General features: G+C 45.0%; 1 protein-coding gene and 2 pseudogenes across 1 annotated transcript; 2 read left to right on the forward strand and 1 right to left on the reverse strand.

Moving 5' to 3' along the window:
• Positions 1–15,869: 15,869 nt before the first annotated feature.
• Positions 15,870–17,284, forward strand: LOC123154977 (BTB/POZ and MATH domain-containing protein 2-like; annotated as a pseudogene).
• Positions 17,285–20,781: 3,497 nt separating this feature from the next.
• On the reverse strand, positions 20,782–23,661 carry LOC123153702 (L-type lectin-domain containing receptor kinase IX.1-like; annotated as a pseudogene).
• Positions 23,662–29,155: 5,494 nt separating this feature from the next.
• LOC123149175 (putative FBD-associated F-box protein At5g56390) lies at positions 29,156–31,776 on the forward strand. The gene is made up of 3 exons (XM_044568734.1): positions 29,156–30,321; positions 30,629–30,808; positions 31,369–31,776. The coding sequence occupies exons 1-3, from the start codon at positions 29,341–29,343 to the stop codon at positions 31,654–31,656; spliced, it is 1,449 nt and encodes a 482-aa protein (XP_044424669.1). The 5' UTR covers positions 29,156–29,340; the 3' UTR covers positions 31,657–31,776.
• The last annotated feature ends 22,247 nt before the right edge of the window (positions 31,777–54,023 follow it).

The following is a 54,023-nucleotide window of genomic DNA, read 5'->3' on the forward strand; positions in this document are numbered from 1 at the left end:
GGGGGAAAAGAGAGAGAGGGGCCGGCCCCCTCTCCTTGTCCAATTCGGACCAAGGGAGGGGAGGGGCGCGCGGCCCACTATGGGCTGCCTCTTCTCTTTTCCACCAAGGCCCATTAAGGCCCATCTAGCTCCCCGAGGAGTTCCGGTAACCTCCCGGTACTCCGGTAAAATCCCGATTTCACCCGGAACATTTCCGATATCCAAACATAGGCTTCCAATATATCAATCTTTATGTCTCGACCATTTCGAGACTCCTCGTCATGTCCGTGATCACATCCGGGACTCCGAACAACCTTCGGTACATCAAAATGCATAAACTCATAATATAACTGTCATCGTAACCTTAAGCGTGCGGACCCTACGGGTTCGAGAACAATGTAGACATGACCGAGACATGTCTCCGGTCAATAACCAACAGCGGGATCTGGATGCCCATATTGGCTCCTACATATTCTACGAAGATCTTTATCGGTCAGACCGCATAACAACATACGTTGTTCCCTTTGTCATCGGTATGTTACTTGCCCGAGATTCGATCGTCGGTATTCCAAATACCTAGTTCAATCTCGTTACTGGCAAGTCTCTTTACTCGTTCTGTAATACATCATCCCGCAACTAACTCATTAGTTGCAATGCTTGCAAGGCTTAAGTGATGTGCATTACCGAGAGGGCCCAGAGATACCTCTCCGACAATCGGAGTGACAAATCCTAATCTCGAAATACGCCAACCCAACATTTACCTTTGGAGACACCTGTAGAGCTCCTTTATAATCACCCAGTTACGTTGTGACGTTTGGTAGCGCACAAAGTGTTCCTCCGGCAAACGGGAGTTGCATAATCTCATAGTTATAGGAACATGTATAAGTCATGAAGAAAGCAATAGCAACATACTAAACGATCGGGTGCTAAGCTAATGGAATGGGTCATGTCAATCAGATCATTCACTTAATGATGTGATCCCGTTAATCAAATAACAACCACTTGTTCATGGTTAGGAAACATAACCATCTTTGATTAACGAGCTAGTCAAGTAGAGGCATACTAGTGACACTTTGTTTGTCTATGTATTCACACATGTATTATGTTTCCGGTTAATACAATTCTAGCATGAATAATAAACATTTATCATGATTATAAGGAAATAAATAATAACTTTATTATTGCCTCTAGGGCATATTTCCTTCAGTCTCCCACTTGCACTAGAGTCAATAATCTAGATTACACAGTAATGATTCTAACACCCATGGAGCCTTGGTGCTGATCATGTTTTGCTCGTGGAAGAGGCTTAGTCAATGGGCCTGCAATATTCAGATCCGTATGTATCTTGCAAATCTCTATGTCTCCCACCTGGACTAGATCCCGGATGGAATTGAAGCGCCTCTTGTTGTGCTTGGTTCTCTTGTGAAATCTGGATTCCTTTGCCAAGGCAATTGCACCAGTATTGTCACAAAAGATTTTCATTGGACCCGATGCACTAGGTATGACACCTAGATCGGATATGAACTCCTTCATCCAGACTCCTTTGTTTGCTGCTTCCGAAGCAGCTATGTACTCCGCTTCACATGTAGATCCCGCCACAACGCTTTGTTTAGAACTGCACCAACTGACAGCTCCACCGTTTAATGTAAACACGTATCCGGTTTGCGATTTAGAATCGTCCGGATCAGTGTCAAAGCTTGCATCAACGTAACCATTTACGATGAGCTTTTTGTCACCTCCATATACGAGAAACATATCCTTAGTCCTTTTCAGGTACTTCAGGATGTTCTTGACCGCTGTCCAATGATCCACTCCTGGATTACTTTGGTACCTCCCTACTAGACTTATAGCAAGGCACACATCAGGTCTGGTACACAGCATTGCATACATGATAGATCCTATGGCTGAAGCATAGGGAACATCTTTCATTTTCTCTCTATCTTCTGCAGTGGTCGGGCATTGAATCTGACTCAACTTCACACCTTATAACACAGGCAAGAACCCTTTCTTTGCTTGATCCATTTTGAACTTCTTCAAAATCTTGTCAAGATATGTGCTTTCTGAAAGTCCAATTAAGCATCTTGATCTATCTCTATAGATCTTTATTCCTATTATGTAAGCAGCTTCACCGAGGTCTTTCATTGAAAAACTCTTATTCAAGTATCCCTTTATGCTATCCAGAAATTCTATATCATTTCCAATCAGTAATATGTCATCTACATATAATATCAGAAATGCTACAGAGCTCCCACTCACTTTCTTGTAAATACAGGCTTCTCCGAAAGTCTGTATAAAACCAAATGCTTTGATCACACTATCAAAGCGTTTATTCCAACTCTGAGAGGCTTGCACCAGTCCATAAATGGATCGCTGGAGCTTGCACACTTTGTTAGCTCCCTTTGGATCGACAAAACCTTCCGGTTGCATCATATACAACTCTTCTTCCAGAAATCCATTCAGGAAAGCAGTTTTGACATCCATCTGCCAAATTTCATAATCATAAAATGCGGCAATTGCTAACATGATTCGGACAGACTTAAGCATCGCTACGGGTGAGAAGGTCTCATCGTAGTCAATCCCTTGAACTTGCCGAAAACCTTTTGCGACAAGTCGAGCTTTGTAGACAGTAATATTACCGTCGGCGTCAGTCTTCTTCTTGAAGATCCATTTATTCTCAATTGCTTGCCGATCATCGGGCAAGTCAACCAAAGTCCAGACTTTGTTCTCATACATGGATCCCATCTCAGATTTCATGGCTTCAAGCCATTTTGCGGAATCTGGGCTCACCATCGCTTCTTCATAGTTCGTAGGTTCATCATGATCTAGTAGCATGACTTCCAGAACAGGATTACCGTACAACTCTGGTGCGGATCTTACTCTGGTTGATCTACGAGGTTCAGTAGTATCTTGTTCTGAGATTCCATGATCATTATCATTAGCTTCCTCACTAATCGGTGTAGGTGTCGCAGAAACAGGTTTCTGTGATGCACTACTTTCCAATAAGGGAGCAGGTACAGTTACCTCGTCAAGTTCTACTTTCCTCCCACTCACTTCTTTCGAGAGAAACTCCTTCTCTAGAAAGGATCCATTCTTAGCAACGAATGTCTTGCCTTCGGATCTGTGATAGAAGGTGTACCCAACAGTCTCCTTTGGGTATCCTATGAAGACACATCTCTCCGATTTGGGTTCGAGCTTATCATGTTGAAGCTTTTTCACATAAGCATTGCAGCCCCAAACTTTAAGAAACGACAACTTTGGTTTCTTGCCAAACCTTAGTTCATAAGGCGTCGTCTCAACGGATTTTGATGGTGCCCTATTTAACGTGAATGCGGCCGTCTCTAAAGCATAACCCCAAAACGATAGCGGTAAATCAGTAAGAGACATCATAGATCGCACCATATCTAGTAAAGTACGATTACGACGTTCGGACACACCATTGCGCTGTGGTGTACCGGGTGGCGTGAGTTGCGAAACTATTCCGCATTGTTTCAAATGTACACCAAACTCGTAACTCAAATATTCTCCTCCACGATCAGATCGTAGAAACTTTATTTTCTTGTTACGATGATTTTCAACTTCACTCTGAAATTCTTTGAAATTTTCAAATGTTTCAGACTTGTGTTTCATTAAGTAGATATACCCATATCTGCTTAAGTCATCCGTGAAGGTGAGAAAATAACGATATCCGCCACGAGCCTCAATATTCATCGGACCACATACATCTGTATGTATGATTTCCAACAAATCTGTTGCTCTCTCCATAGTACCGGAGAACGGTGTTTTAGTCATCTTGCCCAAGAGGCACGGTTCACAAGTACCAAGTGATTCATAATCAAGTGGTTCCAAAAGTCCATCAGTATGGAGTTTCTTCATGCGCTTTATACCGATATGACCTAAACGGCAGTGCCACAAATAAGTTGCACCATCATTATCAACTCTGCATCTTTTGGCTTCAACATTATGAATATGTGTGTTACTACTATCGAGATTCATCAAAAATAGACCACTCTTCAAAGGTGCATGACCATAAAAGATATTACTCATATAAATAGAACAACCATTATTCTCTGATTTAAATGAATAACCATCTCGCATCAAACAAGATCCAGATATAATGTTCATGCTCAACGCTGGCACCAAATAACAATTATTTAGGTCTAATACTAATCCCGAAGGTAGATGTAGAGGTAGCGTGCCGACCACGATCACATCGACTTTGGAACCATTTCCCACGCGCATCGTCACCTCGTCCTTTGCCAGTGTTCGCTTAATCCGTAGTCCCTGTTTCGAGTTGCAAATATTAGCAACGGAACCAGTATCAAATACCCAGGTGCTACTGCGAGCTCTAGTAAGGTACACATCAATAACATGTATATCACATATACCTTTGTTCACCTTGCCATCCTTCTTATCCGCCAAATACTTGGGGCAGTTCCGCTTCCAGTGACCAGTCTGCTTGCAGTAGACGCACTCAGTTCCAGGCTTAGGTCCAGACTTGGGTTTCTTCTCTTGAGTAGCAACTAGCTTGCCGTTCTTTTTGAAGTTCCCCTTCTTCTTCCCTTTGCCCTTTTTCTTGAAACTAGTGGTCTTGTTGACCATCAACACTTGATGCTCCTTTTTGATTTCTACCTCCGCAGCTTTCAGCATTGCGAAGAGCTCGGGAATAGTCTTATTCATCCCTTGCATATTATAGTTCATCACGAAGCTCTTGTAGCTTGGTGGCTGTGATTGGAGAATTCTGTCAATGACGCAATCATCTGGAAGATTAACTCCCAATTGAATCAAGTGATTATTATACCCAGACATTTTGAGTATATGCTCACTGACAGAACTGTTCTCCTCCATCTTGCAGCTATAGAACTTATTGGAGACTTCATATCTCTCAATTCGGGCATTTGCTTGAAATATTAACTTCAACTCCTGGAACATCTCATATGCTCCATGACGTTCAAAACATCATTGAAGTCCCGATTCTAAGCCGTAAAGCATGGCACACTAAACTATCGAGTAGTCATAAGCTTTGCTCTGCCAGACGTTCATAACATCTGGTGTCGCTCCAGCAGCACGCCTGGCACCCAGCGGTGCTTCCAGGACATAATTCTTCTGTGCAGCAACGAGGATAATCCTCAAGTTACGAACCCAGTCCGTGTAATTGCTACCATCATCTTTCAACTTTGCTTTCTCAAGGAACACATTAAAATTCAACGGAACAACAGCACGGGCCATCTATCTACAATCAAAAATACATAAGCAAGATACTATCAGGTACTAAGTTCATGATAAATTTAAGTTCAATTAGTCAAATTACTTAAAGAACTCCCACTTAGACAGACATCCCTCTAATCCTCCAAGTGATCACGTGATCCGAATCAACTAAACCATAACCGATCATCACGTGATATGGAGTAGTTTTCAATGGTGAACATCGTTATGTTGATCATATCTACTATATGATTCACGCTCGACCTTTCGGTCTCCGTGTTCCGAGGCCATATCTGCATATGCTAGGCTCGTCAAGTATAACCCGAGTATTCTGTGTGTGCAAAACTGGCTTGCACCCGTTGTAGATGGACGTAGAGCTTATCACACCCGATCATCACGTGGTGTCTGGGCACGACGAACTTTGGCAATGGTGCATACTCAGGGAGAACACTTCTTGATAATTTAGTGAGAGATCATCTTATAATGCTACCGTCAATCAAAGCAAGATAAGATGCATAAAAAGATAAACATCACATGCAATCAATATAAGTGATATGATATGGCCATCATCATCTTGTGCTTGCGATCTCCATCTCCGAAGCACCGTCATGATCACCATCGTCACCGACTCGACACCTTGATCTTCATCATAGCAACGTTCTCGTCTCGCCAATCTTATGCTTCCACGACTATCGCTACCGCTTAGTGATAAAGTAAAGCATTACAGCGCGATTGCATTGCATACAATAAAGCGACAACCATATGGCTCCTGCCAGTTGCCGATAACTCGGTTACAAAACATGATCATCTCATACAATAAAAATTTAGCATCATGTCTTGACCATATCACATCACAACATGCCCTGCAAAAACAAGTTAGACGTCCTCTACTTCGTTGTTGCAAGTTTTACGTGGCTGCTACGGGGTTAAGCAAGAACCAATCTCACCTACGCATCAAAACCACAATGATAGTTTGTCAAGTTGGTGCTGTTTTAAACTTCGCAAGGACCGGGCGTAGCCACACTCGGTTCAACTAAAGTTGGAGAAACTGTCACCCACAAGCCACCTCTGTGCAAAGCACGTCGGGAGAACCGGTCTCGCGTAAGCGTACGCGTAATGTAGGTCTGGGCCGCTTCATCCAACAATACCGCCGAACCAAAGTATGACATGCTGGTAAGCAGTATGACTTATATCGTCCACAACTCTCTTGTGTTCTACTCGTGCATATAACATCAACATATAAAACCTAGGCTCGGATGCCACTGTTGGGGAACGTAGTAATTTCAAAAATTTCCTACGCACACGCAAGATCATGGTGATGCATAACAACGAGAGGGGGGGTATGATCTACATACCTAGTAGATCGACAACGGAAGCGTTTGGTTGATGTAGTCGTACGTCTCCACGATCCGACCGATCAAGGACCGAAACTACGGCACCTCCGAGTTCTAGCACACGTACAGCTCGATGACGATCCCCAGACTCCGATCCAGCAAAGTGTCAGGGAAGAGTTCCGTCAGCACGACGGCGTGGTGACGATCTTGACGTACTACTGCTGCAGGGCTTCGCCTAAGCACCGCTACAATATTATCGAGGACTATGGTGGCTGGGGGCGCCGCACACGGCTAAGGAATAGATCACGTGGATCAACTTGTGTGTCTCTAGGGTGCCTCTGCCTCAGTATATAAAGGACCAAAGGGGGGTAGGCCGGCCGGCCACATAGGGCGCGCCAGGAGAGTCCTACTCCCTCTGGGAGTAGGATCCCCCCCCCCCTCCAATCCTAGTTGGAATAGGACTCGCGGAGGGGGGGAAAGAGAGAGAGGGGCCGGCCCCCTCTCCTTGTCCAATTCGGACCAAGGGAGGGGAGGGGCGCGCGGCCTACTATGGGCTGCCTCTTCTCTTTTCCACCAAGGCCCATTAAGGCCTATCTAGCTCCCCGGGGGGTTCCGGTAACCTCCCGGTACTCAGGTAAAATCCCGATTTCACCCAGAACATTTCCGATATCCAAACATAGGCTTCCAATATATCAATCTTTATGTCTCGACCATTTCGAGACTCCTCGTCATGTCCGTGATCACATCCGGGACTCCGAACAACCTTCGGTACATCAAAATGCATAAACTCATAATATAACTGTCATCGTAACCTTAAGCGTGCGGACCCTACGGGTTCGAGAACAATGTAGACATGACCGAGACATGTCTCCAGTCAATAACCAACTGCGGTACCTGGATGCCCATATTGGCTCCTACATATTCTACGAAGATCTTTATCGGTCAGACCGCATAACAACATACGTTGTTCCCTTTGTCATCGGTATGTTACTTGCCCGAGATTCGATCGTCGGTATTCCAAATACCTAGTTCAATCTCGTTACTGGCAAGTCTCTTTACTCGTTATGTAATACATCATCCCGCAACTAACTCATTAGTTGCAATGCTTGCAAGGCTTAAGTGATGTGCATTACCGAGAGGGCCCAGAGATACCTCTCCGACAATCGGAGTGACAAATCCTAATCTCGAAATACGCCAACCCGACATTTACCTTTGGAGACACCTGTAGAGCTCCTTTATAATCACCCAGTTACATTGTGACGTTTGGTAGCACACAAAGTGTTCCTCCGGCAAACGGGAGTTGCATAATCTCATAGTTGTAGGAACATGTATAAGTCATGAAGAAAGCAATAGCAACATACTAAATGATCGGGTGCTAAGCTAATGGAATGGGTCATGTCAATCAGATCATTCACTTAATGATGTGATCCCGTTAATCAAATAACAACCACTTGTTCATGGTTAGGAAACATAACCATCTTTGATTAACGAGCTAGTCAAGTAGAGGCATACTAGTGACATTTTGTTTGTCTATATATTCACACATGTATTATGTTTCCGGTTAATACAATTCTAGCATGAATAATAAACATTTATCATGATTATAAGGAAATAAATAATAACTTTATTATTGCCTCTAGGGCATATTTTCTTCACATACCACATCACCTTGGCAGGAATCTTCTTCCTGGGGCGCCGGCCCTCGACATCACCAGGGTCATCGCGGCTGATCTTATAGCGCAATGCACCACATACCGGGCAAGCGTTCAAATCCTCGTACTCACCGCGGTAGAAAATGCAATGATTAGGGCATGCATGTATCTTCTGCACCTCTAACCCTAGAGGGCAGACAACCTTCTTTGCTTCGTACGTACTCTCGGGCAATTTGTTGTCCTTTGGAAGCATATCCTTTATCATTACCAGCAACTTTCCAAATCCCTTGTCAGATACACCATTCTCTTCCTTCCATTGCAGCAATTCCAGTGTGGTGCCCAGCTTTTTCTTGTCACCTACGCAATTCGGGTACACCAATTTTTTGTGATCCTCTAACATGCGCTGCAACTTCTTCTTCTCCAAATCACTTGCGCAGTTTCTCTTTGCATTGGCAATGGCCCGACCTAGATCATCAACGGGCTCATCTGATGCCTCTTCTTCAGCTTCTTCCCGCATTGTCGGCTCAACTTCTTCCCGCATTACCGGCTCAGCTTCTTCCCCCATTGTTGTATCATCGTATTCAGGGAACCCATGGCCAGGATAGCTATCGTCGTCCTCTTCTTCTTCATTGTCTTCCATCATAACCCCTCTTTCTCCGTGCTTGGTCCAAACATTATAATGGGGCATGAAACCGGACTTAAACAGGTGGACGTGAATGGTTCTTGACGTAGAGTAATTGTGACCATTCTTACAGCAAGCACATGGACAAGGCATAAAACCATCCGCCCGCTTGTTTGCCTCAGCCGCAAGCAGAAAAGTATGCACGCCCTCAACGAACTGGGGAGAGCATCGGTCATCGTACATCCATTGCCGGCTCATCCTCATTACACAACACCGAATAGACCAAATTAATACAAGTTCATACATAAAGTTCATACAACACTTAAATGCAGCAAACAAATAACTCTCTAGCTAAAGCATTTAAATGCAACAACAAATACGATCAAGATCGCAACTAAGGTAACAATGGATCCAACAGCATAATGATACCAAGCCTCACTATCGATGGCATATTTTCTAATCTTTCTAATCTTCAAGCGCATTTTCTCCATCTCCATCTTGTGATCATCGACGACATCGGCAACATGCAACTCCAATTCCATCTTCTCCCCCTCAATTCTTTTCAATTTTTCTTTCAAGTACTCGTTTTCTCTTTCAAATAAATTTAACCTCTCGGCAATATGGTCGGTTGGAATTTCCGGTTCACATACCTCCTAGAAAAAATTTCTATGTCAACTTGATGGGCATAATTTGTCATAAACACGAAATGCAACTAGTTTTAAAAGAGAATATACATACCACATCCGAATCATAACAAGGACTAGGGCCGACGGGGATGGATATCAAAACCATGGCACTATATGTATAACAAACAACGTACGGGTAAGATAATTATACGAGTAACTATATATCCAAATCACACAAATATCAATTTTTATATAAAATTTCATGAACTAGAGGCTCACCACAAGGTGGTGCCGGCGACGGGACGGTGCGGGCGATCGACGGTGGCTACGATGGAGATTTAGAAGGCACTAAGTAAACCACACCTACATATGCAAACTAAGTGTTATTTTTGACCTCAAATTGCATATAAATCAAATACTAGCGCGCACACACACACACACACACACACACACACACACACACACACACACACACACATATATATATATATATATATATCCTCCCAAATTACTAAACTCACAAATTAATCACTATATAAAGCATTGCAAGAGCTAATCTAGCAATGAGAGATGAAAGGACTAAGTTGCTAACCTTTGTGATCATTTGAATGGATGGGGGCCTTCAAATCTTGACAAATTTTGGGCAAAATGTGTGATGAGCTCGAGGGGAAGAACAGAGAGGAGAGGGGAAAGGGGAAGAACAGAGCGAGCTCGGGTGGACGAAGGGTTTATGTAGGACGACCTTTAGTACCGGTTCGGTACTAAAGGGGCTGGAGGGGCACCTGTCTGACAACATCCTGCCACCACTCTCATTAGTACCGGTTCGTGGCACGAACCGGTGCTAAAGGTTCGCCACGAACCGGTACTAATGAAAGCGGCCCGGCTAGCCGTTGGAACCGGCACTAATGTATACATTAGTGCCGGCTCAAATACAAACCGACACTAATGTGCTTCATGTTTGACCCTTTTTCTATTAGTGGTAATAACAAGAACTAACGTGTACAGATGCAGCGGGCTGATATTTGAGGTTGTAAACTGCATGTGTAGGTCACACAAGCACATATACAAGAGAAACGGAAGGATATTCCTAAGCGTTATTTAGTGATGAAAAAGACTTCCAAGTTAGTGGTCTCTTATTTGTAAGAGATCTGGCGGCCTTTCTTGCAAGGTCCAATTTGTTGGTATTGTTGATCCATCAAATTTTTTATTTTTGCTTTCCCAATTTGTATATCAGAAGAACAAGCAATTGTAGTTCAGTGAGACTGTGAGAAACGATGCGAACTAAATAGCTTTAAATAATGAAAGTTAGACACCCCATGCTTTATGTCACCCTGTGAATCGTTCAGTCCAATCACTTTGTTATATCTTCACTTTTAGGCCGCCTTTGGTTTAGAGGAATTTCATAGGAATTCTAGAGGATAGGATTCTTATAGGATTTTTTCCTTTAGAGCCCTTTGGTTCATAGGAATGGATTTCTATTTCTATATAGGATTGGTTCCTATCCTCCACATTTCATAGGAAAATAAAAAAGAGCCTAGACTCAATGGAAAAATTTCTTTGGTGTCAACCAAATGGCATCTTGTTTCCTATTTCTACTCATATGATTTGAGATACATGTCATCTCATTTCCTACAAGATTCCTATTCCTATGATAATCCTATCCTATGAACCAAAAGAGGCCTTAAAAGATTGTGTGGAGAATGGTAGTGTGCATATGGCGTTAATTGGTATTCTTGAGGAGTTGCATCTTAATTTGATAAGTTATTAGTATTTTGAACTTTTGGCGGGATGATTGCTGCTTTCCAACATACCAGTGAACTATGCAATATGTGGCAGGGTGGATTATGTGTGTAATTTTTTATTGCCATGAAATGAAAAGTATATGAACTATTTTTTGTCTATATTGGAACGATTGCACTTAGCGTTTGATTTGAACTACATGTTAAGTAATAATTAATATTGTCATTGTTTGAGAGATCTTTGATGATGGGACAACATAATACAGGCATGGTCTTTAGGTACAATGTATACATGGCCGATCCAGATGTATTGTCCCAAAGAGTTGTCTATTTTCAATGCCAATGGCAACATGCAACTTAGGTTTGTAGTATGTTGCACAATAGCATTATGATAATTATAAGTAGGGTTTGAAGAAAGGTATTCCATTATCCTACTGAACTCAATTTTCTTTATTAATTTAGTCCCTGCTAATGTCAACTACATTGCACATTCGTCTTTTTATAATATTATGTTTTTAATCTTTTTGTCACCCTTTAAAAATTCAATTTGTTGATATTTATATGCCCTTGGAAAGGAGGAGGTTTAATTTTGTAACCTACATTTTCTTTTCCAGGTTCACGAATATATATTCTCCCACCGCAACGCACGGGCATGTGTGTTAGTATTACTTATTACTTATAATCACTACCGCCTAGGATCATCTCTAAAGGATATGATAATAGAACAAACTTCGGAAGATGAATGGAAAGAGGAATCTACTATGTACGTTTCCATCTTAATCGTTGTGGCAGATATTTTTGGTTCTGCGAGCGATTCTAGAACAAAGAGTTATATATAACTGTAACTTTACCAAAGCATAGAAAGACTCTTGTGCTGCCTCCGTGGGCAGCCCAGGAGTGAAAACCCTAGACGTTGTCGGGTACCGCTCCACCATTGCTGCTTCCCTCACCTCCGCTAATGTACGCCACCGAGCAAAGTTGTGGCGGGGATGTTTATTCCTTTTGCACAAGGGAGAACGGCGCGGGCTGGCTCGATCAGGCTGAGGTGTGCGTTCGGTGTGGAGTGGCTGGCCGAGGTGCTAAGCGGGCCAAGGTGGTGGCGCACTCCCACATTGTTGGCGTAGGGGCACGCGCCAGGTGCATCTGCAGGGCAGGGTGGTTGGCGCCTGCAGATGCGCATGGTGCAGATCTAGCCATAGTGGCCCTGGGTGACTGAGAGGCATGGCGTGGCCGGCGCATGTCGCTGATATGCATTGTGCGGGCGCAAAGGTCACAGCCTTCCGTTATGTGGTGAGTGTCGGCTGATCCTAGGCGGCGCATGCCCGTGGTACACAAGCGTCACTCCCAGTGTGGATCTGGAACCTGCAGAGAGCGCGAAGCACGCGGTCGGTGCTCCCAGAGCGGTTCTACTTGGTGGCAGCCTTGTGGACTGTGATGGCTTGGTGGTTTTGCATGATGGCCCAACAGGTGGGCAGTCGGTTGTTGCCGTCTCCAATGTGAGCCAAGAGATGACTTTCATGAGAAGTTTGGCGTGGAGGTACGCGCGGAGGCTCCGGGTCTGCCAGAGGCGTGGTTTCCGCAGGCGGCAGTGACCGATCTACGTACCTGCGGGCCTGCGACAGAGGTGTCCTATATGCGTGCTGCGTAAGGCCAAGTTGTGGCGCGGTGCTTTCTCGACATGGGGATGGTAGGATGGATGGTCTGGCTGAGTCATTGCTTTGGTCGGGTTTGGCTGCTGGCGAAATCTGTACTCCGGTTGCGGTCGGAATCTTCGACTCCGGAACCTACATGCACTGTTGGCATGGACATCAATGATGTAGTCCGACGCCCTCTCCCAATATGCTACAGGGTAAACCCAAGATCCGGTCTCCTAGATTGGATGATGATGGTGCTTCTGGCTTTGCTTTGGCATCGTGTTTCCTTTTGGGGGCATCGTCTTGGAGTTGGAATCGATTACACGGACTCAGGGCTTGTAGGGGTGGTCGATAGCAGTTTGCATTACATGTCCGTGAGAGCATTACAAGCACCCCCCACAATCAAGGTACGTCAAGCGAGTTTTGCTAGCCAACCTCGCAGGATTGGAGCGGCATATATTTTCTCTATTGGACATAGCGTTCCTCTTCAATGTCGTTGAGTTTCGCAGATATGCTTGTTACATGCCACATTGATATGATGATTCTTGGTGTGCACTGTGACGGCGGCGAAGACAATCGAGTGCCCGGCCGTGTGTTGTGGGGTGTTGTCTTCTGGAGTGTTGTATGTATTATGATGCTTTAGGTCTAGTCTAGCTAGGCGTTGCTCAGGTTTTTGCTTAGTTTTCCGTGAAAACAGAGCAATCATTTTTCTTATCTAATTTTTTGGCACTTGTCTTACGCTGTCTAAATTGTACCGTATTGGTCACAAGTCATATCAGTCACAATAACAGAAAATGGCGCCGTGTGCCCTTTTTCGCATTGAGTCGGCTTGTATTCAGCATGAGTCACAAGGGTAATTAACACACGATGGGAATAATGCCACATGACTCACCAATTCGGCTCCCGAGCTCATTTGCTTCCTTGCTTGAACAGTAATATATAACAGCTAGAAAAATTAAAAAAACTGATATTTTTGGCATGAAAGATGTTTGAGTGTGTGATATCCATGTCTTGATGATGTGTGAACATTTGGGTAGCTCTGAGAAAAAAAATTGGGGTTATTGAGACAGTTAATGTTCACGCGCATTTCAAACCGATTTTCTCTTTTTTGCCACGAGTTGCTCAGATGTTTGAACACGCTGAAATTTTGCCCGGACATCACGCATTCGAGAGTCTTGGTTGACAAAAAAATTCTATATTTTTTGAATTTTTCTTTATTCTTTGTTTTTACTGTTCACTGAGTGTAGATGAGCCCGTGTCCAGAAATGAATATTTGCACGTGATTTTCATTTATACCGTATGATGTCATCCTTGATGTGCCATGAAAACAAAATTAACAAGTGGAGAATCTTAGCATGTGCTCGTTCTGTTTCTTTTTGGTCCGCAAATAAGATTTATCATATCAGATCCCTTAATGTCTGGCCAACATTATATATTAAAACATATCAACATTAGTAATATCAAATCAATATAAATTCAAAAATTCAAATATCATTAGATTCATCATGAAATTAATTTTTGTATTATATTTATTTATTTTCATGAAAAAATACGATCTATACATCAACTCTCAAGGTAATACAAAGAACACCAGAAGTAAAAGTTACATCCAGGTCTATACACCATCTAGCGACGACTAGAAGCACTGGAGCGAGCAGAAGGCGCATCGCCATCATCACCCGTCCCTCATCGGAGCTGGGTAAACATTTCTGTAGTTGACAGTCGGCAAGTCGTCGTGCTAAGGCTACATAGGGCCAGCGCACCAGAATATCAACAGCTGCCGAAAAAGAGAAGCGTTGATCGGAATTATGCAACCTGCAGATATATAGACGCAGAGGAACGGAGACTAGATCCAAGCTGATCCAAGAAGACAAACGCCTACCGGATCCTACGAGATCTGCTGGTGACATACCTCTAGGGCTGAGCCAAGAGGTCCTAGCTCACAATCTTGATGAGTGCTCAATAGTTCGGCTCGTTAAGTTCGTGACTCACCTCTTAGAGAATAGATCCAATCATCGATTTCAGCTCATTAAGATTAACGAGCTACCAAATTTCACAAGTATCTCGTTAAGCTCGTTAGTAACAACACAACACATATTTTTATCTTACATGACAAAAAAAATGTATCACAGCAGCTCATCTTTTCAATCTAATCTAGATAGGAGGCAACAAACTAGTGTGTTTCCTTTTGTAGTCACAATCTTCCTTCTTAAAAACCGCATCTACACACTCATCATATAGACCGTAATACATAAGAAGTTGTTAACGAGCGCTCGCGAGTTTAATGAGCTTCAAGCAAACCGGGCCAAGCAAGGTTTTCTACTCGTTAATATTAATGTGCCGAGGCTAACGTGTACATGAGCTTAACGAGTCGAGTAGCTTGTTATCCACTCCTACATACCTCCACATGCCCTCTGACGACGCTAAAAGCATCACCGGGACGGGGGCTAGGCAGGGAGAACCTTATTCCATCTTCAGGATGCCGCCACCGCCTCACCTTCATAATCATGGCACAAACCCTAACTAAACTCAGAAAAATACCTAAAAAATGGAGCCCTCCTGCTGGCAAGGAATGGGATTCATCGTGCCTCCATGGTCCTAGGACCATATGAGACAAGGCGAATATATATCCTTCAGTATTTTCGATGTTGATATTTGTATAAATTTGATCAAAATTTATAAGCTTGACCCCCAACAAATTTTACTATAAAATATGCAAGGAAAAAAGAAAACCGAGGGAGTGCTGAATTCGAGATTTTTTTAGCATCAGTACAAACACAAGCGCTCATATACACGCGCATACACTCATCCCTATGAACGCACACACGCACACCCTATCCCTATGAGCACCTCCGAGAGACTGAACCGGCATATCATCTTGAGATTTACGAAGTTACCGTAGGCGCCTCGTCGTCGACGGGAACATCTCCTTTGGCGATTTTCCTCTTACTGATTGTATTGTACTCCTTATACCCGCAAAAAAAAATTGTATTGTACTCCAAGAAACGAGAGACAATCGTCAGAAGGAAAAAGGAGGCTCTGGTCGTATCTCGGGCAGGTCTTCTTTTAACATTCCTTTTTGCGGCCCTGGGAAGACCCCGAGGACAAGTTTTTGGTCCTGTATAAGCATACCCCCGTACGTTCACCGGAGCAAAATAAAACGCGACGAGTCCCCCAACATCGACCGACCTTTACAGCCCGAGGCAAGATCCTCCTGAGAGCAGGTCCAACTCGACCGACCTTTACAGCCCGAGGCAAGATCGATCGCGACCCCAGAAGACCAAAATACAGATTCGCCGTTCACGTGCGATCGACACGCGCGACAATGAGCGTCGCCGGCTCAACCGATGCCGCCGGCACGCGGACGGTGTGCATGGCGCTCAAGATCCCGGCGACGACGGCCAGCGGGGACCGGAGCCAAGCCTACATCACGGCCAGGAGGTTCGCCGTGCTCGGCTACGAGTGGCAGATCGACTACCACCCCAACAGCCGCTACCCCTACCACCACAGTAAAAGCTGGGTGAAGCTCCGCATCAGCCTCGTTCGCACTCCCTCGCCGGACGCCGGCGCCGTCACGGCCTCCTTCACCTTCTGCCTGGTCGATCCCAGCCGCACGCTCAGGCCCTTCCGGGAGGTGGCGGCCAATTGCCCTCGGTTCCGGCAAGGGACATCCCAGGAGGTCCTGCTCGTGTCCCGGGCCGCGCTGGAGGCGTCGGGCTACCTCGCCCGCGACGGCAACTGCTTCCTGCAGTGCAAGGCCGTGCTCTCCCGCGAGACGTACACGTACGGCGGCGACGGAGCCGAGACCGCCATCCATCCCCGTGACCTGGGCCATGACCTCGGCGACCTCCTGAGGAGCCAGAGCGGCGCGGACGTCACCTTCGTCGCCGGCTCGGAGTCCTTCCGCGCGAACAGGTGCGTGCTCGCCGCGCGGTCGCCGGTCTTCGCGTCCGAGTTCGCTGGAAGCCTGATGGAGGAGACCCACGAGGTAAAGGACACCGACGCGGACGCCTTCCGGGCCCTGCTCCGCTTCATCTACACGGACGCGCTGCCGCCACAGCTGGAGAAGATGGGCCGCTGGCCGGACACCGGGAAGGATGGCCAGGAGGCGGTGTCGATGGCGCGGCGTCTGCGAGGAGAAGGTGTGCGCCAGCGTTGGCGTGGGCACCGTCGCGACGGATCTGGTCCTGGCGGAGCGGCGTGGTTACAAGAAGCTCAAGGACAGGTGCATGGAGTTCCTGGTGGCCAGCCCGGCGGACATGCTCGAGGGGTGCAAGCTTCTCGAGGCGACCTGCCCCTCGGTTTTGACTGAGATCCTCACGGCTGTCGCCGCTAGGAGCTGCCAACTCGCACTGGGAGGTGGTGCACTTAGTTAGCTGTGTTGGGTGCAAATTGTGAGAGCGTGGGGGAGGAGGTGTCTGTTTTCTATGAGCACTAGTAGATGTCTTAATTTAATCGATGGTAAAAAGAAAATCAAGGAACTGGCAAATTCACTAATGGGGGTGGCTTCCGGGACGAGGAAAGGAATTTTATAATTAATCCCCCACTTTGATTCCTGTCCCGTTAGCATCTCCGATCCGAGAGTTGGGATGACTCCATGAATAATTACACTGAGCAATTTTGTCACCCCTATAATTTTATAATTTTGTCACTTTAATTTTATAATTTTACAGACGCAAGCGGTCATATATACGTGCATACACTCAACTCTATGAATGCATATATGCACATCGGGAACGTCTCCTCCCACTGAATGCGGATCACCGGAAATTCTAAAATAAATACAGGAATAAATGCGAGCACCTAGATTTGAACCCTGGTGGGCTGGGGATACCATAATTCCTCTAACCATCGTGATGTAGACCTTTTTGCATTTGTACTCAATAAACTGCCATGTCAATTACTATGTTCTCTTGCCATGGCACCTCGTATTTATTTTTGCCATGTTACATAGTCTTGATTTTGTGGAGACAAATTTCACCCAATTTTACAATATGTAAACTGCCATGTCAATTAGTCGCGATTTGTTATCATGAGACTTGTGATTGGATTAGTTGCCAGGAGTATCGATAGGGTTCACGCATCATCATGGAAAATTTTAGAAATCTTGATAGTTACACGGCAAAATATTTTCACGCACACTCGTTCAAAACACGGCAGTTTTAATTAAAATACCATGGCAAGTTTTGACACGAATGTGCCATGGCAGTTTTCTTGTTCATACTTTGCTTTTTAACCTTTTGTGTCTTTTTCACACTCGGCAAATTCCTCATTCAGAACACGGCAATTTTAATTAAAATACCATGGCAATTTTTGATATGAATCTGCCATGGCAATTTTCTCATTTTCATACTTGATTTTCAACTTTTTGTGTTTTTTTCACGGATGGCAAATTCCTTATGCAAAACATGACAATTCTTGATATGAATCTGCCATGGCAATTTCTTGTTTCCATGATTGATTTTCAACATTTTGTGTTTGTTTTCACACACGGCAAATTCCTCATTCAGAACACGGCAAATTTAATTAAAATACAATGGCAATTTTTGATATGAATCAGCCATGGCAATTTTCTTGTTTTCGTATTTGATTTTCAACTTTTTGTGTTTGTTTTCACACACAGCAATTTTAATTAAAATACAACGGCATGTTTTGATACGAATGTGCCAGGGCAAGTTTCTTGTTTTCATACTTGATTTTTAACTATTTGCTTTTTTCACACACGACAATTTTATAACCCAAAAAATGTTATTTTTTATAAAAATAGCATGGCTTGAATATGCATTTGCCATGGCATCTTTGAGTCATTTGTTTTTGTGTTTTAATCACATACATGGCAATTTTTACCCAAAAGATGCCAATTTTAACAAAAATAACATGGCAAATTTGAATACGCATTTGCCATGGCAATTTTGAATCATATGTTTTTCTGGTTATTATTCACATACATGGCAATTTTATTTCCCCAAAGATCGCAATTTTTATTAAATGATAAAAATAGCATGGTAAATTTGAATATGCATTTGCCATGGCAATTTTGAATCATTTCTTTTTCTGTTATTACTCAGATACATGGAAATTTTATTACCCAAAAGATGGCATTTTTTATAAAACTACCATGGCAAATTTGAATATGTATTTGCCATGGAAATTTTGATTCATTGCTTTTTTTGTTATTATTTTATTACCCAAAAGATGGCAATTTTTATAAAAATAGCATGGCAAATTTGAATTTTTTTTGTTGAAAATACCATGGAAAAATTGAACATGTATTTTTTACCATGGCAATTTTTGATCAACTTTTTTTAGTACTTCACATTCTTCACAGTTGTTCTTCATAAAGCATGGAAAATTTGATAAAAGTAGCACGACATTTCTGAATATGCACTTGCAATGGCTATTTTGATTTTTTTTGTTGAATATGCACTTGCCTAGATTTTTCAAAGTTCATTTGCATTGCCACTTCTTTTGTTCACAAGCATTTTTGGTGTTTTTCAACATGTTGCTGCCATGGCAAATATCAGTCCAAACAAAACTATTAGATTTTCAACATCATTCTCCATTAGCACATCATGCCATGTGTTTCTTCTGCATTGTGTATATATATATATGCATGGCAATTCATATTTAAGTGCCATGGCAAATCTGTCATGTAGTTATCCATTCATCGCACTTTTTATCATACAAAGCATGACACTTATAATTAAAACACCATGGCAAATATTAACTTGCATTTTTTTCCATGGCAATTATGTTCATAATATGTGCTACTTCACATACATGGAAAATTCCTCATACAAAAACACGACAATTTTTATTTAAAATAACATGGAATTTTCTTGTTCATATTTCTAATTTCAATCTTTTGTATTTTTCTCACACATGGCAACTTTCGCATACATTATATTTAAACTTAATTAAAAATACCATGGCAATTTTAACTTATGAATTTCCCATGGAAATTTAATATATTTTTTGTATGATGGGAATTGCCATATATTTGTTTCTTTTGAGTCAGAAAAAAACTTTTCGCCCATGGCAATTTTTTTGCTTTTAATAGTTGATCGCATTTTTTTCATATCATAGCAAAAACTAGGCTTTAATATGTCAACGCAAAAAAATCTTGGGCTTTTGTTTTGTTTTGTTACTGGGCTTTTTGTCTTTTCTGTGTTACAGGGAAACAACCTGTAGGGGCGACCGGGAGGCCGTTCGGGCATGGGTCTGCTCGTACCGAACGAGATCGTTCGGTAGGAGGCAATGCCCGTTCGGAACGAAACGTTCGGTCGGCACCTGCCACACCGCCTGAAGTTTGGTGGTATCGGTATCCTTTTTTATATTAAAATCAACTTTATTTTTAAAAATTTAGAAACCATCTACTCTCTCTCTCTCTTACACACACACACACACACTCACTCACTCACTCACTCATGTTGTGCTCCCATTCCCCTTCTTTTTCCCCGTCATTTTTAACAGATACTTGTGCCTCACATAGATATAAGCAAAGTAGAGCATGATGTTTGCTTGTTGGTGTACGCACACAAGGTGTTTGACGGAATCCTTTAAGTATTTAACTTACTTTGGTCGCCTTTGTTGAAGGTGTTGTATGCTTGTTGATGTGTTGGCCTTCAGTTGTTAGTCTCGGCAATTAGGATGTCAGCCAGACGCGGCGACAACAATACGAGGGCGTTTATCTTTTCTTGATGACATTGTTGCAGAAAAAGTAGATTTACTTGTAATATTTTATTAATATCTTGTAAGGAGTCTAACGTGGTTGCCTATGTTTTGTATTTCATTTGTGGATGTCTTTGTCCTCATTATCTTACATCAACTATAATAAAAATGGCCGTGTGCATCACAATGATGCAGAGGTAGGGGGCTCCTACCCAAGAAATTGTCACAAGGATCCCATGTGACAAGTATGATGTCGGCCATAATGTTAAGTTTACCATGATGCTTACATATAATGGCCACCACACTCACAAATTTGGATGAATCAGTTAGCTAGACCCTTGGAATGTCGTAGCAACGCAGTTGAGGACGACCCTGAAGAAAGGCTGGCGGCGTCGGTGTTGACCAAAGAAGAGCGAGCACAACTGGAGGTGCACGTGGAGCTATCAAGGGAGAAGGCTTCATATGGGCCAGAGGATGATGTGGGGTCCGGCACAGTCCACATCTGCAGCGCGAGCGCTGGTAGCCTCACCTCGTCGGACTGCAGGACGTGCATGGCCTGGGCAACGGACGGCCGCTTGCTCCGGTCTGGGTGCGCGCACCAGAGCCCAACGACGAGCACCCTCACCATCCACCGGTCATTGGCCTCGTCACCCCTCAGGCGCTCATCCACCGCGCCGAGGATCACGTTCCTGCCGTACAGGCCCCACACCCACCTGACCAGTGTGAAGGATTTCCCCGCGGTCTCCATCACCGGCCGCCGGCCAGATACGATCTCCAAGAGGACGACACTGAAGCTGTAAACGCCCGACTCGGTGCACGGTCGACGCGTGTTGACGAACTCCGGGTCGATGTAGACTACGGTGCCGAGCACGGCCTTGGTGGTCTGCAGCAACCCCGTGTCGTGGTCCATGAGCCGGGCTAAACCGAAGTCCCCGAGCTTGGTGCTCATGGACGAGTCAAGCATGATGTTGCCGGGCTTAATGTCGGTGTGCACGATGCACTGCTCCCACTCTCCATGGAGGTAGTGTAGCGCAGATCCCAAGCCAAGGATTATCTTGTACCTCTGTGGCAGTGGCGTAGCCAGCCCGATTTGCCAGGTTGGTCCGGTAATAGAAATATTTACACAAGTTTTGTTTATTTTAAAAGAAATATTTTTTTTACTACACTGTACACAAGCTATGGGGGAATTTCAGGGTGGTCCATGGACCACTCTGGCCACCCCCTAGCTACACCACTACTCTGTGGCCATGTCAGATACTTGCCGTCCTTGCTGTAGAGGTGCCTGTCTATGCTGCCCTCTGTGACGAGCTCGTAGACAAGCAGAAGACCCTTGTGGCTGTCGCACCAACCCAACAGTTGCACAAGGTTTCGATGCTTCAATCTGCTGATGATCCTCTCCTCGGCCTCGAACTCCTTCCTCCCATGCGCCGATGACTCCGCCAACAACATCTTGACCGCCACCACACGATGGTCGGTGGTTGCGGGTGTGAGCGTGAGATGACCCCGGTAAACGCTACCGAAGCCGCCTCGCCCGAGCTTCTCCTCCTCCGCGAAGTGTTTTGTTGCCGCAACCAGCTCGAGGTAGGTGTACCGTCTGGGACCGCCGGCAGCCACACCTCTCTCAAGATCAGCTCTGTTGACACACCGTTCTTGGCTGTTCTTATTTGCTCTCATTTTCTTGCGGCGCCGCCATAGCACCACGGCCGCACGCACTAATAAAAGGAGAAATGGGACTAGCACGGATAGTAGGATCATTACTAGCTTTTTGTGGTTGTTCCTAGTCGGAAGAGGAGGTAGAGTGGAGCTAAATGACCATGACAGTATCTGGTGCAGCTCGGAGGCGTCGCCGGTCGTGGTGGAGAAGCCGGCAGCGACCTCCTCCGGTAAGCATCTGCGCTAGACCTGGCCATCCTCCGGGCCGGGCCGGGCCTGACCAAGCCCGAGGTAGAAAACTCAGGCCCGAGCCCGGCCCGGCCTGACCGTTGGGCCTAGTTTTCAGGCCTGAGCCCGGCCCATCACAGCAAAAACACACCGGGCCTCTTCAGTAAATGGCAGAAACAATGGGCCCAGGCCTGGCCCAACCTAGCCTTCGGGCTCGAATCCTAGTCCCAGGCCCGGCCCGGGAGCAGCGTCGGGCCGGGCTTTTTCAGGTCGGCACGGGCCGGGCTGTTCGGGCCGGGCGGCCCATGGCTAGGACTAATCTGTGCTGAGATCGACGGTTGCATTGGCCTGGTACAAGGCATCGTCGATGAGGAGATCAACGGCCAGCATCCGGGACTCGTTATGGTACCTCACAGTGGCCTCCATAACATAGGATGACGTGAGGTTCCTGCCCGGCCTCGTCCTCGTGTCCGTGGACGCCACGAAGTTGATGGAGCTGATGTTGCTGCCGATATGGTTGCCGTTGATGTCGGCATAGTGCGAGTTGCGGAGAGTGTCAAACTCCACGGCCACGACGCGGGTGCGACCCGTCCTGTTGGTGAAGGCCGGGAGGAGGCCGAGGCCGCCGCCTTTGCTGCTGGGCGAGATCTCTGAAGGGAAATGCGCAACGAAGAAGGCCATCCCGTCACATCCTGTCCCCGTCAGGTCGGCCTTCTCCAGCATGATTCAGAAGGAGGAGTTGGCGGTGAAGCTGGCCATCTCGCCGGTGACGCAGTTCCACAGCGGCACTTTGTGTCTTTGCGACTCCCGGCCGACACAACTCACGACGTTTTTTGTCAGCTCGAGCATCATCGCCGACCAGGTCGACCCATGAGCCGACGCTGGGGTCGGAGAAGTCGAGGTTGAAGGAGAGCGAGAAGGCCCAGCGAGGCACGTAGTAGAGGTGTAGCAGCAGCACCAGGACTAGGGTGGTAGGAGTAGGACGATGGTGGGAGCCTATCGCTTAGACTAGCCACAGTGGGAGTAACTTCAACAGTAACATCGAGTCCAACTCAGCAAATTTGCTTATGTGGCAATGAGTTAATGAGAAGAGAGATAGTTTAAATAAATTAGTTAGTTACTATAACATCACATCTCCCAATGCAATATGAGTCTATAACCTAATAAATAAAACTTTGCATAACATCACACTTATGTTACTACCTCCATCCGGGTTTTTAAGTCCCACAGACCAAAACGCATGGACCAAGGCGCTCTCTGCTGTACCTGCGCTGAGATATGGAGCGGCCAATAAGCTTCGCGCAGTAGTCACTACATGCATCGAATTCCTTCACACGCGTGCATGCCTAGTACTCCCTTCGGTCCTTTTTAGTTCGTATATAAGATTTATCTGAAGTCAATCCTCGTAAAGTTTGACCAACTTCATAGAAAAAAATATCAACATTCATAATGTGAAATCAATACCAATTTATGCATTAGGACTTAAATTTTCATATTGTATAACTTTAGCATGATAGATGTTAATATTTTTTCATATAAATATGGTCAAACTTTTCAAAGTTTAACTTCAGACAATTCTTATATACAGAGTAAAAATGACCGGAGACTCTTTCTCTCTCCCTTGATTACTCGCTCTCTCTCCCTTGCATGCATGCAGCACATAATTACTCTCTCTCTCTCTCCTTTGCATGCAGCGCGGCTCGAGGTAGCGGCCTTGTAAATATAGTACAGGCGTGGGATGCTGAGGGGATTTAAAAACCCGGACGGAGGTAGTACTACCCACTATGAAGGTAATAACATAGTTTAGGAATATGTATATGTTACTCGTCTGTGTTGCTCTCCATTCTGACTAGTTTTACCCTTGGTAGTTGGTACGGTACTTGGCACTGGCAGCTTAGGAAGGAGGAAGCTCGGGGAGCATTATAAAATATACTCAGTTCTCTCTGGTTTATAGGGCTTATCTTAAAATCTTACTTTTTCCATTTTATAAGACTCAACTTGGTTGTTTTCCATCACAATTTTAGATTCGAAGGTGCATTAAATAATTGCATGTAAGTATTAAGAGAAAATTGACCAATGCATGTACTTTATGCATGTATGCATTGCAATTAATACATTGATAAACATAATTTTTTTAAGAAAACAAGAGCATTAATTGGGTGTTTTTGTAAATTACAAAAAGTTTTTCATCACTCATCATCTATCTTGGTTGATGAGATTTTTGAATGGAGCCCTATAAACCGAAAAGGAGGAAGTATAGAGGGAAGTTTTATAGCTCATCGGCATTTCAAACCGGCGAGCGGACAACGACGCGGAGTTCAGTGGAGACAAGAGTGAGTAGCTTGGACCTATGAACGTCATGGAATTAGTTGGTCGTCACGTGAGTTTCTTTTTTTAGAGGTATAGCTAAGCTTTATTATCATAGTCCATATGAAGTGATATACAAAAGGGATCATGGGATGGATGAACCATATATGCTGCCCCTGACGAAGAGTTTTTGAAACTTAACTAACCTATCTGCATTATTTTTTGATGCCCGACTTTAAAAATAAATTTACAATTAATTAAATTAGCTTGCTGCTTAATCTCGTTAATGATATAACCATAATTGCTACTAGTCACTCGTTCAATGTCGTTCACCGCCTGCTTTGAATCAGAGGCAATTATAACATTTTGGAATCATCAAGTCTTCTGTCAGAGCCAAAGCTTCTCCGCATGCCATCGCCTCGAGTGTGGCTACATCGATGATTCCCCAGACAATCAGAGAGGAGCTGCCCAATTATCGTCCATCATCATCTCGACACACTGCAGATGCCGCTCCTCTCAGCTTGGATTTTGCCATCCTTGCATCAACATGGATTTTTGCGTATCCTCAAGGCGGCACCCTAGGCCTCGCCGCTGTTCTTCTGATCTCAGCCGGTGCCCTTGTCTCCTTCTCTATTGTCATCTCCAGTTCTGATATAAACCTCACGTCCCAAGCAGGCAGTTCTGGGCTCTTTTAGACGACGATTGGGAGTCACTAGGAGAGCGGGAGGCGATAGTTCATCGGCGCAGACAGGGCAACAGTGGTGAGATCTGGCCATCACTACTGCTGGTGCACCGCGCTGAGGGCCATGGGCAGTGTTTCTCGCTGGTGGCTGGGTTGGGTCCATATGAGCCTCAGACCAATGCCGGCACGCGGTTTTCCGATTGGAGACCCGCTCGTAATTCCTGCTCTGACTAGGCACACCAAGTCGCTGTCATTGGTTTTGTCGAACGGAGGGGGCTCGTAGTGCTCGAGCCCGTCGGCGGTGGTCCTGCTCGTAGCATGTACCCGCGGTCCGACGCGAGGACTCCTATTCAGCATGTAGCGTGCTGGAGGAGTCCCTGCGCGCACCCCCTCGCTCCCCCACGTGCAGCCGACCCATGAGCAGCAGCGGGGCGCCCCCTTTTTTTCTTATTTAAATAATTCAAGAATTTGAAATAGTTCCAAAATTTTAAGAAGAATAATTTTTGCGAAAAAGTTCGTGGCGCCAAAAAATTCATTATTTAAAAAATGCAAGTGAATTTGGAATGTTCACGAGTTTGAAATGTTTGTGATTTGAAAAAATATTCATTATTTAAAAAATGCAAGTGAATTTGGATATTGCGGAACATTTTTTGAATTTGATGACCTATTTTTAAACATTATGGTGAATAAATTTTGAATATGATGAACAATTTTTCAGTTAGATGAACAATTTTTTTGGAAGAAAAATGTATGAACAAATTTTGAATTTGATGAACATTTTTCGAAATTGATGAAAAAATGTCAAATTTGATGTATTTTTTTAAAATGATGAACAAATTTTGAATTTTGATGAAGAAAAAATGAATTTGATGAACATTATTTGGTATTCAATCAACAAATTTTGAATCCGATGAACTTTTTTATCCTTGATGAACAAAATTTGTAATAATAGAACACCTTCTTTGAAAAAAAAATAGATGAACAAATTTTTAATTCGATGAACAAAAAAAAGGTTGTGGAATTGAAAAGAAAAAATGAAGAAAGGTGAAAATTTGTAGAAGAATAAAGAGAAAGAAAAATAAAAATAAAAATAAAAAAAGAAAAGAAACGAAAAAAAGAAGAAAAAAGGAAAGAAAAAAAATAGAAAAATGGGCCAGCCCATACGACACCCGCGCTGCGAGGGGGGTACACGCTACCTCTGATCGCGAGCTCCCTACGCGCTGTATAGGATTCCCTGTCTGGCAAGGCTCCACGGGTTGCTTGAGCTGGGTTTCCATCGATCTCGCAGATGGGACCGAGGCCCACATACCTTGTTGGGCTACCGGGGATTGTTGGGTTGGAGCAGGTGCTTGATTTTGGTGTTAGTGGTTTTGTGAATTATAGAAAAGAAGAGTGATTTCGTGAACTCATGGGTGTCGGCGGGCTCCTGCAAAGGTCACTTTTCTTTGCTTAAGAGCATGTCAAATGGTGCATCCAACCACCGCCACGTGTTGCACTTTGAGCGGGTTTTTTTTTCTTCAGAAAGCAACACTTTTCAGCGAGCTGCAGGAAGCTCAATTGTGCTTTAAAGAAAAGCACGGCCTAGCATCTACGGAAGCACCTATGTGCTTCTCAAAATGGAAAAACATAGTTGTACTTCGTGCCTCCTGAAAGGGAAAAGTATAATTGTGTTTTCATCGGCAAAAAACAGGAAAATACAGTTTGTGCTTTTGCCAGAAAGCACCGCTGTGATTCCACGAGAAGCACAACATGTGCTTCCCCCCAAAAAAGTAAAAAAAATGCAATTGTGCTCATGGGCGTGTTGTTTTTTCTTCCGGTTTTTTGTTTCCATTTTTTTGGTTGGCAATCTTTTTTGTTTTTGTTTTTTTGTTTCTTTGGGTTTTTTTCAGTTGGGAAAACCATAACTAAGGTTTACAAACCTCAATCTTCAATGCCCCGATGCATCCATTATTCATATTGTTTTTTGCGGGGGATATTCATATTGGTCTTGCGGAGTAGAAATTATGTTCACTGGATGGATGAAGGTGCATCCACCATCGGTTTCTTCTTCGCCAAATTAGTCGGACAACATAAAGAAAAGTAGGGCGTGTCAATAAGAGCGGTGCAGCAAACGCTCACTTCCAGTAAGTACACTATGCTTTCTAATTTTGGAGTTCTCTGATTCAATTGAGGCGTCAATCTTTGATTCACGGTTTTGACCAGGTTAATGATTTTGATTGATGTTATTTCGAATTTGGTGATAGTTTTATTCATGTGAGGTGTTCAATTTTGCATCTAGTTCACAATTAAGACCGGTCAACGATTTTGATTGAGGTGACTAATTTTGAATTTGGTTCATGATTTTAACCGGGTCAATAATTTCTCAAATCGTCCGGCAACAACACAAGAGTCCTGCCCACCTCCTCATTACCTGGCAAAAAAAAAGTCAACATGTGACACTATAGCATCATTATAGTACATGTGGTCGCCAACACAAGAAATTTTGCCACATACATGTGGATAGATTAGCAGTTAACACAGAATCACTCTTCTAAAAAGGGCCCATCAAAATATCAAATTTTTAAAAAAGACATACACCATCAACTCCCTCGCATGCCAAACTAAAAGAAAAAAAATCCCGACAACACAAACGGCGCAGGAAAGCATGCACAACCCTTCTAGTAATGAAGTATATAAGAACCTACGACATTTAACATTAGGAGGATAAGCATAATTTTAATTTATTTTGGTGGACCATAAAATCAATCTCATAGATCGCCATAAAGGCAAAAGATCCGTAAATTTGTTTAGGTCGCTCACTTGAGGCGGCAAAACCGTCCGTCGTCAATCGATGTGGCATCGGACATTGAGGCCGATGTCGGCAAGGGGGGGGGGAGGGGATGGTGGTGGTAGTTGGCTAGGGACGAAGCTAGAAAAAAACACTTGATGTGGTCATATCCATGGCAATGGGGTCATCTTTCATAAATCAACAGTGATTAGTACTAAGTTACCGAAGGATTTAGTAATTTCATTGGGTCAATTGACCCCAATGCCTATGGATCTGTATCCTCTAACATTGAGAAGGGAAGTTAGAGAAGCTACAGTACCCTAACTTTTCTTTTTTCTATCCATATGATTAAGGCTAAAATGACTTAAAGTAATTTGCAAATTGATGACCTATTGTGTACATGTATAGTAATTACATACAAACAAATTGATGGTGAAATAAAATTAATTTAAATTATTTATATCTACAGTAAATATCAACAGTAAACAACCTGCTAACTACCTACTAACAGTTCTAACTTTGTTTCTTCATTTCACACTAGGCTAGCACTGTAGCGTGGTGATTTTCCTTCTCTATATTAAAGATTAAAGGATCCGGTTCCAATGCCTACATGCTAACTCCGTCCCTGTAGTTGGCAGGGTGAGCGTGAGAGACGACCACGAGTCATACGTGACTGATTTTCTAGGCGGATGGGGCGACCGACAGTTTTCCGGTAATTTGCTTAACAAATAGGGGTAATCCCCCGAAGTGGACTTTTTGTATTAACTTGATGGCCAAAAGCAAGAGAAATTTTGTTTTTCTGGATTTTAGATTACACTAGGATTCTTCAAAATTCTTTGTTAAAAAAGGATTCTTCAAAATTCTTTGTTAAAAAAGACTTCAAAATTCTTATAAAAAGGTTTCATGCCAAATCGAGGTTTTTTTTGTGATCTTGATTCAAAAGGATTGACCCTCATAGCATCTTCACTAACACCCTCAGGCCACTTTTTAAGCGCCGACCGGAAAAGAAAGGCCCTAGAAATTTGGCATCGGAGCCACTTCACTGCCGGGCGGAGAAGTATAGAAGGGCTCTACACTAGAGTGCGTACCCTGGCCTGATCCCCACTCCCAAAAGCGCCGCAAATCACATCCCCATCCCCAAATCGAGTTCCCCTAGCGAGTGCTCACGGTGACCCGCGACTCCCACGCGTCCCCATCCCCGCCGCCGGCGGACCCGCAAGTTGTGATCTTTGGAGGCTGCATCCATGGAGAACATGCCGGAGCAGCGGCGGCCGAAGCTCTCCGACGCCGCGGATGCCGGAGGCGGCGAGGACCGCCTCGGCGCGCTGCACGACGACATCCTCATCCGCATCCTCCTCAAGTCCGGCGACGCAGCCGCAGCCGCTCGGACCAGCGTCCTCGCCCGCCGCTGGCGTCACCTCTGGGCCCTTCTCCCGGCGCTCTACTTCTTCCGCCCGACCGACCCCCGCCGCATACGCTCTGCCCTCGCCGCCCACCAAGCTCCGGTGCTCCAAGCGCTCGTCGTCATCGCACAGGGCGCCTCTCCCGGATCCGCGGGGGCGTGGCTTCCCATTGCCGCGCGCCGCCTCTCCGGCCCATTGGTTTTCCGCGTGCTGCGGCGGAGCAGGGCTAAGAAAAGAGCCGCCTTGAAGCTGCCGTGCTTCGAGAAGGCCACCAAAATCGTGCTGCGACTAGGGTTTCTCCGCCTCGCGCTGCCGCCTTCCGGTGTATTCACCCGGATCCATCTTCTCATGCTGATGGAAGTCCGGCTGCGTGGTCCGTGTGGGCTCGGCGAGGCTGTCTCCTCGCCGCGGTGCCCATCCTTGCGGAGACTCGTCGTGAAGGATGCCTATGGTCTGGGCGACCTCACAATCCACTCAGAATGCCTTCTAAAACTGGAGCTATTTCGTCTGCCTGACTTGCAGAGTCTCACCGTCGTGGCGCCAGCACTCCAGCTGTTAAAACTGGATAATTGCTTTGCTCTGAGTTCGAGGCAACCAGTTGCCAACATCTCTGCCCCTCATCTGATGTGGCTCGCGTGGATGGATGATTATGATCAAAACTCTGTCCAGCTTGGTGAGATGGCATACCTGCAATCGCTTGTCACCCAACATTTTATCATGTACGGAGAGGATTACCATTCTTCACACAATCGCAATGGTGTGTGTCTTTTGCGGCACTTTGAGCACCTCCACCGTCTTGTTCTCACACTTCAGTGTCCTAAGGTGAGTTCATCCTTATGTTAGTTAGTACAGTAGTATATGCCACCATTGTAATATGCTAGCAAATCACTAGACCCATGCAGTTCAGCTTAAATGATACAAGTATGTTTTTTGAGAGACATTCTCACTTGTTTTGTTTTGTATGGCTTACTGCACCTACTCAGAAGAATGAAGTGAACTTGAATTAGTAAATCACCTCAACTGATCGAGTGCCCTCCCTCCTGCAGCACACCCGCACAAGAAAATGTGATTTTCTTTTCTTATCGAACTCATATATATGATACTTTTGTTTCTGACTTCTTACGAATAGGACATAGCAAACAAGAAATACTTCATGGAGCAAATAACAAGGCTCCCTGACATTAAATTACTGGAACTGGGAATAACAGCATGTGGACATTCCTTTGGAGCCAGCTTATTCCATGTTATGAGGATGTGTACTGCAATAAGAGCGCTAGTTCTTGGACTTAATGTTGCACTTGAAGATGAGGTATGCTATTCTTAATTTGTTTATCTAATATTCAGATACCAGGAATGTCACATAAAAGCAATGTATGTATTTGCATTTTTAGGCATACTCAAGCTTGTAATCCCCTCTAGTTGTTTGCTTGATACTTAAACTTTGCTCCAAATTGTATCGGCGGTGTACATTTTGGGTTAACTTGTTAATTGACTTCTTTTAAAAGTACTGTTAGTCTATTGAAAATGAGAAGAACTAGTAGACAGGGTCCGTTTCCATGAAATAGATGGGACCTCTCTTCTCCTACTCTCCTTCAGTAGGAAATTTAAGATCTTGTTAAATGTGTTATTGATAGCAGAAATTTAATATTGGTTCAAACACTTCCTATTTGAATATTGGAAGCATCACATTTTATGCAATAGGTTGCCTTCAAACTAATCTCCCCATGTCACTCTTTTGTAATTTTGTAGTAGATGACATATCTCGAAATATTCAGCCGGACTAATAATTTCCAGTTTCATCTCTACGCTCTTTAATGTCATCAAACCAGAGCAGTTGTTCTTATTAATCTGATGTTCCCCTTGTTTCAGGAAGAAACTCTGTGCCCGTCAGATTGCATTTGTGATCAGCCACCAAGCTGGAAAACCGAGGAACTCGTGCTGAATCGCCTCGAAGTAGTTGAAATCTCTGGCTTCAGAGGAACTGAACATGAAATCAATGCTGTGAAACAGATATGCAGTTGGGCAACCGTGCTAAGAAGGATGACAGTGAAGTTCCATGACTCGATCACTGAAAACAAGGCTGAAGTGCTCTGCGAGTTGTTAGTAACCTTCTCTAGGCTAGGATTAGACATGATTTTTATTTATAGGATGCCGTGAGAAAGTTCTGTATGCTCGAGAAGATGCCAAATTTCCAGCAACTTATGTGGGGCTGGACCCGACTTGTTTGAATTAGTGGCACTTGTTTGAATTATTTGTGTCTGATGAGACAAAATTTTCTTGGCACTGGTTGTCCCCTTGTTTTCGTGAGAGGTTGGACCGAATCCTGGAGACACTCTTGTGAGCGTTCTGTCAGCTGGTAATCTTTATCTGCCTCTGTGCTCTAACTAAGTCTGGTGCATAGTGATTTTGATGCACTCTGATTTTGTGATGTGCACAGTGATCTATCAAAATCAGGTTTGAGTGGATTGCTGCTGTTGCAATGCCGGAATAATTAACTGCAATATTCAGTTTGTGCAGCTAGAAATGAGCGGTCGTTTGCTGCTAGTTTCCCTGTTTTTAATTTATGGTTTGATACTGATGCTTGCTGTGAATTTTACAAGTGGTCAATTTATCCCTTATGCCTCTTAAAACAACAGCAATTTACCCTTCAAGTTTGAGAAATTAGCACGCTACTTTGGTTAGTAAGTTTGTAACAGATTTCAGTTTAAAAGTTTGCCAGTTTGTTGGAAAGGAAATGTTCGGAACTGATTTCATCTCCTCTGCTTTCCCTCCTCGGAAAATTTGAGATCTTGAATATGGTAACCGATGGCTTCAATCTTACATTTACGTGTTATTCGTTTGTCGAAAAAACATGTTATTCTTTTGTAAATCTGTTTTTGACGGCGCAACTCAAAGTATTGCGTCAGTTTATTGATTTCCAGTTTCATCTCCCTTGTTTCAGTTCTCAAGAAGTTGCCAAAATGCATACCTTTTGTATGGGAAGAAAATACATGGCTATCGATGAAATCTTTTGATGTCACCGCACATTGTAAGCAGCTAACTTACCACAAAACAATCAACTTGGATGGAGAAAGCGAAAATGCTTGAGCAATTAGCATGCGCACATGACGGACGGCGCTTGCTCGCCATTTGCCCAGAAACTTTAGTCACTGGCGAGTAGGGTCCCCCGTTTATTCAGGCACACATACCAGCAAATGTGGCCAACGGCCCGGCCCATCAAAACCACAAACCGGTCACGACATGACACACCGAGACAAGTTTATAGACGGGCCATGTTGTGCCGGCATGTGGGCCTCGCCTCCTTGGACAAGCACGGCACACGTACTAAAAAACTCTGGAACGACACGACATGACACGCGAATATCCGTTTATTGGCGGGTCATGTTGTGTTGGCACGCTGGCCTCGCATCCTTGGACGAGCATGGCACATGTACTAAAATACTCTAGAACGACATGTCACGCGAATACCCGTTTATAAGCGGGTCATGCCGTGCTGACAAGTTGGCCTCGCCTCCTTGGACGAGCATGTCACATGTACTAAATACGGTGGCCTAGGCCCGTGTGGCACTTATGGGCAGTCATCATTTTTGTCCAATTAATTTGAAAAATGTAAAAAAAATACATAAAATTCTAAAAACAATATGGCAAAGTACCATATGAGATAAATATTGAGCTTTATTAGTAGATGCCTAATTAAAACCTTTCATTCCTTTTTTCTAGTAAAACTTCGGGGCCCACATGTGAGGAGCTGGGCACGTGGCTCTTTCCTATGGGCTCTCTTTGCCGAGGGCCCCTCTTGGCAAAAATGGCGCTTGGACTATTTTGCATGACCCACATGTCAGGTGCTGGACACATGGCTCTTTCCTATTGGCTCTCTTTGCCGAGGGTGGCTCTCGGCAAATATGTCGCTCGGCCTATTCTTTGGGACCCACATGTCAGGTGCTGGACACACGGCTCTTTCCTATTGGTTGTCTTTGCCGAGGGCCCCTCTTGGCAAAGTTATGCCACGTGGCAACCGCCGTCCCAGTCTGCCAGTCGTTAGCTACTTTATTTTGCCGAGAGGCACTGTTTGGCTCTCGGCAAACTCTTTGCCAAGTGTCCGTGTCTTGGCTCTCGGCAAATACATGTTTGCCTGAGAGGTGTACACCGGGTGGCCTTTGTCGAGTGCAACTCTCGACAAAGGCTTTGCTTGCGGTTCTTGGCCCTTTGCCGAGTGTCCGTGGCACTTGGCGTATATGGCGATTCCAGTAGTGACAGGCCGAGAAACAAGCCAAGAACAAGCGATGTTCAACCTGCCTCATCATGTTGCATGTGCAAAGTTGTCATTGGAGCATATTTCCGGAAATTGATGAGTCCTATTCTCATGAGAAAATTGATGAATGAAATAGCAAAACCATAATAGTACTACCCAGCAAGTCATCAAGTAAGCAGCTAAAAGTGATTTTCCGCAGCTCAAGCGAAATTGTGTTAGATTTAGTCACTGCTCAAGGCACAAAATATATAGGGATTCACGTGTGCGCATATAGCTAGTGCAACGCATTTGAACAGCATTGTGTTGAACCAAGCAAATCTTGGTATATATAAATGCATCCACAAAGTTAGAATCGCTCGTTGATTTTGCAGTGTCTTCATGCCATTTTGAGTAGACATAAAATAGTCATTAACAGAGTGTCTTAACTCCTGACTATACTTTTTAGGCAAATGCATTGTTTTTGTCTTTGCACCATTAACAAACACGGATGAGTATGCGGGTTAATGAAATTCATGTCAGTCGACAATGGCAACAATTAGCGACCAACTCTATCAAGTGGCATGTCGTGACCTACAAAATGACTCTGCCACTCTTGTGATTAAATGATTTATGCACTAGCCAACTCACCAAAAAGACCAATATATTTCAAAACCAACAATCGACCAACTCTATCAAGTGGCAAAGATACATAATATATGTTGTGACCTACAAAAAGACTCTGCGCGCCACCGGGTCTTGTGGTTAAAGGATTTATGCACTAGTCAACTCAACCAAAAGACGGACCTAATGAAAAGGGACTAGACTTTATATTTATATTTCAATACTCCCCCTTACGCCTGGGCTATTTTAGTGAATCTTTTTTTAATACTGCATGAATACAGTCTTGAACTCAAGACCTCTCAGCTCTGATATCATAAACGATTTATGCACTAGCCAACTCAATAAGACGACCGATCTGATGGAAAGTATATATGCAAAGCAACAAACCACCAATGCTTAGTTAATTAGCGATGAGGAATGGAGCTGAGGTTCCACCCTAGGAATAACTTAGTGGCCAATGAAACCGAACTACTGAATGATGTGAAAATATTTTCACATCAGAAACTATGAAATTTGTTCATTTGCTCACATCTTCCATTTTATTCTTGGCTGAGATAAGACGATGAAAATGATTGGTTGCATGTACTCCAGTGCGGTTGTATCTGGTGACGGCAGGCATGTACTCCAGTGCGGTTGTATTTCGTCGAGATGAGCATAATTGGTTTGATGCCAACAATTGGCATTGCCAATATTTGGCAAGCCAACATTTGGCAAAATCAAAAGTTGCCAAATGTTGGCAACTTTTTGTGAGGTTGAGAAGAAAAGTTGGTAGCCAACCAATCACTAGCCAAATATTGGCATGCCAACTTTTGGCATCGAACCAATCATGCTCAAAATCTTTGCTGCATGCAGAAGGTGACGGAGCACAAGTTGGATTAGGAGCTAGTCGACGGATAGTGCTTTTTCCATGAAGGACTTGCTACAGAAGCTCAAGGGGGGCGAGTAGAAACTTGAATAGCTGTAGCAAAAGCACGGTGCAGAACAATATAGCTGGATATATGTGTATTTATCCGTTGATGAGAATCTTTTTACTGTGATGTAACTGCAATTTCTGACAGCGAAACTGAAAATTGTAACTATGCTGTAGCAGTTAGCTGCTGTCATTTCGTCATGAAATGTTAAGAAAAAAGAAGAAGGAATTTAGAAAAATATACATGTGAAGCTGGACCAGGTTTCTTGGGTTCTGAACTTGTCGATCAGAACTTGGGAATTTTCGGAGTGACCACATCTTCATCATCACTGACTAGTGATTGCCACTAGCCTCTTGCAGAGGGAGGGCAGTAAGTGCAATTTACTTTCTGACTAATAACTTGTTCATGATATATATTCTGAGGAGCAGAGGTAAGAATCTCATAACTATAGGCCATTATCAGTACCACAAATAAGGAACCAAGAGGAGTACAGGCCATGGTTTGCTTAGTTTGCTGTAGTAAATATCTGGATACTGAATTCTGCGTGCAACAAGATTCACTCGGTGGAATACTAGGCTATGTGTTATGTCAGGTACTTAAGAAGAAAGCAGCCTAGTGGCAGGCGCCAAACCAAATCATCCAGGAGATTTCCGTACAAAAAAAGGTACTCCCTTCGTTTCAAAATAGATGACTCAACTTTGTACTAACTTTGTATTAAAATTAGTATAAAGTTGAGTCATCTATTTTAAAACGGAGGGAATATTACATAAGAACGGTATCATCCCTTGGATCTCATCTTATCATTGGCATTACATAGGTACAAAATTTCATATAAGTTAAGTCAGTTACCTTGAACAAGTCATCGTGGGAGATTGGAGGATCAGTAAGGCGGAGGGAGCCTTGAAGGTGATGGAGTCAGCCAAGTGTTCGATAACTTTCAGAAGCAATAGTGACAAGTGGGGGCGGCAGCACTGGAGGATTTCATTTTTGATGGTGCTACTCGGGTGCCAAGTCATGACTTTCAGGATGAAAACCTAAGATTTGACCTTCATTGGTTGTGCCTGGCAATTGCCTTGCTGAAGATATTGTTTGAGAGCTCAAACTTTTTTCACGAAAAACCTAAGATCTTCGATCGGACGATAATGTCGCTTGTGCACTGTTTTCTTCTTGAAGGCATCGCTTTTGGAGACCTTTTATGTTTTCAGGTGTTGTCTTTGGTGGTGGTTTGTGTGATGCTGCTGAGAGGAGTTGATCACTAGACAATGCCTTTGTCCTTTTTTTTCTTTTTTTTTCTTTAGGGGTTGTGTGCATCCTAGATGTCTTTGAGACATTTTGTTGGTGCAGGGGCTTTGATGTAATTGGTATCTTTATGATATTAATATTATTATTTTTCAAGAAAAAAAAGTTAAATCCCTGAACTGCTGTTCGTATAAGATGTTCACTCATCTTGTTCCCATGATATAATAACGTATTGTTACAGTTCTAACAAGAGACTGTACTATCGGAGTCAAGGCGGATATAGATTTAGTAAAATACTAGCTGTAAACTCGCGGAAGCAAAGGGTACACAAGTCGTGGGTGGGCTCATGCTCTGTTTGAATGGTGGTCCGCTTCGGTTCGGCCCAAGCCTCCTGACTACGGGTCTTGCTCACTCCGTCAGAAGTTAGCCTTTCTTCTGAATTTGAATCACAATTTTAACAATGATCATTTATTTGTTTCAGCTGCATATCTACCTAATGAAGCTATCCTCGAAGTTCATTGCAGGCTAGTGGGGTTATGTATCTTCCTCCCCAATTTCACGCTACTTGAAACGCCAGCCCATGGTCTCCTGCTCTCTAAACGTGAGTATCCCGTCATCGCCAATGCCGTTGCTGAATGTTGTTGTCTCCGGCAGCTACCCGGCGAGCTGTGCATCGACGCACGAAACTCAACATCCACATTGTTCGTGAGAAAGTCGCCCTCGGGCAGCTCTGAGTGCTTTTTTTTCCAAACATGTAACTCATGGTTCTAACTGATTGACCAGGTCACCATCTTGTAAGTGCACGATGCACAACTCCCTCCACGTAACCATGCATGTCCTGGTATCGATCACATGTGCTATATAAGCCGAGGAATAAAACGGTGATCCTGCCAAATGCTCTGAAAAAAATCATAGGTTTTGATCTGTCATACTCACTACACACTAGCCGGGAAAATTTAGCATGTATTTGCGAAACTGCGTCATACTCTAAAAATGTGTACTGAAAATTTTATATTTTTTGGTTCCTCCGCGATTCAGAAACATCTGCTGCAAGATAGGCATTAACAACCATTGAATATGAAAATTGTAGCTAGATGCATTAGTTAGCTCAATTTATACGTATGAATTAATGTGTTAAGAACTAGTCATTCTTTTGATGAGATTTAGGAGGCCATCTTAACCATGAGATGAAAAAGACATCGACGACCCACACAGAGTTTGGCAAACGTCTGCTAGTAAGTGTTTCCCTTTTGAAAACGAATACAAGAATTTAAGAGGCCATCTTAACCATGAGATGAAAAAGACATTAACGACCCAAACATAGTCTACCAAACGTCTGCTATCAGACGGCTGCTAGTGAGTGTTTCCCTTTTGGAACGTATAAAAGGATTTAGGACGCCATCTTAACCATGAGATGAAAAAGACATCGATGACCCACGTATAGTCTGGCAAACGTCTGCTATGAGACGGCTGCTAGTAAGTGTTTCCCTTTGGGAAACGAATAAAAGGATTTAGAAGGCCATTTTAACCATGAGATGAAAAAGACATTGATGACCCACACATAGTCTGGCAAACGTTTGCTGTCAGACGGATGGTAGTAAGTGTTTTTCAATAGATGTTGTGAAGTTTTTTTTTTCCTTTGATCGCCCGTTTGTGGCTAATTGATCCGCCAGATTTTGTAATCTTGCTTGCTACCCAATGAATAAAAACCCTACCTTCCCCCCCAAAAAAAGACAAAAAATAGGGAATCCTTCAGGGCAGCACGCTCTGCATGCCGGCCGGTCCAATTTGCGGGCGGGCTGGTTCGACACGGGAGGAGGCTGCTAATCTGACAGCTAGCTTATTTTTTTTTGAATACTCTCCAACCTTAGCCTCCTCTTTGTTCAGATTGCAACACGCTATCTAGGTACTCAGCGATTACGTCATATAGTAGTTTTGTTGCTAGCTTAATTTCTCACAAATGCTGCTGCTGCTGATAGCGAGTCTGAGGTTATATATATTTGGCTGAGGAATACGTCGAATGAGTAGCACCATGGCCCATTGCACGCCACCCTAACCTAAATTTCTCTCTACTCGATTACATTGTTCTCTTTATACTGCTATAGTATATGGGAAGCATGGGCTCGGACGCATCCTTCCCTCGATGGGGTAGCTGCTCTCTCCATGGCCTCAACATTGAGGTCCGGGCGGGGCTGGACAAAGACGGTCTCCCCGGTGGCGGCAGCGGCATTAGAATCCATTCACATTTTTGGATCGAGGGCCCGGTGGCCGACGCCGAGCATGGTTTTCCCGTTTACACGGGCTACTCCGAGGCAAGGGCCTTGATCGGCGAGGGAGCCACAGCGGATCTGACAAGGCTGTCCCGCCAGGCTCAAGGCATGGTGGCGGAGATGTTTGCTAGCATAACCGTTGGCACGAACGAGCTGCCCAGGCCCCAGGGTGGTGCAGCTGCGGCTATCACCGGAGCTCGCGCCGTGGAAAAGCACCGAACATGCAATCGGCAACGTGCTTCCCCCTAAGGGCAAGGCGCTGAGACAAGCCTCGCCGCAAGTGCTCGCCCAGCTGGGCGCCACCGACTGGCCCCCGGCCCTGACCACCAACAACGCCCTGTTCGGCGGCTGTATGTCCAACATGCTCATTGGCGCCACCGACGTGCGCACCATGTTCTCCAACTATGTCACCGACATGGCCGTTAACTACGAGTACGGGTACAGCCACGTGTTCCCCATGCTCCACGGGCTGGTGCAGGATGCGCTCGCCGACGCCCACGCGCTGGGCACCCCTTACGGCCGGGAGCGACGTGAGGCTGTCGTCGTTGGCCTCCCGTACATCTAGGACAAGATCGCGCTGGAGGTGGCGCACAAGACACGCCTCAAGGACCACTCCGCACAGATGGGTCGTCGTGTCGCCCAGGTCATCTACCTGTTCGACAGCAGCGTGCTCGGTGTAAAACATAGGGTTTGGGAAACTGGCTCGACACCTTAAAACAGGGTGTGGCTATCTCATTATATAGACGTACCAAGAGGTACAATACAAGGCCTGTACAAGACTACGTATATACCGTCTAACACCCTCCCTCAATCTTAACTATAGCCCGAAGTACAAAGTAAGTTAAGATTGCGCCTACAACCTACAAACTGTGGTTGTGGAAGAGGCTTCGTGAAGATGTCAACAAGTTGATCTTTTGAGGAGATGAACTTGATATAAAGTAATCTTTGTGCAACACGTTCCCGAGCAAAGTGATAGTCAACCTCAATGTGTTTCGCCCTAGCATGAAACACCGGATTAGATGAAAGAACCAAAGAACAAAAGCAAAGAGCCCGAAGAACAGAACCAAAGAACAGAACCAAGGCGTGCATGCCACGCACGAGGCGCCTGTTTAAGTCCATACAACGCCTTGACCAGACGACAGAGATGATGCGGACGTGTAGGATCAACAAAGCCCGGTGGTTGACGCATATAAACCTCTTCCTCAAGAACTCCATGGAGGAAGGCATTCTGCACGTCAAGCTAACGAAGAGACCAGCCACGAGTAACAGCAAGAGACAGCAGTATACGAATAGTAGTAGGCTTGATAACTGGACTGAACGTGTCTTCATAATCAAGACCATACCTCTGCTTGAAACCCTTGGCAACCAGTCGTGCCTTATAGCGCTCAATCGAACCATCTGCATGTCGTTTTACCTTAAACACCCACTTGGAGTCAATGATGTTGAGACCAGAGACCGGAGGAACAAGTTACCAAGTGCCATTTTTCAGCAAAGTCTGAAATTCCTGCTCCATCGCAGCACGCCAGTGAGGAATACCCAATGCGGCCTGAAAATGACGCGGCTCAGTCATCGGATCCGCAGCAGCATGCGCCATACATGCGGCAAGCCACGCCACAGTCCCGTCTATGGGTTCCTTGGGGCAGAAAACACCAGACCGGCTGCGTGTGTGTGCTCGATGAGGGACCACAGCAGGTGGCGCCGGCAACACGGGGCTTGCCACAGGAGACGAAGGTCAGACCGATCTGGAGCTGGAGGAGCCAGAGTCATCAGACTCAGCGCCGGACGACGTGGCCGAGACTGGGCTGCCGAGCCCAGCTGACGACAAGGCCGACTCGCGAGGAGCTGAGGGGGCCGAGGCGGGGCTGGCCGGTGCAGCTGCCGTGGCCGCTGGGCCACCTCCCGCTAGGCCAGCGGTTGTTGGGCCGCCTGCCGCTGGACCAGGCAAGAGCGACGCCTGCGGCGTGGCGGGCGAGCCAGGCGAGCCGGGCGACGGGGCGGGCGAGGCGGGTGCAGCTGCGGGCGCTGCTGACGCCCGCGGGGCGGCTGTGGATGCATCGGGCCGGCGGGCACGACCCGCCATGCATGGGCCATGCACCGGATTGACATGACTATCGTGAGTGTTGTCCATAGCCTCATCATCCAGGAGTTCAAGACGGGCACCACGTTCAATACCTGCAGCATGGTTAGGAAGCAACACAGGAGCATTTGCAACATCCACAAATTGATCAGGCGAAGGTGTAGCGGAGTGCACATGTGGTAAACTAATGGTAGAGTGGTTCAGAAGAGCACGAAACGGGGACACATTCTTATCAAACACGACGTCACAAGAAATGTAGACACGATTGGTGGGAACATGAAGACACTTGTACCCTTTATGGAGAGAACTGTACCCAAGAAAGACACACTTCTTAGACCGAAACTCTAACTTACGCTTGTTGTACGGCCGCAAGTGCGGCCAACACGAGCACCCAAACACTTTGAGAAACGTGTAGTCTGGGATATCATTGAGCAAGAGTTCAAGAGGGGTTTTCATTTTTAGTAGTCGTGAGGGAAGCCTATTTATCAAGAAACAGGTGGTGGAAAAAGCATCACTCCAGAACCAAAACGGGACGGAGGCATGAGCTAGTAAAGTAAGTCCAGTCTCTACAAGATGACGATGCTTACGTTCAGCGGTGCCGTTTTGCTGATGTGTATGAGGACAAGATACGCGATGCGAGATCCCAAGCTTGTTAAAAAACGAGTTGAGGTTGTGATATTCACCCCCCCCAGTCGGATTGAACATGAATAATTTTGTGCTTAAGGAGACGCTCAACATGTGCTCGGAACTGAATAAAAACATCAAACACATCAGATTTACGCTTGATAAGATATAGCCAAGTAAACCGACTGTAAGCATCAATGAAACTGACATAACAGTTGTGACCACTAACAGACGTTTGGGCATGACCTCATACATCAGAAAACACAAGCTCAAGAGGATGTTTCACAACACGACTAGACTCTGAAAAAGGTAGTTGGTGACTCTTGCCCTGCTGACAGGCATCACAGATAGTTTGAGCACTTTTATTGGATACAACTGGTAGTTCATGGCGATGCAGCACATGACTAACTATAGGAGCAGCAGGGTGACCAAGGCGTGCATGCCAGTGCGTAGGCGACACGCGAACACCACTGAACACCTGAGGAGAAGATGGCGTAGGAGATGCTGGTGGTGCGTGTTGGAAATATGCCCTAGAGGCAATAATAAATTAGTTATTATATATATATATATATATTTCATTGTTCATGATAATCGTTTATTATCCATGCTAGAATTGTATTGATAGGAAACTCAGATACATGTGTGGATACATAGACAACACCATGTCCCTAGTAAGCCTCTAGTTGACTAGCTCGTTGATCAATAGATGGTTACGGTTTCCTGACCATGGACATTGAATGTCGTTGATAACGGGATCACATCATTAGGAGAATGATGTGATGGACAAGACCCAATCCTAAGCCTAGCACAAGATCGTGTAGTTCGTATGCTAAAGCTTTTCTAATGTCAAGTATCATTTCCTTAGACCATGAGATTGTGCAACTCCCATATACCGTAGGAGTGCTTTGGGTGTGCCAAACGTCACAACGTAACTGGGTGGCTATAAAGGTGCACTACGGGTATCTCCGAAAGTGTCTGTTGGGTTGGCACGAATCGAGACTGGGATTTGTCACTCCGTGTAAACGGAGAGGTATCTCTGGGCCCACTCGGTAGGACATCATCATAATGTGCACAGTGTGACCAAGGAGTTGATCACAGGATGATGTGTTACGAAACGAGTAAAGAGACTTGCCAGTAACGAGATTGAACAAGGTATCGGGATACCGACGATCGAATCTCGGGCAAGTATCATACCGATAAGACAAAGGGAATTGTATACGGGATTGATTGAATCCTTGACATCGTGGTTCATACGATGAGATCATCGTGGAGCATGTGGGAACCAACATGGGTATCCAGATCCCGCTGTTGGTTATTGACCAGAGAGTTGTCTCGGCCATGTCTGCATGACTCCCGAGCCCGTAGGGTCTACACACTTAACGTTCGATGACGCTAGGGTTATAGGGAAAGTATGTACGCGGTTACCGAATGTTGTTCGGAATCCCGGATGAGATCCCGGACGTCAAGAGGAGTTCCGGAATGGTCCAGAGGTAAAGATTGATATATAGGAAGTATGGTTTTGGCCACCGAAAGTGTTCCGGGCATCACCGGTAGTGTACCGGGACCACCGGAGGGGTCCGGGGGTCCACGGGCCCCGGAGGCATACATGGGCCAAGTGTGAGAAGGGACCAGCCCCTAGGTGGGCTGGGGCGCCTCCCCACCAAGGCCCATGCGCCTAGAGAGAAGAGGGGGCAAACCCTAAGGGGCAGATGGGCCCTAAGGCCCATGCCTGGTGCGCCTCCCTCTCCCCCCACTTGGCCGCCACCCCAGATGGGGATTGGGGCTGCCGCCACCCCTAGGGTGGAAACCCTAGGTGGGGGCCCATCCCTCCCTCTTCCCCTATATATAGTGGAGGCAAAGGGGAAGCCCAACACACGAAGTTCTTCCCATGTTGGCGCAGCCCTACCCCTCTCCCTCCTCGTCTCTCGTAGTGCTTGGTGAAGCCATGCTGGAGTCCCGCGCTCCTCCACCACAAACACGCCATCATGCTACTGCTGGACGGAGTCTTCCCCAACCTCTCCTTCTCCCCTTGCTGGATCAAGGCATGGGAGACGTCACCGGGCTGCACGTGTGTTGAACGTGGAGGCGCTGTTGTTCGACGCTTAGATCGGAATCAACCGCGATCTGAATCGCTGCGAGTATGACTCCTTCATCCGCGTTCTTGCAACGCTTCCGCTTAGCGATCTACAAGGGTATGTAGATGCACTCTCCTTCCCCTTGTTGCTAGATTACTCCATAGATTGATCTTGGTGATGCATAGAAAATTTTAAATTTCTGCTACGATCCCCAACAGTGGCATCATGAGCCAGGTTTATGCGTAGTTTCTATGCACGAGTAGAACACAAGTTGTTGTGGGCGTCGATTTTGTCAATTTACTTGCCGTTACTAGTCTTATCTTGATTCGGCGGCATCGTGGGATGAAGCTGCCCGGACCGACCTTACACGTATGCTTACGTGAGACTGATTCCACCGACTGACATGCACTAGTTGCATAAGGTGGCTAGCGGGTGTCTGTCTCTCCCACTTTAGTCGGATCGGATTCGATGAAAAGGATCCTTATGAAGGGTAAATAGAAATTGGCATATCACATTGTGGTTTTGGCGTAGGTAAGGAACGTTCTTGCTAGAAACCTATAGCATCCACGTAAAAACTTGCAACAACAATTAGAGGACATCTAACTTGTTTTTGCAGCATGTGCTATGTGATCTGATATGGCCAAAAGGATGTGATGAATGATATATGTGATGTATGAGATTGATCATGTTCTTGTAATAGGAATCACGACTTGCATGTCGATGAGTATGACAACCGGCAGGAGCCATAGGAGTTGTCTTAATTTATTTATGACCTGCGTGTCAGCATAAACATCATGTAATTACTTTACTTTATTGCTAAAGCGTTAGCCATAGTACTAGAAGTAATAGATGACGAGACAACTTCAAGAAGACACGATGATGGACATCATGATGATCGAGATCATGGTGTCATGCCGGTGACAACGATGATCATGGAGCCCCGAAGATGGAGATCATAAGGAGCAAAATGATATTGGCCATATCATGTCACTATTTGATTGCATGTGATGTTTATCATGTTTTACATCTTATTTGCTTAGAACGACGGTAGCTTAAATAAGATGATCCCTCGCAACAATTTCAAGAAAGTGTTCCCCCTAACTGTGCACCGTTGTGAAGGTTCGTTGTTTCGACGCACCACGTGATGATCGGGTGTGATAGATTCTAACGTTCGAATACAACGGGTGTAAGCCAGATTTACACACGCAATACACTTAGGTTGACTTGACGAGCCTAGCATGTACAGACATGGCCTCGGAACACGGAAGACCGAAAGGTCGAGCATGAGTCATATAGAAGATACGATCAACATGAAGATGTTCACCGATGTTGACTAGTCTGTCTCACGTGATGATCGGACACGGCCTAGTTGACTCGGATCATGTTTCACTTAGATGACTAGAGGGATGTCTATCTGAGTGGGAGTTCATTAAATAATTTGATTAGATGAACTTAATTATCATGAACATAGTCTAAATTGTCTTTGCAAATATGTTGTAGATAAATAGCTCATGTTGTAGCTCCCTGTTTCAATACGTTCCTAGAGAAAGACCAAGTTGAAAGATATTGTAAGCAATGATGCGGACTGGGTCCATAGTCCGAGGAGTGTCCTCACTGATACATAGAAGGCTTATGTCTTTGATGCACCGCTCGATGTGCAATCCCCTACAACGTCGTCTGTGGATGTTGTGAACACCTGACAGACACATCCTGATGACTACTTGATAGTTTAGTGCACCATACTTTACGGCTTAGAATCGGGATTCCAATGACATTTTGAACGCCATAAGACATATGAGATGTTCCACGAGCTGAAATTGGGATTTCAGGCTCATGCCCGTGTTGAGAGGTATGAGACCTCTGACAAGTTCTTTTGCCAACAAGATGGAGGAGAATAGCTCAGCTAGTGAGCATGTGCTCAGAATGTCTGGGTGCTACAATCACTTAAATCAAGTGGGAGTTAAACTTCCAGATAAGATAGTGATTGATAGAGTTCTCTAGCCACTATCACTAAGCTACTAGATCTTCATGATGAACTATGACATGCAAGGGATGGAGTTGATCCCGGAGCTGTTCGCGGTGCTTAAGACTGCAAAAGATAGAAATCAAGAAGGAACATCAAGTGTTGATGGTTTAACAAGACCACCGGTTTCAAGAAGGGCAAGGGCTAGAAGGGAAACTTCATGGATGGAAAACCAGTTGCCGCTCCAGTGAAGGAACCCAAGGTTGAACCCAAACCCGAGACTAAGTGCTTCTATTGTAAGGGGAACGGTCACTGGTAGCGGAATTACCCCAAATGCATGGTAGATAAGAAGGCTGGCAACTTCAACAAAGTATATACGTGTTATTAATGTGGACCTAACTAGTACACCTGGTAGCACCTGGGTATTGGATACCGGTTCAGTTGCTATTATTGGTGACTTGAAGCAAAAGCTACGGACTAAACGGAGACTGGCTAAGGGCGAGGTGACGATGTTTGTTGGAAGTGTTTCCAAAGTTGATGAGATCACCATCGCACACTCCATCTGCCTTCGGGATTAGTATTGAACCTAGACAAATGTTATCAGGTGTCTACGTTGAGCATGAATATGATTAGATCATGTTCATTGCAATACGGTTATTCATTTAAGTTAGAGAATAATGGTTATTCTATTTACATGAATAATACCTTTCATGGTCATGCACCCTATGTGAATGGTTCAGTGAATCTCGGTCGTGGTAATACACATGTTCACGCCAAAAGATGTAGATAGTACCACTTTCTTGTGGCACTGCCGCTTAGGTCATATTGGCGTAAGATGCATGAAGAAACTCCATGTCGATGGATGTTTGGAGTCACTTGATTTTGAATCACTTGACACATGCGAGCCATGCCTCATGGGCAGGATGACTAAGACCCCATTTTCAGGTACAATGAAACGGGCAAGTGACTTGTTGGAAATCATACATGCTGATGCGTGTGATCCAATGAGAATTGAAGCGTGCGGTGGATATCGCTATTTTCTCATCTTCACTGAAGATTTGAGTAGATATAGGTATATTTACTTAATGAAGCACAAGTCTAAAACATTTGAAAAGTTCAAGCGATTTCAGAGTGAAGTTAAGAACCATCATAACAAGAAGATCAAATTCCTACGATCTGATCGATGAGAATTTATGAGTTATGGGTTTGGCAATCACTTAATACATTGTGGAATTGTTTCGCAGTTGAAGCCACCTGGAACACCACAGCGTAATGGTGTGTCCGGACGTCATAATCGAACCTTATGAGATATGGTGCGATCTATGATGTCTCTTACCGATCTACCGCTATTATTTTGAGGTTATGCATTAGAGATAGATGCATTCATTTTAGATAGGACACCATCTAAGTCCGTTGAGACGACGTCGTATGAATATGGTTTGGCAAGAAACCAAAGTTGTCGTTTCTTAATGTTTGGGGCTGCGATGCTTAAGGCTCTAGCTGGAGAAGCTCGAACCCAAAAGCGGACAAACACATCTTCATAGGATACCCAAAGGTGACAGTTGGGTATACCTTCTATCTCAGATCCGAGGGCAAATTGTTTGTCGCTAAGAACGGGTCCTTTCTCGAGAAGGAGTTTCTCTCGAAAGAATTGAGTGGGAGGAAGATAGAACTTGATGAGGTTGTCGAACCTTTACTTCAACCAGAGAATGATGCAACACAGAAAGATGTTTTCTATGGCGCCTACGTCTGTTGAATAGGAAGTTAATGATAGTGATCATGAAGCTTCGGATCAAGTTGCTATCGAATCTCATAGGTCGACAAGGATATGTACTACTCCTGATGGTACGGTAATCCTGTCTTAGATATCATGATGTTAGACAACAATGAACCTATGAGCTATGGAGAAGTGATGGTGGGCCCGTATTCTGACAAATGGTTAGAAGCCATGAAATCCGAGATAGGATCCATGTATCAGAACAAAGTATGGACTTTGGTGGACTTGCCCGATGATCGGCAAGCCATTGAGATAAATGGATCTTTAAGAAGAAGATGGATGTGGGCGGTAATGTTACCGTCTGTGAAGCTCGACTTGTGGGAAAGAGTCTTTTCCCAAGTTCAAGGAGTGGACTACGATGAGAATTTCTCGCCCGTAGCGATGCTTAAGTCCGTCGGAATCATGTTAGCATTAGCTGTATTTTTCGATTATGAAATCTGACAGATGGATGTCAAAACAAGTTTTCTTACCAGTTTTCATAAAAAAAAGTTGTATGAGATACAATAAAAGGTTTTGTCGATCCTAAGGATGCTAGCTCCAGCGATCCGTCTATGGACTAGAGCGAGCATCTCAGAGTCGGAATATATGCTTTGATAGAGTGATCAAAGCTTTTAGGTTTATACAATATTTGCTAGAAACTTGTATTCACAAGAAAGTGAGTGGGAGCACTACAACATTTCTGATAAGTATATGTGGATGACATATTGTTGATCCGAAATAATGTAGAATTTCTGGAAAGCATAAACGGTTGTTTGAAGAGTGATTTTCAAAGGAAGACTTGGATAAAGTTGCTTACAAATTGGGCATCAAGATCTATAGAGATAGATCAAGACGCCTGAGGTTCAACGCACACCTTGACATGTTTTTGAAGGAGTTCAAAATAGATCAGTCAAAGAAGGGGTTCTTACCTGAGTTGTAAGGTTTGAAGTTGAGTAAGACTCAAAGCTTGACCACGGCAGAAGAAAGAGGAAGTACGAAGGTCGTCCCCTATGCTTTTGTCATAGGCTCTATACGGTATGCCATGCTGAGTACCGCATCTGATGTGTGCCTTGCCACATGTCTGGCAAGAGGGTGCAAAGGTGATCTAGGAGTGGATCACCAGATAGCGGTCAAAATTATCCTTAGAGGAATTAGGAAATGTTTCTCGGTTATGGAGGTGATAAAGAGTTCGACGTAAAGAGTTACGTCGATGCAAGCTTAACACCTATCCGGATAGCTCTGAGTAGAGATACCAGATACGTATAATGGAGCAACAATTTGGAATAGCTCCAAGTGGAACGTGGTAGCAGCATCTACGATATGACATAAAGTTTTGAGAAATACATAGGGATCTGAATATTGCAGACCCGTTGGCTACAACCTCTCTCAGAAGCATAACATGATCAAACCCAGAACTCATTGAGTGTTAATCACATAGTGATGTGAACTAGATTACAGATTCTACTAAACTCTTCGAATATTGGTCACATGGCGATGTGACCTGTGAGTGTTAATCACATGGCGATGTGAACTAAATTATTGACTCTAGTGCAAGTGGGAGACTGTTGGAAATATGCCCTAGAGGCAATAATAAATTAGTTATTATTATATATATTTCATTGTTCATGATAATCATTTATTATCCAAGCTAGAATTGTATTGATAGGAAACTCAGATACATGTGTGGATACATAGACAACACCATGTCCCTAGTAAGCCTCTAGTTGACTAGCTCGTTGATCAATAGATGGTTACGGTTTCCTGACCATGGACATTCACTGGTAGAAAAAGGGCATGTTGTCCCGGTTCCTAAGGGCCTTTTGTCCCGGTTCCTGAACCGGGACTAAAGGGTCGGTACTAATGCCCTGTCCCTTTAGTCCCGGTTCAATCCAGAACCGGGACTGATGGGCCTCCACATGGCCTGTGCGTGGAGCCCAGGCAGGAGACCCTTTGGTCCCGGTTGGTGTCACCAACCGGGACCAATAGGCATCCACGCGTCAGCATTTCTGTGGCTGGGGTTTTTGTTTTTTTTTGAAAGGGGGGGGGGTTGGGGGGTTAATTTAGGTGTTTCATATATTGTGTTAGCTAGCTATAATTAATAGAGAGAAGTGTCCTCTCTTATGTCCGTGCTTGGTCGACGCTACGTACTATACATACATATAGAGAGGACTAGACACGCTAGCTAGCTAGTAAGCAAACGAAGGAAACAAAAGATCGTCATGAACATATATGCATACAGAGAGAAGTGATATCGACCACCTCTCCTTCTCCGAGAGATTGGTCGAACAACAAGTTCTCGTATATCTATCCGACACTACCGGCTACATATATACAATGATTATCTCTTACAAATATAATCATACGGACGCATGGTCCACATATTATTCTCCGTCTTCAGCGATCACGTGGTCAAGAAAGAATGCCGCCAATTCCTCTTGAATTGCTCGCATGCGAGCTGGTGCTAGGAGTTCATCCCGCTTCCGAAACATCTAATTTGAAGAAGGGGGTCAATACATATATATATGAATGAATGAAACTCAACACAAATGATGGTAATAAAATAAAATTGTGAATGTTGTTATTTACGTACTTCATATTGTTCGTCAGTGTAGCCCCGCTCACAGGTCGTGTGGCGAATGGACTCGCAAATGTAGTATCCACGGAAATCATTCCCTTGTTCCTGCCACAACCACTTTACAAGAAATAGAGGTTAATCAAACTGATAAGCAAGAATGCCAAATGGTATTGATGAAACTAGCGCTTGAATCAATAGGAGATGCACGGAACATGCTACTATAGTACTTACTTTCGGGTGTCTAAATTGCAGCTTCTTCGGGAGTCCTGGAGCTTTTTTGGAGAATTTTTTCCAAACCCTGCCAGACAAAGAAAACAATTACTTGATATATCAGGAAATGAACAAAGTTGCTGATATGGTGGATAATGATCGATTTAACTTACTTCTCGAGCATTTGAGTCATGTCTGCATTGTCCTGGGGATCTTTTCGTCTTGAGTCTAAGACGGTTACTAGTCCCTGCTCAAGCTTAATCTCTAGGAGAACATAGTGGTAACTGCACACACATGCATAACTCATCAATTACATTACTATAACCTTGACTAATATATAAGGGAAACCGAATACGCACAAGACAGTAACACTCATTTGAAGTTGTAAGGAAAGAGTATTATATCTTTGTTTTCATTTATTACCAACGATCGTAGCAAGTTGGCCTCGGTATCTGCGGCATGAAATTTAACCCGAGTTGCATCTATGAGATATGTGTTAATGAACCCAATATCACTGACTTGTCTTTTCTTCAATTCAGCGATCTTCAATCTGCATAATATATTGAGGATGATTATAAATACATGCAATGAAAGAGCTGAGCTATATAGAGAGACTTAATGACAGAAGTAGTACTACTTACAGACAGTAGCAGGCGACCGTTGTTTTATCGAGGGTCAATTGATTGAAAAACTGAAAGAACTCCTCGAATGGAACAGGCAACAGTTCAATTCCAACGAGGTCATGCTCCTTTTTAACTTTCACATACAAAGTACTCCTCCCCCCAGAGTCTTTGCATATTTTCAAGTACCAATCATGCAATCTTCGCATCATCGTTGATAGAGATCTTTCATCTTTGACGAGAGGCTTCCCGTACTCGTATCTTTGTATCTGCACCTCCATGAAATCATAATGTACATCGTCGGGCAGGTAATCGCCAAGATTGCTATAACCGTACACCATCCTCGGATCATCAGCGACGTTGTCGCTTAGCACCTTGAGCGGGGGGCATGATTGCTTCGCTTGTTCGCCGAGCTGGGCAATTTGTTTCCCAGCTCGTCGTTCTTTCAGCCTTTGATCACCGACAGTACTTCTCGACCGCTCCGCTTCGGCAAATTCCTTTCCAATAATGCGCTCATAGTTTCCTTTCGGCGGAGACTTGGGTGGTTTTGTCAGGGCAGCCAGAGTGCGCTTCGCTTTCACCGGATCTACCTTCTCCTCCAGAGGTGGATGTTTCTTTGCTTTCACCCCTTCAAAGTAGTTCCTCACTTCTTCTTGTGCGATCTCGGCGTTCTCCTCCGGGGTCCTCTCGTATGGTAACTTCTCTGGAGTCTTCAGAGAAGGACCAAATCTGTATTTCCTCCCGCCTCTGGCTGTACTGCTAGACGCCGGCAGAGCAGACGGAGCGGTTGTCTTCTTTACTTGCTTACGAGGCGGAGGAGAAGGACTATGATGCGCCGGAGCAGCCGGAGCGGCGACAGGTCTCTTCCGCCCTTGCTGACGAGGCGAAGAAGGAGGAGGCTGGCTGCTCGGGCGCGTTGGCGCAGGCGGAGAAGGAGGCGGAGTGCCGCCACGCGCTGGAGAAGGAGCCGGTCGAGTGCCCTGATCGTCACTCGCTGGAGGAGGAGGCGGTGGAGGAGGCGGAGTGCCCTGACTCGCCGGAGGAGGAGGCGGTGGAGGAGGCAGAGTGCCCTGACTTGCCAGAGGAGGAGGAGGAGGCGGAGGCGTCCAGTTCGGAAGGTTGATGAGCTCCTTCCGCCATAGGCATGGAGTCTTCAGAGCAGACCCCAGCCTAGTCTCCCCTTCACCGGTAGGGTGGTCAAGCTGGAGGTCCTCAAATCCCTCTGTTATTTCATCCACCATCACCCTAGCATATCCTTCTGGAATTGGCCGGCAGTGAAAAGTTGCACCGGGTTCAGTAGGATAAACAGAGCCAACAGCCGCCTTGACCTTCAAATTCATCCATTGCGTCATAAGGTGGCAATTTTGAGACTCCATGATAGCATCCACGGGATAGCTGGCAGGAGCCGTCAAGGCATGCTCCAGCTGAAGCAGCCCGGTGGAAGCCATGCTACTTCTCCGTTGAGATGACGGGGTAGCTTCGGGCGAAGCTTTGGCAGTACATTTTCTGCGATTTGCTTCTCGTTCCTCTATCGCTTGTACCCTTGCTTGCAGCGCCTGCATTTGGGTCTGCTGCAATTTTTTTCTCCTCTCATGGGATTTGTAACCGCCTGCATCCGGAAACCCAACCTTCCATGGAATGGAGCCTGGCGTGCCTTGTGTCCGTCCAGGGTGCTCAAGATTCCCGAGGGCCATTGTGAGCTCATCGTTCTCTCTATCTAGAAAGAACGTCCCTTGCTGCGCTGATTCGATATACTGCTGAAGCTTCCTGACTGGTATGTCCATTTGATCGTTCGTCCAAATGCACTACCCTGTTACAGGGTCCAAGGTTCCGCCAGCCCCGAAGAACCAAGTCCGGTAACGGTCTGGCCAGTTAATTGTCTCTGGTTCGATCCCTTTATCAACCAGATCATTCTCAGTCTTGGCCCACTTAGGCCGGGCTACGAGGTAGCCACCTGACCCCGTGCGATGGTGATGCTTCTTCTTCGCAGCATTTTTCTTGTTTGTCGCCGACATCTTCTTACTCTTTTCCGATGTCTTGTGGGCCACAAATGCGGGCCAGTGATCTCTGATCTTCTCATATCTGCCCTTGAATTCTGGTGTCTCATTATTTTTGATAAACTTATTCAGCTCTTTCTTGCACCTCCTGAATAGTTCTGCCATCCTCTTAAGAGCAAAAGACTTGATTAATTGCTCTTTAACTGGCTTATCTGGATTATCCTCTGGCGGTAGGGTGAAATTTGACTTCAGCTCAGTCCAAAGATCATTTTTCTGCATATCATTGACATAAGACACCTCAGGGTCTTCTGTAGCCGGCTTAAACCATTGCTGGATGCTGATTGGGATCTTGTCCCTAACCAAAACCCCGCACTGAGCAACAAATGCGCTCTTTGTCCGGAGGGGTTCAATCAGTTGGCCGTCGGGCGCGATTGCTATGATCTCAAACTTTTCATCCGAGCTCAACTTTTTCTTCGGGCCTCATCTCTTTACCGAAGTTGTGAGGGCTAGAAAAAAGAACAAAGACTTAATTAATATGTGTACATACCAAAACAATGAATGCATCAATTAGCTAGTCAGCAGAAGCTTAACTAATATATATACCTGGTCGGACTCGGTTCGGTCACCGGAGACGTCATCACGGTCTCCTTCTTGCACCGGCATTGGGTCGCCGGAGCCGTCCTCACGGTCTCCTTCTTGCACCGGCATTAGGTCACCGGAACCATCATAATCATAGCCAGCTGCTTCCAGACCATCGGTGTCGTTGAGAAACAACAAGCAGACGGCATCACTTCCTCGTGCGATTATGTCCCCCAACAACTCTTCTTGTACTTCGTCTCGGGCGGTGTCCATAGTTTCTACAAATATTGACAACATGACAATTATTATTCAAACATGACAGATGGATATATGAGTGGCAAACATAGAACTAATATTAATTAGTGGCCTCAACGTTGCTTCTCTAGGGTTTGGGGTGGCCCCGGCACTGCTTCTCTAGGGTTTGGGGTGGCCTCGACAACGCTTCGAGGATAAAAAAAAGAGGAAGAAGAAGAAAAAAAGAGGAGAAGAAAGAATAGAGGGGAGTAACTCCCCTCTATTCTTTCTTCTCCTCTTTTTTTCTTCTTCTTCCTCTTTTTTTTATTGGGAACGAGGGTCGTCGAGGGTCACCGAGCGGTAGAGGAAACCCTAAATAGCAAGTATCGTGGGTGTGAGATACATGTGGCCGTCGATGTTGGACACTACATCCACGTCCCACAAGTGACGTGGGCGTCGAAGCCCGCGCCACTTGTGGGACATGGATGTAGTGTCCGACACTGACGGTACATGTATCTCACACCGACGATACTTTCTATTTA

The sequence above is a fragment of the Triticum aestivum genome, chromosome 7A (assembly GCF_018294505.1).
Source record: "Triticum aestivum cultivar Chinese Spring chromosome 7A, IWGSC CS RefSeq v2.1, whole genome shotgun sequence".
Classification (NCBI taxonomy): Eukaryota; Viridiplantae; Streptophyta; class Magnoliopsida; order Poales; family Poaceae; genus Triticum; species Triticum aestivum.

What these genes read in the sequence shown, in the direction of transcription:
- LOC123149175 (XM_044568734.1), top strand. Translation starts at nt 29,341, where the DNA reads ATGGAGAACATGCCGGAGCAGCGGCGGCCGAAGCTCTCCGACGCCGCG. An exon ending in TCACACTTCAGTGTCCTAAG is followed by an intron (nt 30,322 to 30,628) that starts GTGAGTTCATCC and finishes TCTTACGAATAG; the next exon opens with GACATAGCAAACAAGAAATA. An exon ending in ATGTTGCACTTGAAGATGAG is followed by an intron (nt 30,809 to 31,368) that starts GTATGCTATTCT and finishes CCCTTGTTTCAG; the next exon opens with GAAGAAACTCTGTGCCCGTC.